The sequence below is a fragment of the Rana temporaria genome, chromosome 12 (genome assembly GCF_905171775.1).
Source record: "Rana temporaria chromosome 12, aRanTem1.1, whole genome shotgun sequence".
Lineage (NCBI taxonomy): Eukaryota > Metazoa > Chordata > Amphibia > Anura > Ranidae > Rana > Rana temporaria.
In genome coordinates, this window is record NC_053500.1 from 148,868,707 (window position 1) to 148,927,288 (window position 58,582).

A 58,582-nucleotide genomic window follows, 5' to 3' on the forward strand; every position below is an offset into this window, starting at 1 on the left:
TGTCTATGGGAAGGCCGTCCACAAGGTTTAGGGGTGTGTCTATGGGAAGGCCGCCCACAAGGTTTAGGGGTGTGTCTATGGGAAGGCCGTCCACAAGGTTTAGGGGTGTGTCTATGGGAAGGCCGCCCACAAGGTTTAGGGGTGTGTCTATGGGAAGGCCGTCCACAAGGTTTAGGGGTGTGTCTATGGGAATGTTTGACCGTTCTTCCAGAAGAGCATTTGTGAGGTCAGGCACTGATGTTGGATGAGAAGGCCTGACTCACAGTCTCCACTCTAATTCATCTCAAAGGTGTTCTGTCAGGTTGGGGTCAGGACTCTGTGCAGGCCAGTCAAGTACCTCCACCCCAAACTCGCTCCTCCATGTCTTTATGGACCTTGCTTTGTGCTCTGGTGGGCAGTCATGTTGGAACAGGGAGGGGCCGTCCCCAAACTCCTCCCACAAAGTTGGGCGCATGAAATTGTCCAAAATGTCTTGGTATGCCGACACCTTAAGAGTTCCCTTCACTGGAACTAAGGGGGCCAACCCAACCCCTGAAAAACAACCCCCACACCATAATCCCCCTCCACTAAATGATTTGGGCCAGGGCACAAAGCAAGGTCCATAAAGACATGGATGAGCGAGTTTGGGGTGGAAGAACATGACTGACCTGCACAGAGTCCTGACCTCAACCCCATAGAACACCTTTGGGATGAATTAGAGCAGAGACTGCGAGCCGGGCCTTCTCATCCAACATCAGCGCCTGACCTCACAAAAGCTCTTCTGGAAGAATGGTCAAACATTCCCATAGACACGCCCCTAAACCTTGTGGACGTCCTTCCCATAGACACGCCCCTAAACCTTGTGGGCGGCCTTCCCATAGACACGCCCCTAAACCTTGTGGACCGCCTTCCCATAGACACACCCCTAAACCTTGTGGACAGCCTTCCCATAGACACGCCCCTAAACCTTGTGGGCGGCATTCCCTAGACACACCCCTAAACCTTGTGGGCGGCCTTCCCATAGACACACCCCTAAACCTTGTGGACGGCCTTCCCATAGACACACCCCTAAACCTTGTGGGCGGCCTTCCCATAGACACGCCCCTAAACCTTGTGGGCGGCATTCCCTAGACACACCCCTAAACCTTGTGGGCGGCCTTCCCATAGACACACCCCTAAACCTTGTGGGCGGCCTTCCCTAGACACACCCCTAAACCTTGTGGGCGGCCTTCCCTAGACACACCCCTAAACCTTGTGGGCGGCCTTCCCTAGACACACCCCTAAACCTTGTGGGCGGCCTTCCCTAGACACACCCCTAAACCTTGTGGGCGGCCTTCCCATAGACACACCCCTAAACCTTGTGGGCGGCCTTCCCAGAAGAGGTGTGTAAAGACCGGCGTCCCAATACTTTTGACAATATATTGTGGATTTTCTCATGGGATGGTCGCCCTCTGGGCGTCTTCGGAATCATTTATTGCGTTTGTGTCATTTGTGGGTCGGTGTCCTGGTTCTTCCTGTAGATCAAAGTCCTGTGTGGGACGAGGCCCCGCCCCCGGAGCTCCATCCTGTCCTCGTAGATCTCCATGGTGGAGAAGGCCCGGCTGTCTGGTGGAGTCTCTATAATGCCGTGGAAGGTAATGTGGTGAATTCCATGCGGGTCTCGGCTGTAACCCCCGTCGTGGTCGTGTCCAGAAAAATAGGCCACCACGGAAGGATGGGCCTGTAACATGGACAGGACCTCCTTGTAGTTCCACGTGAGACATATGGGGTCTGTGGAGGGAGGGAAGATCGGGAGATGTCCTGCAAGAAAGATACAAGAGATTCACAAGGTGACCCTTCCCCCATCTTCTCTTACAATTCCCAACAGTTCCGGGACTCTCACCGGACACAACATGTGCCGGCAGGGTCTGGTCCCCCCAGCACTCTGCACTCACTAGATCCGCTCCCCCCAGGACTCTGCACTCACTATATCCGCTCCCCCAGGACTCTGCACTCACTACATCCGCTCTCTCCCCCCCAGGACTCTGCACTCACTATATCCGCTCCCCCCAGGACTCTGCACTCACTAGATCCGCTCCCCCCAGGACTCTGCACTCACTACATCCGCTCCCCCCAGGACTCTGCACTCACTAGATCCGCTCCCCCCAGGACTCTGCACTCACTATATCTGCTCCCCCCAGGACTCTGCACTCACTATATCCGCTCCCCCCAGCACTCTGCACTCACTATATCCGCTCCCCAGGACTCTGCACTCACTATATCCGCTCCCCAGGACTCTGCACTCACTATATCTGCTCCCCCCAGGACTCTGCACTCACTATATCTGGTCCCCCCAGGACTCTGCACTCACTATATCCGCTCCCCAGGACTCTGCACTCACTATATCTGCTCCCCCCAGGACTCTGCACTCACTAGATCCGCTCCCCCCAGCACTCTGCACTCACTAGATCCGCTCCCCCCAGCACTCTGCACTCACTAGATCCGCTCCCCCCAGGACTCTGCACTCACTATATCCGCTCCCCCCAGGACTCTGCACTCACTATATCTGCTCCCCCCAGGACTCTGCACTCACTATATCCGCTCCCCCCAGGACTCTGCACTCACTATATCCGCTCCCCAGGACTCTGCACTCACTATATCTACTCCCCCCAGGACTCTGCACTCACTATATCTACTCCCCCCAGGACTCTGCATTCACTATATCTGCTCCCCCCAGGACTCTGCACTCACTATATCCGCTCTCCCCAGGACTCTGCACTCACTATATCTGCTCCCCCCAGGACTCTGCACTCACTAGATCTTCTCACCCCCAGGACTCTGCACTCACTATATCCGCTCCCCCCAGGTCTCTGCACTCACTAGATCCGCTCTCCCCAGGACTCTGCACTCACTATATCTGCTCCCCAGGACTCTGCACTGACTATATCTGGTCTCCCCAGGACTCTGCACTCACTAGATCTTCTCACCCCCAGGACTCTGCACTCACTATATCCGCTCCCCCCAGGACTCTGCACTCACTATATCTACTCCCCCCAGGACTCTGCACTCACTATATCCGCTCCCCCCAGGACTCTGCACTCACTAGATCCGCTCCCCCCAGGACTCTGCACTCACTAGATCCGCTCCCCCCAGGACTCTGCACTCACTAGATCCGCTCCCCCCAGGACTCTGCACTCACTAGATCCGCTCCCCCCAGGACTCTGCACTCACTAGATCCGCTCCCCCCAGGACTCTGCACTCACTAGATCCGCTCCCCCCAGGACTCTGCACTCACTATATCTACTCCCCCCAGGACTCTGCACTCACTATATCTGGTCTCCCCAGGACTCTGCACTCACTATATCTACTCCCCCCAGGACTCTGCACTCACTATATCCGCTCCCCCCAGGACTCTGTACTCACTATATCTACTCCCCCCAGGACTCTGCACTCACTATATCTGCTGCCCCCCAGGACTCTGCACTCACTATATCTGCTCCCCCCAGGACTCTGCACTCACTATATCTACTCCCCCCAGGACTCTGCACTCACTATATCTACTCCCCCCAGGACTCTGCACTCACTATATCTGGTCTCTGGTCTCCCCAGGACTCTGCACTCACTATATCTGCTCCCCCCAGGACTCTGCACTCACTATATCTACTCCCCCCAGGACTCTGCACTCACTATATCTGGTCTCTGGTCTCCCCAGGACTCTGCACTCACTATATCTGGTCTCCCCAGGACTCTGCACTCACTATATCTGGTCTCCCCAGGACTCTGCACTCACTATATCTGGTCTCCCCAGGACTCTGCACTCACTATATCTGGTCTCCTCTCCCCTCATCATGGTCCAATAGGATCGCTTGTCGTCTTGGCCCTGCGCCCTTAATGGACGGGCACCACAAGTGACGTCGTTTCCCGGCCTCCGCGGGTCATAGAGATGGCCAGGGACCATCTGGACCATTAGCCAGCTCTATGGTAAACTGCCACCAGCGGCTCCCTGATCGCACCGGAAGGCGGCGGGACGCTAAACAGCGGCTTTTACGTTGCCGGGAATCAATTGGTGGCTAAAAATAATGATATCTGAATGAAGTCCCCGACGTCATGTGACACCAACCCGGGGGAGGGGTTCAAATACATATTTTCCCGCAACAAATGAGTAGGAAGAAAAGGTGATGAGGTTGGGAAAGGAGAAATCTTACCGGCCACCATGACTTTCTCTCCATTTATATCTGAAGACTGGAGAATGACATCAATCCAATCCAACTGATCGCCGCTGATCCCGCCATTAAACTGAACAAATTGGGGATCATCGAGATCTGCAAAGACACAAAGCAAGATGTGAAAATATACTGCGTGTGGGGGGCGGGTACTGACAGCGGCAGCCCGTCCATTAGGGGCAATGCCCACCTATCCATGCAGGGCGCCGGACTATGGATTCCAATGGTGGCAGGGTGTTTTTTTTTGAAGCACGTGATTAGAGCCAGAGGTTTTAATAGGCTTCAGAAAAAGAGTGGGCTCGGGGCGCAGAGCATTGCACAATGAGCCCACCCAGTTGTGTGACAATAGCGAATGAGAATTCCCCATCACCAAACTGATCCCCCTCTAGGCCAATCAGGAACCGAGTCTTTGGGACCGGTACCCAATTGGCTGAAAAGACAGGCGATCCTATTGGATGCCTAGGAGGAGGAGACGAAAACACAAGAGCCACTGCCCGCTCACCATAGGATCCCGCCGCCTGCCCACTACCCATAGGAGCCTGCCCGCTGCCCATAGGAGCCTGCCCACTCCCCATAGGAGCCTGCCACCTGCCCACTCCCCATAGGAGCCCGCCGCCTGCCCACTCCCCATAGGAGCCTGCCACCTGCCCGCTCACCATAGGATCCCGCCGCCTGCCCACTACCCATAGGAGCCTGCCCGCTGCCCATAGGAGCCTGCCCACTCCCCATAGGAGCCTGCCACCTGCCCACTCCCCATAGGAGCCCGCCGCCTGCCCACTCCCCATAGGAGCCTGCCCGCTGCCCATAGGAGCCCGCCACCTGCCCACTCCCCATAGGAGCCTGCCACCTACCCACTGCCATAGGAGCCTGCCCACTCCCCACTACCCATAGGAGCCTACCCGCTGCCCATAGGAGCCCGCCACCTGCCCACTCCCCATAGGAGCCTGCCCACTCCCCATAGGAGCCCGCCGCCTGCCCACTCCCCATAGGAGCCTGCCCACTGCCCATAGGAGCCTGCCACCTGCCCACTCCCCATAGGAGCCTGCCCGCTGCCCATAGGAGCCCGCCACCTGCCCACTGCCCATAGGAGCCTGCCACCTGCCCACTACCCATAGGAGCCTGCCCGCTGCCCATAGGAGCCCGCCACCTGCCCACTCCCCATAGGAGCCTGCCCACTGCCATAGGAGCCTGCCCACTCCCCATAGGAGCCCGCCCACTGCCATAGGAGCCTGCCCACTCCCCACTACCCATAGGAGCCTACCCGCTGCCCATAGGAGCCCGCCACCTGCCCACTCCCCATAGGAGCCTGCCCACTGCCATAGGAGCCTGCCCACTCCCCATAGGAGCCCGCCACCTGCCCACTCCCCATAGGAGCCTGCCCACTGCCCATAGGAGCCTGCCCGCTGCCCATAGGAGCCTGCCCACTCCCCATAGGAGCCTGCCACCTGCCCACTCCCCATAGGAGCCCGCCGCCTGCCCACTCCCCATAGGAGCCTGCCCGCTGCCCATAGGAGCCCGCCACCTGCCCACTCCCCATAGGAGCCCGCCACCTGCCCACTCCCCATAGGAGCCTGCCCACTCCCCATAGGAGCCTGCCACCTGCCCACTCCCCATAGGAGCCTGCCCACTCCCCATAGGAGCCTGCCACCTGCCCACTCCCCATAGGAGCCCGCCGCCTGCCCACTCCCCATAGGAGCCCGCCGCCTGCCCACTCCCCATAGGAGCCTGCCCGCTGCCCATAGGAGCCCGCCACCTGCCCACTCCCCATAGGAGCCTGCCCGCTGCCCATAGGAGCCCGCTACCTGCCCACTCCCCATAGGAGCCTGCCCACTGCCATAGGAGCCTGCCCACTCCCCATAGGAGCCTGCCACCTGCCCACTCCCCATAGGAGCCCGCCGCCTGCCCACTCCCCATAGGAGCCTGCCCACTGCCATAGGAGCCTGCCCGCTGCCCATAGGAGCCCGCCACCTGCCCACTCCCCGTAGGAGTCTGCCCGCTGCCCATAAGAGCCCGCCACCTGCCCACTCCCCATAGGAGCCTGCCCACTGCCATAGGAGCCTTCCCACTCCCCATAGGAGCCTGCCACCTGCCCACTACCCATAGGAGCCTGCCCGCTGCCCATAGGAGCCCGCCACCTGCCCACTCCCCATAGGAGCCTGCCCGCTGCCCATAGGAGCTCGCCACCTGCCCACTACCCATAGGAGCCCGCCTGCTGCCTGTAGAAGTCTGCCGGCTGCCCACTACCAATAGGAGCCCGCCTGCTGCCTATAGGAGCCCGCCGAGTGCCTGCTGCCTATAGGAGCCCGCCGCCTGCCTGCTGCCTATAGGAGCCCGCCGCCTGCCTGCTGCCCATAGGAGCCCGCCGAGTGCCTGCTGCCCATAGGAGCCCGCCGAGTGCCTGCTGCCCATAGGAGCCCAAGTGCCTGCTGCCCATAGGAGCCTGCCGGCTGCCCGCTACCCATAGGAGCCCGCCGAGTGCCTGCTGCCTATAGGAGCCCGCCGTCTGCCTGCTGCCCATAGGAGCCCGCCGAGTGCCTGCTGCCTATAGGAGCCCGCCAAGTGCCTGCTGCCTATAGGAGCCCGCTGAGTGCCTGCCGCCTATAGGAGCCCGCCAAGTGCCTGCTGCCCATAGGAGCCCGCCAAGTGCCTGCTGCCCATAGGAGCCCGCCAAGTGCCTGCTGCCAATAGGAGCCCGCCGCCTGCCTGCTGCCCATAGGAGCCCGCCGAGTGCCTGCTGCCCATAGGAGCCCGCCGAGTGCCTGCTGCCTATAGGAGCCCGCCGAGTGCCTGCTGCCCATAGGAGCCCGCCGCCTGCCCACTACCCATAGGAGCCTGCCGGCTGCCCGCTCCCTATAGGAGCCCGCCGCCTGCCTGCTGCCCATAGGAGCCCGCCGCCTGCCTTCTGGCCATAGGAGCCCGCAACCTAGACGGGGTAAGGGATCGCCCGCCACTCTATCACAGTCCAACTATAAGTCACTGATCACCATCATTACAGTAGAGCGCCTGTAGCTGCATAAATTCCAGTATATATTCCATGGGCTGGATTTACTAAAGACAAACAGACTGTGCACTCTGCAAGTTGCTCCAGTGCTTAGTAAATGAGGGGAAGCTCTGCTGACTTCCATCATCAAATCATGTGCAAGGAAAAATGCATTATATTTTTCATTTTCCTTGCATGTGATTGGGTATTCTTTGCAAAGCTCTGGAGCAACTGCAAAGTGCTCAGTCTATTTGCCTTTAGTAAATCGACCCCAAAAACGTTCACACAAACCAATTATTATACACTTTTGTATATATATATATATATAGCAGAATAGATTTTAGCCTTCATTTTTGAAGAAATTATTTATTTGTATTGGATGTTTTATCCCAGAAATATTCAGTCTCCTTTTCATTTATATAATAATAAAAAGAAAACAGCGGCGACCAAACCACCAAAATAAATCTCTATTTGTGTGAAAAAATGATATAAAATTTGGGGTACAATGTCGCCTGACCGCGCAATTGTGGTAAAGTAGCGCAGTGCTGAATAGCAAAAAATGCCTTGGTCATGAAGGGGGTAAAACCTTCCGGAGGTAAGTGAAATGGGCCCTTGGCACTGCAACCAGAACCAACATCATTAGAGACTCTAAGCATTAGCAAATCCTATAGACCAATCAGAGGAGAGCAGCCTCCAGATCCCGGCCAGGACACGCCTTTCTGTGATTACTGGACCGCCCCCTTTTATTCATCCGATTCCCTTCTTTCATTTTTCTCTTATAATAGAAATGTTTATTCCTTGTATTTGTTACGGCATTTCTATATTTATTTCTGTTATTTTTTTATTTTGGGGGAGGTGCAGGTGTGAGCAGAGATCCAGGATAACCAATCAATACAAAGGACCCGAGGATGAAGAAGATGCAGCGAGTGCGACAATCACAGATCCCAGAATGTAACCTGGAAATATATCTACAAATACCATTCCATCTTCCTAATCTTATGGGATCACCTTATACAGAGCTAGGATTATGGATTTCCATACACCTGATCCACCTGCACCAATGATGGGACACTATTCCTCCCACTGACACCAATGATGGGGCACTATTCTTCCCACTGACACCAATGATGGGACACTATTCCTCCCACTGACACCAATGATGGGACACTATTCCTCCCACTGACACCAATGATGGGACACTATTCCTCCCACTGACACCAATGATGGGACACTATTCCTCCCACTGACACCAATGATGGGACACTATTCCTCCCACTGACACCAATGATGGGATACTATTCCTCCCACTGACACCAATGATGGGACACTATTCCTCCCACTGATACCAATGATGGGACACTATTCCTCCCACTGACACCAATGATGGGACACTATTCCTCCCACTGACACCAATGATGGGACACTATTCCTCCCACTGACACCAATGATGGGACACTATTCCTCCCACTGACACCAATGATGGGATACTATTCCTCCCACTGACACCAATGATGGGACACTATTCCCCCCACTGATACCAATGATGGGACACTATTCCCCCCACTGATACCAATGATGGGACACTATTCCTCCCACTGACACCAAGCATTATATATTAAAAAGGCACTATGGGGGCTGGAGGTTCTGCAGCAGGCTAGGGGACCATTAAGGGAAACGGTTTCTGGACAGCACTGGGGGAAATGGTGGGGGCTTGGGGTCTCTCTGGCAGTGTTTTAAGTAAAAGTTTAAATAAACGCCGTTACGTAACGATTGGCCTCCAGAGGGTAATTAGTAATCTACCAGATTACTTTTACCCTATCGGCAACGCCGTTCCCATTACATTGGCAGCGTTACCGAGTTACATTGAGCGTGCGGGTAGGGGCAGGCGGGCAGACTCTGGGGTCGTCTTCATCACGTCTGTGACTGTCAGGGCCGGCGGGATGGAGCTGGAGTCGAATCAGACAAGAAGATGATGTGCATGACCCTCACCCAATCACAGTCTGATTCGATTTGTCGCCGGCGGGTCATGTGTCGGACTGAATAGTTAAGACTTGGATAGTGTTCTCCACCTGGCTGGGAAGGGTGCTGCCAGTCCGGACCGGGGGCGAGGGACCGAGCCTGTGGAGATTGTGCCCCTGGAGTGGCAGTCCAGGGGTGCCATACATTGCACGAGTGTTTGAGGGGCACTCATCGTGTGGCACCTTAGGTCACTGATCTCCACAACACACTTTTCACACCTGCCGCTTGGGCCGGGCCTTTTGGCTAGGACCAGTGGAATTTTTGTTTCCTGGCCGGAGGGCCGGCCAACGTATTGCACATTGGTCACTTTCCTCACTCTCCCATCTTCCTTCTCCCCACTTTCCTTTTTTATTTTACCCCCTGTTTGTCACATTTTGGTCTTTTTCTGTTTGGTGCTTGCACTTTATGTGTGGCGAGTAGGGTGCTGGTCCTCGGGCCGGTCTCTGAAAGTCTTGGGAGTTGGTGGACTCGGCCTTCTGGTTAGGTTCACCGGCTCTCATGGGGTCTCCCTTCGGGGGGAGAGCCTCACCGAGGAGGGTTCTGTTTCGGCAGTCCCTCCGAGGATGTTGGGTCCTTGTGGCTTCTGCTGATTGGACCAAGATGGGTCCATATGGCTTTGGCTGTATGGACCACAGTTACTCTAGTCCCTGTCAGGAGCCTAACGCCCCGGGGGATCAGAGACGGGTCCTTTTCGGAGGACCACGTGACGATGCACCCGTCGCAGTTTTTTGTGTTTCACTCTTTATGTGTTGCACATTTTCCTGCACCGGGTGGAGTTTTTGGGTTGTGTTTTGCACGCCACAGGCTTTTCAATTGAAAAAAAAAGTGTTCTCCACCTCTTAACTATTCAGTACAGTAACAAAACTTCTGTTTATTGTGCACTAGTAGGCTTAATATAGTTACAGAGATTTGCACTAATGGCCAGGTTTTCCTTTGTTTCTTTTTACCCACGTTTACATTTGTGTGTCTTAATTTTGCACTTGAATTTTAGTTTAAATATTACATTTTTATATGTTTCTGTGCATATCATTCATATGATCTATGGCAGGCTGCAATCTATTGAATTGGGTTCAAATAAATACGAAATGTTCTAAAATACTGTATATAGTGTTTTTATTCTTCAATCAGTTAATATAAACATCTCTGATATTAAAGATGTTATAGAACATAATTGCATTGTAGAATAAAAAATAAATCTCAGTTACTTTGCCTATGAAGTAACTGAGTCACTAACTCAATTACTTTTTCGGACAAGTAATTTGTAACGGTAACTAATTACTTTGTTAACCGCTTGGGACCCACTTTTTTTTTTCTGTTGAAAAGCCTGTGGCGTGCAAAACACAACCCAAAAACTCCACCCGGTGCAGGAAAAATGTGCACACACATAAAGAGTGACATCACAAAAAACTGCGACGGGTGCAAACGTCAGTGGTCCTCCGAAAAGGACCCGTCTCTGATCCCCCGGGGCGTTAGGCTCCTGACAGGGACTAGAGTAACTGTGGTCCATACAGCCGAAGCCATATGGACCCATCTTGGTCCAAGCAGCCGAAGCCACAAGGACCCAACATCCTCGGAGGGACTGCCGAAACAGAACCCTCCTCGGTGAGGCTCTCCCCCCGAAGGGAGACCCCATGAGAGCCGGTGAACCTAACCAGAAGGCCGAGTCCACCAACTCCCAAGACTTTCAGAGACCGGCCCGAGGACCGGCACCCTACTCGCCACACATAAAGTGCCAAGCACCAAACAAAAAAAGTGACAAAACAAACACGGGGTAAAATAAAAAAGGAAAGTGGGGAAAGGGAAGATGGGAAAGTGAGGAAAGTGACCAATGTGCAATACATTGGCCAGCCCTCCGGCCAGGAAACAAAAATTCCCCTGGTCCTAGCCAAAAGGCCCGGCCCTAGAGGCAGGTGTGAAAAGTGTGTTGTGGAGATCAGTGACCTGAAGGTGCCACACGATGAGTGCCCCTCAAACACTCGTGCAATGTATGGCACCCCTGGACTGCCACTCCAGGGGCACAATCTCCACGGGCTTTTCAACGGTCCCTAGCCCCCGGTCCGGACCGGCAGCACCCTTCCCAGCCAGGAAGGTGGGAGAAGAGGTCGGGGAGAACCCACCTAAGCAGGCTCTACCCACAACCCCTATCTCTCCCACCTAATCACATTCTGGAAGTACTACCCGCTCCTTCCCGAGAAGCAAGGGTTCCCTCCAGAACAACTGACTGGGGCAGATACCACCAAATCCAGGCCAACGGCCAGGGACCCGGCCTCTTGGCTTCGACCTCATGCCTCTCTGTCCCGATCAGAAGGATTCCACCTCCACACCAACAGGCTTAGCGTCCGCCGACTGCCATCCCTTTCCCCCTGCCACAGGGTACCGGGGACAGTCAGCTTAGCGCCACCTATTGGCAACTGATAAGAACAGATACTACACTTGATCTTAGCCAAAAGGCCGAGAAGCGATCTTTAACTGCTTGGGATCCGCGCTATAGTCAAATGACGGCTACAGCGCGGATCCCAAAATCCAAGTGGACGTCAATTGACGTCCGCCACTTTGCGCGTTCCCCGCGCGCACTCCAGACCGCGCAGCGGGGAAACTCTGTGTTGGCCGTGTCCCTTGGACACAGCCAATTACAGATCGCCGCGAACGGCCAATCAGAGTGGCCGTTTGCGATGCGATCTGTGCGGCCAATGAGAGATGATCTCATATGTAAACATATGAGATCATCTCTCATTGCCGTTTTACACAGAGACAGCGGTGCTGTCTCTGGAGAGGAGACCGATCTGTGTCCCTTGTACATAGGGACAAAGATCGGTCACCCCCCCCCCCCCCACCTACAGTTAGAACACAATGCAGGGAATACATTTAACCCCTTCCAGGCCAGTCACATTTATACTGTAATTAGTGCATATTTATAGCACTGATCGCTGTATAAATGTGAATGGCGCCAAAAATGTGTCAAAAGTGTCCGATGTGTCCGCCATAACGTTGCAGTCCCAATATAAATCGCAGATCGCCGCCATTTCTAGTAAAAAATAAAAATAAAATTTAAAATAATAATTCTGTCCCCTATTTTGTAGGTGCTATAACGTTTGCGCAAACCAGTCGCTTACTGCGATTTTTTTTTTTTTTACCAAAATATGTAGAAGAATACGTATCGCCCTAAACTGAGGGGAAAAAAAAATAAAAAACACACAGGCGATCAAATACCACCAAAAGAAAGCTCTATTTGTGGGGAAAAAAGGACGTCAATTTTGTTTGGGAGCTACGTCGCACGACCGCACAATTGTTAGTTAAAGCGACGCAGTGCCGGAAGCTGAAATTTCACCTGGGCAGGAGGGGGGTATATGTGCCCAGTAAGCAAGTGGTTAAAGGAAGATGAGCAACACTGCTCTCTGGGTGGCTAGGGGTTTTAAAGGGACATTGTGGGACACTGAGGCACTATGGGGGCTGGAGGTCCTGCGGAAATCAAGAGGGAACTGCAGGGGGCTGAAAGGGCATTGTGGGAGGTTGGTGGGCACCGTAGGGACTTAGGGTGCACTATGAGAGGTTGAGGGGCCCTGTAGGAGCTGCAAAGCATTGTGGGAAGTCGGGGAATCTGCGGCTAGCTGGTAGGCTAAGAGGACGGAGGCTGAGGCCCGGCAGGTGAGAGCCACTGTTCTAGATTGTTAAATGTAGCAATGAAAGCATTACAGATGAAAATGATCATTTCCTTCTCCTTTGTAGCGACTCATCATTGCATTTTTAGAATGATAGATTTCAGATAAATGATTTTATGTTCTTTTTTATACCTGTAGGGCTGTTCAAATCTGCATTTTTATTCTTCTGCTTCAGAACTTTTAAGGACTTGACATACTTGTGGCTTGACGAATCTCTTCCGATGACGCTGAAGTCATAAGAGTCAATCAGGAGGATCCGGAATTTGGGGAAAGGACTGAAATGATAAGCGTAGAATGACTCGGGGTCCCCCGGAGATGTGACCCAGGGGTCATGGCGGCCCCCTGGAGATGTGACCCGGGGGTCATGGCGGCCCCCTGGAGATGTGACCCGGGGGTCATGGCGGCCCCCCGGAGATGTGACCCGGGGGTCATGGCGGCCCCCCGGAGATGTGACCCGGGGGTCATGGCGGCCCCCCGGAGATGTGACCCGGGGGTCATGGCGGCCCCCCGGAGATGTGACCCGGGGGTCATGGCGGCCCCCCGGAGATGTGACCCGGGGGTCATGGCGGCCCCCCGGAGATGTGACCCGGGGGTCATGGCGGCCCCCCGGAGATGTGACCCGGGGGTCATGGCGGCCCCCCGGAGATGTGACCCGGGGGTCATGGCGGCCCCCCGGAGATGTGACCCAGGGGTCCCCCAGCTGCATGCTGTTCAGTTTTGATTCCATCAGCTGCTTCCTGCTGAAGTTGTAGAATTCGTGATTCCCCCAAATATGGTGGACGGGGATCTTCAGCTTTTCAAACTCTGCCAGAACTTTTGTCAGCGACGACTCCGAAGCCTCCAGAGGGACATTAAAGCCATCGATGATGTCACCAAGCTGGAGGATGAAGGCCGGGGGGGCGTTTTCCGAGGCCCATTCTCGTGTAGCGTCTTGTAGTAAAGACAAGCTGCTGCGGTAATACCGGACCCTCGTCTGCACATAATTATACCCGTCGTCCTTGTCTGCGTATTGGATGTCAGCGATGACCCCAAAGGTGAACAGCGGCCCCGGAGCTTCATCCATTCCGTCATTTAACCCTTTCTGCCCCTAAAGACAAAACATTCATTCAATTTCTGGCATTGAACAAGAACTTTGATAACCAATAATAAAGCCCAACTTCCGATAAACACAAAATATTTACATTGGGCCAGCTTGGGTTATGATTTACAAAGAGCAGTGCGATCTGCAAACCGATCTGCGGGGTCATTAACTTTGTATTGCCCCCGCAGCGGTTCACAAAGAGCAATGCGATCTGCGGGGTCATTAACTTTGTATTGCCCCCCGCAGCGGTTCACAGAGAGCAGTGTGATCTGCGGGGTCATTAACTTTGTATTGCCCCCCGCAGCGGTTCACAAAGAGCAGTGCGATCTGCGGGGTCATTAACTTTGTATTGCCCCCCGCAGCGGTTCACAAAGAGCAGTGCGATCTGCAAACCGATCTGCGGGGTCATTAACTTTGTATTGCCCCCCGCAGCGGTTCACAAAGAGCAGTGTGATCTGCGGGGTCATTAACTTTGTATTGCCCCCGCAGCAGTTCACAAAGAGCAGTGCGATCTGCGGGGTCATTAACTTTGTATTGCCCCCCCGCAGCGGTTCACAGAGAGCAGTGTGATCTGCGGGGTCATTAACTTTGTATTGCCCCCCGCAGCGGTTCACAAAGAGCAGTGCGATCTGCGGGGTCATTAACTTTGTATTGCCCCCGCAGCGGTTCACAAAGAGCAGTGCGATCTGCAAACCGATCTGCGGGGTCATTAACTTTGTATTGCCCCCCGCAGCGGTTCACAAAGAGCAGTGCGATCTGCGGGGTCATTAACTTTGTATTGCCCCCGCAGTGGTTCACAAAGAGAAGTGTGATCTGCAATCCGATCTGCGGGGTCATTAACTTTGTATTGCCCCCCGCAGCGGTTCACAAAGAGCAGTGCGATCTGCGGGGTCATTAACTTTGTATTGCCCCCGCAGTGGTTCACAAAGAGAAGTGTGATCTGCAATCCGATCTGCGGGGTCATTAACTTTGTATTGCCCCCCGCAGCGGTTCACAGAGAGCAGTGCGATCTGCGGGGTCATTAACTTTGTATTGCCCCCCGCAGCGGTTCACAAAGAGCAGTGTGATCTGCAATCCGATCTGCGGGGTCATTAACTTTGTATTGCCCCCCGCAGCGGTTCACAAAGAGCAGTGTGATCTGCAATCCGATCTGCGGGGTCATTAACTTTGTATTGCCCCCGCAGCGGTCCACAAAGAGCAGTGTGATCTGCGATCCGATCTGCGGGGTCATTAACTTTGTATTGCCCCCGCAGCTGGTTCACAAAGAGCAGTGCGATCTGCAGGGTCATTAACTTTGTATTGCCCCCCGCAGCGGTTCACAAAGAGCAGTGCGATCTGCGGGGTCATTAACTTTGTATTGCCCCCCGCAGCGGTCCACAAAGAGCAGTGTGATCTGCGATCCGATCTGCGGGGTCATTAACTTTGTATTGCCCCCCGCAGCGGTTCACAAAGAGCAGTGCGATCTGCAGGGTCATTAACTTTGTATTGCCCCCCGCAGCGGTTCACAAAGAGCAGTGCGATCTGCGGGGTCATTAACTTTGTATTGCCCCCCACAGCGGTTCACAAAGAGCAGTGCGATCTGCGGGGTCATTAACTTTGTATTGCCCCCCGCAGCGGTCCACAAAGAGCAGTGTGATCTGCGATCCGATCTGCGGGGTCATTAACTTTGTATTGCCCCCCGCAGCGGTTCACAAAGAGCAGTGCGATCTGCAGGGTCATTAACTTTGTATTGCCCCCCGCAGCGGTTCACAAAGAGCAGTGCGATCTGCGGGGTCATTAACTTTGTATTGCCCCCCGCAGCGGTTCACAAAGAGCAGTGCGATCTGCGGGGTCATTAACTTTGTATTGCCCCCCGCAGCGGTCCACAAAGAGCAGTGTGATCTGCGATCCGATCTGCGGGGTCATTAACTTTGTATTGCCCCCCGCAGCGGTTCACAGAGAGCAGTGCGATCTGCGGGGTCATTAAGTTTGTATTGCCCCCCGCAGCGGTTCACAAAGAGCAGTGCGAACGGTGAATTCGGACAAGAATCAGATCACATTGGGCTGAACACCCGTGCGACCCGATTCCAGTGCGGGGAAAAAAAGAAGGTTCCTGCACCTTTATGTGCGAATCCAATGCGAGTTGAGCCATGTAAACTGAATGGCTGAACTCGCGTTTTACAGACAACGCATGCGATGGGCACAGCAATGCGGGTGCGAATTACATGCGACATCTGAACCCAGGCTTGTGCTCCGTTTACATCTCGGCATTCCGAATCACGGCAAATCGCATGACGTCTCTGCGACAATGGCGGTAAAGTGATGTAGGAACCGGTACTGGATTTGTAGCTGCTAACTTTTAATCTTTTTCCTTCTCGGCTGAAACTCCACTTTAACCCTTTAACTCTTGTATTTCATGCGACCTGCGTTTCTGAATAAATAACAAAGTGCATGCACCTTTTCTAAAACGCAGCCGCGGGGAAATCTTTTGTGACCATGCGATTTCCCTGCGGTTCCCTCACCCGTTCAGAATGAATGCCATTTCTGCAGAGCGTGTTCACTGCGATTCCTGAACATGCAGAGATGTGAACGTAGGCTAATTGGAGAAGGCGATTGGCTACCATACACAGCTGCACCAGATTCTGAGTGCTTCAGTGTTGCCCCCACTCCGGCCCCTGTGGACAACCGATCTCACACTTAGGATTGCTGACAAGCAACAATGCAACACAACAAACACTTCCTGCGGAGACAAAGAGACGCACATTCTTACTGCATAAGGAGAGGGTTAAACGTGGCGGCACAATGTCTCACCCGCCATGCCAGCTGACGTCAGGTCACATTACAGCAGAAGACTCGGAGTCTGCAGAGTCACTTCCTGCATCTTCTTATAGGGAAGAGGAGTCACAGCACTCCCAGCAGCCACATGACGCTGAGCCCCTCCCCCGTCACTGACACTCAGCTCCTCCTCGGCACCTGTCAGTCCCATGAAAGTCAAAGGAGGGGCTGTACATGGGAGCCAATCAGATTCTAACTTCAGCTTGTTCAGTTAAGATTTGACAATAAAACCTGGAAGCTGATTGGTTACTTTGCACCACATTTTAGGTTGCATTCACAGCTCAGCGTTTCGAATCAGACGCAGATTTGCTGCGATTCTGCCCACGATTTCGAAGCGCAGAGGTGTGAGCCCACGTGCGTTTTGACATTCTGAGACGTGTTTTTTTCACTTGAGATGGTTTGCCACCACACCTGAAACGCACCATAAACGCCATGCGGTGCGATCTTGTGGTGCGTTACAATAGAAGTGAATGGAGGTGATTGCGAAGCATCAATGCTTGATGAAAAGTTGAGGCTTCATTTCCACTTTGTGATTTGGAATGGCGCGGCAATCACGCATGCACAAGGTACGACGCGCGTTTGGATGCCATTATCCCTTAATGGCACCTAAATGTGATGCGATTCGGTCACGAATCGTGGCAAACTGCACCTTTACAAATTGCGCGAAGCTTGTAACCTGAAAAGGAGTAGGAGCTTCTTTACATGCGACTATCGCACATAGGGCAGCTCATTCAAGAAAATGAGACGCAAAATCATGTGCAAATTGCCTTTTCAGTTGGAATTGTGGAACAGACGGAATCCCAAGCCATACACCTGACAAGTCGAATGCTCAGATATCTACATTGGTGGATGAAGAAATCGCATCCATTAGTTCATATCAACTGGATCACAATTACCAGAGACGCCAGTGCAGCAGGCTGGGGGGCGCACGGCAACCAGATTACAGGGCAGGGAAGATTCCGCAGGCCTGGTATCAAACATCCCGGAAATCCGGGCCGCCTACCTTGCGTTACCATCCCTAAAATTCGAGATTACGGGGAAGCCAGGACTGCTTGGAATAGACAGGCTGCGGTATCTTACATCCACTGACAAGGGGGGGCCACACAACTGAAGGACGTGGAACCCATTATTCTACAGGGACAGAAAGGATTCTAAGAGACCTCAGGGCGGTCTATCTTCCCGGTCGTCTAAACTCAAGAGCCGACCGTCTATCTCGCAGGTCTATGGAGGCCAACGAACAGTCTCTTTCAATTGGATTGTAGACCAGTGGGGTCTCCCCGAGCTGGACCTCCCAGCGATCAATACCGAGGCTCCCTCAGGCGGAGGTGATAGATCTTCTCTCAGCCCCCTGGGCACGCAGTCTTGGCCTTCCCTCTCTGGCCTTCCCCCCCAGCCTTCCCTCCCTGGCCTTCCCTCCCCGGCCTTATCCCTCCCAGCCCTTCCCTCTCTGGCCTTCCCTCCCGGCCTTATCCCTCCCGGCCTTCCCTCCCCGGCCTTATCCCTCCCGGCCTTCTCTCCCCGGCCTTCCCTCTCTGGCCTTCCCTCCCGGCCTTATCCCTCCCAGCCTTCCCTCTCTGGCCTTCCCTCCCGGCCTTATCCCTCCCGGCCTTATCCCTCCCGGCCTTATCCCTCCCCGGCCTTTCCTCCCCGGCCTTCCCCCTCCCAGCCCTTCCCTCTCTGGCCTTCCCTCCCGGCCTTCCCCCTCCCGGCCTTATCCCTCCCGGCCTTATCCCTCCCAGCCCATTCCTCTCTGGCCTTTCCTCCCCGGCCTTCCCTCCCGGCCTTATCCCTCCCAGCCTTCCCTCCCCGGCCTTATCCCTCCCGGCCTTCCCTCCCCGGCCTTATCCCTCCCAGCCCTTCCCTCTCTGGCCTTTCCTCCCCGGCCTTCCCTCTCTGGCCTTCCCTCCCGGCCTTATCCCTCCCAGCCTTCCCTCTCTGGCCTTCCCTCCCGGCCTTATCCCTCCCGGCCTTATCCCTCCCCGGCCTTTCCTCCCCGGCCTTCCCCCTCCCAGCCCTTCCCTCTCTGGCCTTCCCTCCCGGCCTTCCCCCTCCCAGCCCTTCCCTCACCGGCCTTCCCTCTCTGGCCTTCCCTCCCAGCCTTTCCTCCCCGGCCTTATCCCTCCCAGCCTTTCCTCCCCGGCCTTATCCCTCCCAGCCTTTCCTCCCCGGCCTTATCCCTCCCAGCCTTTCCTCCCCGGCCTTCCCTCCCCGGCCTTATCCCGAAATTTCTGGCGCGACTTATGATAGAAACTATGAAGGTAATAACAGTCCTACTACCGTACTGGCCGAGACACCCTTGGTTCCCCACGACAATGTACCTGAGTATCCGGCCTCTACACAAGATTCCAATAATACAAACATAATAATAAATCTGTACTGTGATGTCACACCCCCCGGATCTTCACATTTGGCCACTGAGAGGCTCCAATCCTTAGGAAGCTCCACCCTGCTCAGGGCAGGAAAGCCATTATATGAGGCAAGGTGTGGGATGAATTCAATCCGCATTTCCCATCATCCTCTCAACTTCTTGAATTTTTGCAGGCAGGCCTAGACTTATGCCGCGTACACACGGTCCTTTTTCTGCATTAAAAAAAAACAACATTTTTCAGCATGTCCAAAAAACAAAGTTTTTCCAACTTCATTATTAAAAACGACGTTGCCCACACACCATTGTTTTTGGAAAACGATGAACAAAGCGCGGTGACGTACAACACGTACGACGGCACTCTGAAGGGGAAGTTCTATTCGCCTTTGGGCTGCTTTAGCTGATTCCGTGTTAGTAAAAGACGATTTGCGCTTTTCTGTCTGTTACAGCGTGATGAATGTGCGATCTCCATTATGAACGCTAGTTTTACCGGAAGGAGCGCTCCCGTCTCATAACTTGCTTCTGAGCATGCGCGGGTTTAAAACGTCGTTTTTGCCCACACACGACCATTTTTTACAACCCAAACAATGACATTTTAAAAAACGACATTAAAAAATGCAGCATGTTCGAAAAAAAAATGTTGTCGTTTTTCAGAAGCCGAAAAAAACGATGTGAAGCCCACACACCATCATTTAAAAATGTCATTTTTTTTCATGCCGAAAAACGAGCGTGTGTACGCGGCATAAGGCGTAGGGCTCAGTACACTAGAGGCACAGGTAGCGGAAATTTCAGCAGCGACCAATGGCCGAGGATTCCTTAATAATCCAATTCTTCAAGCTCCGCCCACCAAATAAACAAGTTTTCTGAGACTTTTCTATCATCCATTTGCCCGCAGCGTCTCGGTGGATCGGACTTTTCCAATCGCTTCAGATCAAAATCATGTCATCTTCTATCCCGACACAAAAATATAAAAAAAGAAAGTTCTGGTATTTATCCTGCAGAAGTCATGAATGGGTTAAACTGCAGAGTAGTGGGAAGGGTTATGGGAGGGCTCATGAAACAGGGGGTGGGGCTTTGCAATAGGCAGGAAGTTTGTCAGCGAATGAGAAGCAGGAACTCAATCTGCATACAGGCTGCTGCTTCCCTCCTCCCCTGTGCATAGCCAGGACTGGGGACCATGGAGGGGACTGCAAAGGGGACCATGGAGGGGACTGCAAAGGGGACCATGGAGGGGACCGCAGGGGGGACCATGGAGGGGACCGCAAAGGAGACCATGGAGGGGACCGCAGGGGGGACCATGGAGGGGACTGCAAAGGGGACCATGGAGGGGACCGCAAAGGGGACTATGGAGGGGACCGCAGGGGGGACCATGGAGGGGACCGCAGGGGGGACCATGGAGGGGACCGCAAAGGGGACCGCAGGGGGGACCATGGAGGGGACCGCAGGGGGGACCATGGAGGGGACTGCAGGGGGGACTGCCGGGGGGACCATGGAGGGGACTGACGGGGGGACCGCAAAGGGGACCGCAGGTTGGACCATGGAGGGGACCGCAGGTTGGACCATGGAGGGGACCGCCGGGGGGACCATGGAGGGGACTGCCGGGGGGACCATGGAGGGGACTGCAGGGGGGACCATGGAGGGGACTGCAGGGGGGACCATGGAGGGGACCGCAAAGGGGACCATGGAGGGGACCGCAAAGGGGACTGCAGGGGGGACTGCAAAGGGGACCATGGAGGGGACTGCAAAGGGGACCATGGAGGGGACTGCAAAGGGGACCGCAGGGGCGACCATGGAGGGGACTGCCGGGGGGACCATGGAGGGGACTGCCGGGGGGACTGCAGAGGAGACCATGGAGAGGACTGCAAGGGGGACCGCAGGGGGGACCATGGAGGGGACTGCAAAGGGGACCATGGAGGGGACCGCAGGGGGGACCATGGAGGGGACTGCCGGGGGGACCATGGAGGGGACCGCAGGGGGGACCGCAGGGGGGACCATGGAGGGGACTGCAGGGGGGACTGCCGGGGGGACCATGGAGGGGACCGCAGGGGGGACCATGGAGGGGACTGCCGGGGGGACCATGGAGAGGACTGCAAGGGGGACCGCAGGGGGGACCATGGAGGGGACTGCAGGGGGGACCATGGAGGGGACCGCAGGGGGGACCATGGAGGGGACTGCAGGGGGGACTGCCGGGGGGACCATGGAGGGGACTGCTGGGGGGACCATGGAGGGGACTGCCGGGGGGACCATGGAGGGGACTGCAGGGGGGACCATGGAGGGGACTGCCGGGGGGACCATGGGGGGGACTGCCGGGGGGACCATGGAGGGGACTGCCGGGGGGACCATGGAGGGGACTGCCGGGGGGACCATGGAGGGGACTGCAGGGGGGACTATCCTGTGTGCGGAGAACCAGCTGAGACTCTGGAGGGTTTGCAATCTTCTGATCTCGCTGTTCTTTGCTTTGGCGGCTTATGTCCAGGTGAGTCCATTCTGCAACTTTGTATCCCAATGTAGCGCCTGGCTACTTTTATGGCCGCTGCTTGTAAATTGAGAAGGGGGGTCAGAGAGTTATGAGGAAAGAGGGACTGAATTTATTGTCTCCTGAGAAGAGAATAAGGGGGGATATGATCTCCATGTACAAATATATAAGGGGTCCATATAGTCAACTTGGTGTTAAGTTATTCATCACTGAGGACAAGGGGGCGCTCTTTACATCAAGAGGAAAAGAGATTTCACCTGTGCCCTGCTGAGCTGACCCCCCCCCGTACTGTGCCTTCCTGACCCCCCCCCCCGTACTGTGCCTTCCTGACCCCCCCGTATTGTGACCTCCCCCATACTGTGCCCTCCTGACCCCCCCCCCCCTGTGCCCTGCTGACCCCCCCCGTACTGTGCCTTCCTGACCCCCCCGTACTGTGCCTTCCTGACCCCCCCCCCCGTATTGTGACCTCCCCGTACTGTGCCTTCCTGACCCTCCCCCGTACTGTGCCTTCCTGACCTCCCCCTGTACTGTGCCTTCCTGACCCCCCCCCCCTGTACTGTGCCCTCCTGACCCCCCCCCCCTGTGATGTGCCCTCCTGACCCCCCCCCTGTTCTGTGCCCTCCTGACCCCCCCCTGTGATGTGCCCTCCTGACCCCCCCCTGTGATGTGCCCTCCTGACCCCCCCCCTGTGATGTGCCCTCCTGACCCCCCCCCCTGTGATGTGCCCTCCTGTACTGTGCCCTCCTGACCCCCCCCCCTGTGATGTGCCCTCCTGACCCCCCCTGTACTGTGCCCTGCAAGTCTGGGCTCTGGCTGGGCCCCTCAAGGACATTCAGAGTTGTCTCGTAGCCCCTCCTCTGTTATCTTGGCGGTGTGCTTCGGGTCGTTGTCCCGTTGGAAGATGAACCTTCCCCCAGTCTGAGCTCCGTAGCGCTCTGGAGAAGGTTTTCATCACGGATGTCTCTGTACATTGCTGCATTCATCATTCCCTCCACCCTGACTCGTCTCCCAGTTCCTGCCGCTGGAAAACATCCCCACAGCATGATGCTGCCACCATCATGCTTCACAGTAGGGATGGTATTGGTCAGGTGATGGGCGGAGCCTGGATTCCTCCAGACATGACACTTGCCATTCAGGCCAAGGAGTTCAATCTTTGTTTCCTCAGACCCGAGGATTTTGTTTCTCATGATCTGAGAGTCCTTCAGGTGCCTTTTACTGAGGAGGGGCTTCTGTCTGGCCACTCCCCCATACAGGTCTGATTGGTGGAGAGCTGCAGAGAAGGTTCTCCTCTCTCCACAGAGAAACACTGGAGCTCAGAGTGCCCATCGGGGTCTTGTCACCCCCCTCCCCCGAGCGCCCCGCTCTAGGAGGAGGCCTGGGGGCCCAGATGATGGAGGCCACTGTACCCTTCCCCCGATCTGTGCGATCTCCGAGGTCTTCATGGCTTGGTTTGTGCTCTGACATGCACTGTTACCTAGAGGGGGGTGTGTCCCTTCCCATTCATGTCCAATCACGTGAATTCCCCCAGGTGGGCTCCAATCACGTGAATTCCCCCAGGTGGGCTCCAATCACGTGAATTCCCCCAGGTGGGCTCCAATCACGTGAATTCCCCCAGGTGGGCTCCAATCACCTGAATTCCCCCAGGTGGGCTCCAATCACGTGAATTCCCCCAGGTGGGCTCCAATCACCTGAATTCCCCCAGGTGGGCTCCAATCACGTGAATTCCCCCAGGTGGGCTCCAATCACGTGAATTCCCCCAGGTGGGCTCCAATCATCTGAATTCCCCCAGGTGGGCTCCAATCACGTGAATTCCCCCAGGTGGGCTCCAATCACGTGAATTCCCCCAGGTGGGCTCCAATCACGTGAATTCCCCCAGGTGGGCTCCAATCACGTGAATTCCCCCAGGTGGGCTCCAATCGCGTGAATTCCCCCAGGTGGGCTCCAATCGCGTGAATTCCCCCAGGTGGGCTCCAATCACGTGAATTCCCCCAGGTGGGCTCCAATCACGTGAATTCCCCCAGGTGGGCTCCAATCACGTGAATTCCCCCAGGTGGGCTCCAATCACGTGAATTCCCCCAGGTGGGCTCCAATCACGTGAATTCCCCCAGGTGGGCTCCAATCAGGTGAATTCCCCCAGGTGGGCTCCAATCACGTGAATTCCCCCAGGTGGGCTCCAATCACGTGAATTCCCCCAGGTGGGCTCCAATCACGTGAATTCCCCCAGGTGGGCTCCAATCACGTGAATTCCCCCAGGTGGGCTCCAATCACGTGAATTCCCCCAGGTGGGCTCCAATCACCTGAATTCCCCCAGGTGGGCTCCAATCACGTGAATTCCCCCAGGTGGGCTCCAATCAGGTGAATTCCCCCAGGTGGGCTCCAATCACGTGAATTCCCCCAGGTGGGCTCCAATCAGCTGAATTCCCCCAGGTGGGCTCCAATCACGTGAATTCCCTCAGGTGGGCTCCAATCACGTGAATTCCCTCAGGTGGGCTCCAATCAGCTGAATTCCCCCAGGTGGGCTCCAATCACGTGAATTCCCCCAGGTGGGCTCCAATCAGCTGAATTCCCCCAGGTGGGCTCCAATCACGTGAATTCCCCCAGGTGGGCTCCAATCACGTGAATTCCCCCAGGTGGGCTCCAATCACGTGAATTCCCCCAGGTGGGCTCCAATCACGTGAATTCCCCCAGGTGGGCTCCAATCAGGTGAATTCCCCCAGGTGGGCTCCAATCACGTGAATTCCCCCAGGTGGGCTCCAATCAGGTGAATTCCCCCAGGTGGGCTCCAATCACGTGAATTCCCCCAGGTGGGCTCCAATCACGTGAATTCCCCCAGGTGGGCTCCAATCAGTTGAATTCCCCCAGGTGGGCTCCAATCACGTGAATTCCCCCAGGTGGGCTCCAATCACGTGAATTCCCCCAGGTGGGCTCCAATCACCTGAATTCCCCCAGGTGGGCTCCAATCACGTGAATTCCCCCAGGTGGGCTCCAATCACGTTGTAGAAACTGTGATGTGATTTCTCTCTGTATTGTTTATATAACAGCCAACGCCTTGTGTCTCCTCCTGCAGATCAACGACCCCGACGCCGGCCTATGGATTGTAAGTGTATAGCACAGTGTACACAGTCTGTGGAATGTAATGTATAGCACAGTGCAGCGGTCTGTGGGATGTAATGTATAGCACAGTGTACACAGTCTGGGGGATGTAATGTATAGCACAGTGTACACAGTCTGTGGAATGTAATGTATAGCACAGTGTACACAGTCTGTGGGGTGTAATGTATAGCACAGTGTACACAGTCTGTGGGATGTAATGTATAGCACAGTGTACACAGTCTGTGGGATGTAAGTGTATAGCACAGTGTACACAGTCTGTGGGATGTAATGTATAGCACAGTGTACACAGTCTGTGGGATGTAATGTATAGCACAGTGTACACAGTCTGTGGGATGTAAGTGTATAGCACAGTGTACACAGTCTGTGGGGTGTAATGTATAGCACAGTGTACACAGTCTGGGGGGTGTAATGTATAGCACAGTGTACACAGTCTGGGGGATGTAATGTATAGCACAGTGTACACAGTCTGTGGGGTGTAATGTATAGCACAGTGTACACAGTCTGTGGGATGTAAGTGTATAGCACAGTGTACACAGTCTGTGGGGTGTAATGTATAGCACAGTGTACACAGTCTGTGGGGTGTAATGTATAGCACAGTGTACACAGTCTGGGGGATGTAATGTATAGCACAGTGCAGCGGTCTGTGGAATGTAATGTATAGCACAGTGCAGCGGTCTGTGGGATGTAATGTATAGCACAGTGCAGCGGTCTGTGGAATGTAATGTATAGCACAGTGCAGCGGTCTGTGGAATGTAATGTATAGCACAGTGCAGCGGTCTGTGGGATGTAATGTATAGCACAGTGCAGCGGTCTGTGGGGTGTAATGTATAGCACAGTGTACACAGTCTGTGGGATGTAATGTATAGCACAGTGTACACAGTCTGTGGGGTGTAATGTATAGCACAGTGTACACAGCCTGGGGGATGTAATGTATAGCACAGTGTACACAGTCTGTGGGATGTAATGTATAGCACAGTGCAGCGGTCTGTGGAATGTAATGTATAGCACAGTGGTCTGTGGGATGTAATGTATATCACAGTGCAGCGGTCTGTGGAATGTAATGTATAGCACAGTGTACACAGTCTGTGGGATGTAATGTATAGCACAGTGTACACAGTCTGTGGGATGTAATGTATAGCACAGTGTACACAGTCTGTGGGGTGTAATGTATAGCACAGTGTACACAGTCTGTGGGATGTAATGTATAGCACAGTGCAGCGGTCTGTGGAATGTAATGTATAGCACAGTGCAGCGGTCTGTGGAATGTAATGTATAGCACAGTGCAGCGGTCTGTGGGATGTAATGTATAGCACAGTGCAGCGGTCTGTGGAATGTAATGTATAGCACAGTGCAGCGGTCTGTGGAATGTAATGTATAGCACAGTGCAGCGGTCTGTGGGATGTAATGTATAGCACAGTGCAGCGGTCTGTGGGATGTAATGTATAGCACAGTGCAGCGGTCTGTGGGGTGTAATGTATAGCACAGTGTACACAGTCTGTGGGATGTAATGTATAGCACAGTGTACACAGTCTGTGGGGTGTAATGTATAGCACAGTGCAGCGGTCTGTGGAATGTAATGTATAGCACAGTGTACACAGTCTGTGGGATGTAATGTATAGCACAGTGTACACAGTCTGTGGGGTGTAATGTATAGCACAGTGTACACAGTCTGTGGGATGTAATGTATAGCACAGTGCAGCGGTCTGTGGAATGTAATGTATAGCACAGTGCAGCGGTCTGTGGAATGTAATGTATAGCACAGTGCAGCGGTCTGTGGGATGTAATGTATAGCACAGTGCAGCGGTCTGTGGGGTGTAATGTATAGCACAGTGCAGCGGTCTGTGGAATGTAATGTATAGCACAGTGCAGCGGTCTGTGGGATGTAATGTATAGCACAGTGCAGCGGTCTGTGGGGTGTAATGTATATCACAGTGTACACAGTCTGTGGGATGTAATGTATAGCACAGTGTACACAGTCTGTGGGGTGTAATGTATAGCACAGTGCAGCGGTCTGTGGGGTGTAATGTATAGCACAGTGTACACAGTCTGTGGGGTGTAATGTATAGCACAGTGCAGCGGTCTGTGGAATGTAATGTATAGCACAGTGCAGCGGTCTGTGGGATGTAATGTATAGCACAGTGCAGCGGTCTGTGGGGTGTAATGTATATCACAGTGTACACAGTCTGTGGGATGTAATGTATAGCACAGTGTACACAGTCTGTGGGGTGTAATGTATAGCACAGTGCAGCGGTCTGTGGGGTGTAATGTATAGCACAGTGTACACAGTCTGTGGGGTGTAATGTATAGCACAGTGCAGCGGTCTGTGGGGTGTAATGTATAGCACAGTGTACACAGTCTGTGGGGTGTAATGTATAGCACAGTGCAGCGGTCTGTGGGATGTAATGTATAGCACAGTGTACACAGTCTGTGGGGTGTAATGTATAGCACAGTGCAGCGGTCTGTGGGGTGTAATGTATAGCACAGTGTACACAGTCTGTGGGGTGTAATGTATAGCACAGTGCAGCGGTCTGTGGAATGTAATGTATAGCACAGTGCAGCGGTCTGTGGGGTGTAATGTATAGCACAGTGCAGCGGTCTGTGGAATGTAATGTATAGCACAGTGCAGCTGTCTGTTGGACCCTCTCACACTGTGGCCGCGGCTGCATTAGCGGTAAAGTGCTGCTACTTTTCGGCTGACATCGGGACACTTTTAGACCCCGCTAGCGGCTGACAAAAGGGTTAAACGCGCCCATGTTGCGGCGCTTCAGCAGTGCTGCTCATTCATTTCAATGGGCGGGGCCTTCTGGGTGAGCTTTATAAACTCCTCCCAGACCGTCCCAAAGATGCTGCTTGTAGGACTTCCAACGTCTGGCAAACGCACCGCCCCGGTGTGAGAGCGTTCGAGATTTCACACTGGAAATGTCACTCTGGGGGTTGTCGCGCCCTCTGTGGGGGATGTCTTGCGCCCTCTGTGGGGGATGTCTTGCGCCCTCTGTGGGGGATGTCTTGCGCCCTCTGTGGGGGATGTCTTGCGCCCTCTGTGGGGGATGTCTTGCGCCCCCTGTGGGGGATGTCTTGCGCCCTCTGTGGGGGATGTCTTGCGCCCTCTGTGGGGGATGTCGCGCCCTCTGTGGGATGTCTTGCGCCCTCTGTGGGGGATGTCTTGCGCCCTCTGTGGGGGATGTCTTGCGCCCTCTGTGGGGGATGTCGCGCCCTCTGTGGGGGATGTCTTGCGCCCTCTGTGGGGGATGTCTTGCGCCCTCTGTGGGGGATGTCTTGCGCCCTCTGTGGGGGATGTCGCGCCCTCTGTGGGATGTCTTGCGCCCTCTGTGGGGGATGTCTTGCGCCCTCTGTGGGGGATGTCTTGCGCCCTCTGTGGGGGATGTCTTGCGCCCTCTGTGGGGGATGTCTTGCGCCCTCTGTGGGAGATGTCTTGCGCCCTCTGTGGGGGATGTCTTGCGCCCTCTGTGGGGGATGTCTTGCGCCCTCTGTGGGGGATGTCTTGCGCCCTCTGTGGGGGATGTCTTGCGCCCCCTGTGGGGGATGTCTTGCGCCCCCTGTGGGGGATGTCTTGCGCCCTCTGTGGGGGATGTCTTGCGCCCCCTGTGGGGGATGTCTTGCGCCCTCTGTGGGGGATGTCTTGCGCCCTCTGTGGGGGATGTCTTGCGCCCCCTGTGGGGGATGTCTTGCGCCCTCTGTGGGAGATGTCTTGCGCCCTCTGTGGGGGATGTCTTGCGCCCTCTGTGGGGGATGTCTTGCGCCCTCTGTGGGGGATGTCTTGCGCCCTCTGTGGGGGATGTCTTGCGCCCCCTGTGGGGGATGTCTTGCGCCCTCTGTGGGGGATGTCTTGCGCCCTCTGTGGGGGATGTCTTGCGCCCCCTGTGGGGGATGTCTTGCGCCCTCTGTGGGGGATGTCTTGCGCCCTCTGTGGGGGATGTCTTGCGCCCTCTGTGGGGGATGTCTTGCGCCCTCTGTGGGGGATGTCTTGTGCCCTCTGTGGGGGATGTCTTGCGCCCCCTGTGGGGGATGTCTTGCGCCCTCTGTGGGAGATGTCTTGCGCCCTCTGTGGGGGATGTCTTGCGCCCTCTGTGGGGGATGTCGCGCCCTCTGTGGGGGATGTCGCGCCCTCTGTGGGGGATGTCGCGCCCTCTGTGGGGGATGTCTTGCGCCCTCTGTGGGGGATGTCTTGCGCCCTCTGTGGGGGATGTCTTGCGCCCTCTGTGGGGGATGTCTTGCGCCCTCTGTGGGGGATGTCTTGCGCCCTCTGTGGGGGATGTCGCGCCCTCTGTGGGGGATGTCTTGCGCCCTCTGTGGGGGATGTCTTGCGCCCTCTGTGGGGGATGTCTTGCGCCCTCTGTGGGGGATGTCTTGCGCCCTCTGTGGGGGATGTCTTGCGCCCTCTGTGGGGGATGTCTTGCGCCCTCTGTGGGGGATGTCTTGCGCCCTCTGTGGGGGATGTCTTGCGCCCTCTGTGGGGGATGTCTTGCGCCCTCTGTGGGGGATGTCTTGCGCCCCCTGTGGGGGATGTCTTGCGCCCCCTGTGGGGGATGTCTTGCGCCCTCTGTGGGGGATGTCTTGCGCCCTCTGTGGGGGATGTCTTGCGCCCCCTGTGGGGGATGTCTTGCGCCCTCTGTGGGAGATGTCTTGCGCCCTCTGTGGGGGATGTCTTGCGCCCTCTGTGGGGGATGTCTTGCGCCCTCTGTGGGGGATGTCTTGCGCCCTCTGTGGGGGATGTCTTGCGCCCTCTGTGGGGGATGTCTTGCGCCCCCTGTGGGGGATGTCTTGCGCCCTCTGTGGGGGATGTCTTGCGCCCTCTGTGGGGGATGTCTTGCGCCCCCTGTGGGGGATGTCTTGCGCCCTCTGTGGGGGATGTCTTGCGCCCTCTGTGGGGGATGTCTTGCGCCCTCTGTGGGGGATGTCTTGCGCCCTCTGTGGGGGATGTCTTGCGCCCTCTGTGGGGGATGTCTTGCGCCCTCTGTGGGGGATGTCTTGCGCCCTCTGTGGGGGATGTCTTGCGCCCCCTGTGGGGGATGTCTTGCGCCCTCTGTGGGGGATGTCTTGCGCCCTCTGTGGGGGATGTCTTGCGCCCTCTGTGGGGGATGTCTTGCGCCCTCTGTGGGGGATGTCGCGCCCCCTGTGGGGGATGTCTTGCGCCCTCTGTGGGGGATGTCTTGCGCCCTCTGTGGGGGATGTCTTGCGCCCCCTGTGGGGGATGTCTTGCGCCCTCTGTGGGGGATGTCTTGCGCCCTCTGTGGGGGATGTCTTGCGCCCTCTGTGGGGGATGTCTTGCGCCCCCTGTGGGGGATGTCTTGCGCCCTCTGTGGGAGATGTCTTGCGCCCTCTGTGGGAGATGTCTTGCGCCCTCTGTGGGGGATGTCTTGCGCCCTCTGTGGGGGATGTCTTGCGCCCTCTGTGGGGGATGTCTTGCGCCCTCTGTGGGGGATGTCTTGCGCCCCCTGTGGGGGATGTCTTGCGCCCTCTGTGGGGGATGTCTTGCGCCCTCTGTGGGGGATGTCTTGCGCCCCCTGTGGGGGATGTCTTGCGCCCCCTGTGGGGGATGTCTTGCGCCCTCTGTGGGGGATGTCTTGCGCCCTCTGTGGGGGATGTCTTGCGCCCTCTGTGGGGGATGTCTTGCGCCCTCTGTGGGGGATGTCTTGCGCCCTCTGTGGGGGATGTCTTGCGCCCTCTGTGGGGGATGTCTTGCGCCCCCTGTGGGGGATGTCTTGCGCCCTCTGTGGGGGATGTCTTGCGCCCTCTGTGGGGGATGTCTTGCGCCCTCTGTGGGGGATGTCTTGCGCCCTCTGTGGGGGATGTCTTGCGCCCTCTGTGGGGGATGTCTTGCGCCCTCTGTGGGGGATGTCGCGCCCTCTGTGGGGGATGTCTTGTGCCCTCTGTGGGGGATGTCTTGCGCCCTCTGTGGGGGATGTCTTGCGCCCTCTGTGGGGGATGTCTTGCGCCCTCTGTGGGGGATGTCTTGTGCCCTCTGTGGGGGATGTCTTGTGCCCTCTGTGGGGGATGTCGCGCCCTCTGTGGGGGATGTCGCGCCCTCTGTGGGGGATGTCGCGCCCTCTGTGGGATGTCACATGCGGGTCGGTTATAAAGCGGCCCAGAAACCCTGCAGAACAGAGATTCCCAGATATGTGATTTTAGTAATAAACTGACCTTTAATAACGCTATTCTATTCCATCCCAGAGCAGGAGGTCGCGGGCCACATCAGAAGGCTCCACGTGCCACATGTGGCCCCCAGGCCACTGGTTGGGCACCCCTGGTCTAGAGGATAAGTCTGTGTGCAGGATTCAGCAGGGGGCGGGACGTATATTTGAACAGTCAAACGGTGAAATACTCGGATAGAATAGAGAGAAAGGAGATTCGCCGTTTTACTTGGCTCTGCAGATATATAGATATGCAAATGAGAAATCGCACTGAAGAGTAAAATGTAAAAACTGTATAGAAAAGCTCCGCCCTGAATGACGTCTTCTGCTTTCCTCAGGTGATCTATCTGATCCCGGCCAATCTCATTCTTCTGCTCAGCATCAATCCAGATGTAACCGGTAAGACACGCCCACATTAAAGACTGAACCCCACCCCCATACCATCCCATCATCTGATTCAGAAATCGTACAAGCAGACAACACCAGACAGGTTTGGCCGGGGTGGGGACGGTTTCGCTGGAGCGGTGGTGGAGCGGAGATGGGCTGTATAGGTTTCGAGGTTTTATAGGATGTTTTGGCTGGGGCGGGGCAGGTTTTGGCTGGGGCGGGGCAGGTTTTGGCTGGGGCGGGGCAGGTTTTGGCTGGGGCGGGGCAGGTGTTGGCTGGGGCGGGGCAGGTGTTGGCTGGGGCGGGGCATGTGTTGGCTGGGGCGGGGCATGTGTTGGCTGGGGCGGGGCATGTGTTGGCTGGGGCGGGGCATGTGTTGGCTGGGGCGGGGCAGGTTTTGGCTGGGGCGGGGCATGTTTTGGCTGGGGCTGGGCAGGTTTTTGCTGGGGCGGGGCATGTGTTGGCTGGGGCGGGGCATGTTTTGGCTGGGGCGGGGCATGTTTTGGCTGGGGCGGGGCATGTGTTGGCTGGGGCGGGGCATGTGTTGGCTGGGGCGGGGCATGTGTTGGCTGGGGCGGGGCAGGTTTTGGCTGGGGCGGGGCATGTTTTGGCTGGGGCGGGGCGGGTTTTGGCTGGGGCGGGGCATGTTTTGGCTGGGGCGGGGCATGTGTTGGTTGGGGCGGGGCATGTGTTGGTTGGGGCGGGGCATGTTTTTGCTGGGGCATGTTTTTGCTGGGGCGGGGCATGTGTTGGCTGGGGCGGGGCATGTGTTGGCTGGGGCGGGGCATGTGTTGGCTGGGGCGGGGCAGGTTTTGGCTGGGGCGGGGCAGGTTTTGGCTGGGGCGGGGCAGGTTTGGAACCTCTGTCCGCTTCTGTTAACATTTGTGTCTCCAATAAGTAAATTTCCCCTCACCCCTTGTCCCAGTAACACAGACAGGAGGATACATTTGTCACTTCCCCTCCCTATCCAAAGGCTGGGAGAACAACATATTTTTGCTCCCGGCTGCCTTAGCCAACCACGGGTGCTAAGGACATTAAAGGGGCCCAGCTCCTCCCCAAAGTCTTCTATTAATTCAAATATCAGGCCACACAACTGTCAATCTTAAAATTGAACAAAATGTATTTTTAGAAGTCTCTCACCTGTTCCTCCAGGATTTGCTCTTTACACAATGCATTTTACCCTCCCCCTGGGCTTTGGTGGAGTTGGAGCGGTGTTGGGGAGGAGCTGGAGCGGAGTCGGGGAGGAGCTGGAGCGGAGTCGGGGAGGAGCTGGAGCTGTATTGGGGAGGAGCTGGAGCTGTATTGGGGAGGAGCTGGAGCGGTGTCGGGGAGGAGCTGGAGCGTTGTCGGGGAGGAGCTGGAGCGTTGTCGGGGAGGAGTTGGAGCGGAGTTGGGGAGGAGTTGGAGCGCAGTTGGGGAGGAGCTGGAGCGCAGTTGGGGAGGAGCTGGAGCGGTGTTGGGGAGGAGCTGGAGCGGTGTTGGGGAGGAGCTGGAGCTGTATTGGGGAGGAGCTGGAGTGGAGTTGGGGAGGAGTTGGAGCGGTGTTGGGGAGGAGTTGGAGCGGTGTTGGGGAGGAGCTGGAGCTGTATTGGGGAGGAGCTGTATTGGGGAGGAGCTGGAGTGGAGTTGGGGAGGAGTTGGAGCGGTGTTGGGGAGGAGCTGGAGCTGTATTGGGGAGGAGCTGGAGCTGTATTGGGGAGGAGCTGGAGCGGAGTTGGGGAGGAGTTGGAGCGGAGTTGGGGAGGAGCTGGAGCGCAGTTGGGGAGGAGTTGGAGCGGTGTTGGGGAGGAGCTCGAGCGGTGTTGGTGAGGAGCTGGAGCTGTATTGGGGAGGAGCTGGAGCGGTGTTGGGGAGGAGCTGGAGCTGTATTGGGGAGGAGCTGGAGCGGTGTCGGGGAGGAGCTGGAGCGGTGTCGGGGAGGAGCTGGAGCGGTGTCGGGGAGGAGTTGGAGCGGTGTCGGGGAGGAGCTGGAGTGGAGTCGGGGAGGAGTTGGAGCGGAGTTGGGGAGGAGTTGGAGCGGAGTTGGGGAGGAGCTGGAGCGGTGTCGGGGAGGAGCTGGAGCGGTGTCGGGGAGGAGCTGGAGCGGTGTCGGGGAGGAGCTGGAGCTGTATTGGGGAGGAGCTGGAGCTGTATTGGGGAGGAGTTGGAGCGGTGTTGGGGAGGAGCTGGAGCTGTATTGGGGAGGAGCTGGAGCGGAGTTGGGGAGGAGTTGGAGCGGAGTTGGGGAGGAGCTGGAGCGCAGTTGGGGAGGAGTTGGAGCGGTGTTGGGGAGGAGTTGGAGTGGAGTTGGGGAGGAGCTGGAGCGGTGTCGGGGAGGAGCTGGAGCGGTGTCGGGGAGGAGCTGGAGCGTTGTCGGGGAGGAGCTGGAGCGTTGTCGGGGAGGAGTTGGAGCGTTGTCGGGGAGGAGCTGGAGCGGAGTCGGGGAGGAGCTGGAGCGGAGTCGGGGAGGAGCTGGAGCTGTATTGGGGAGGAGCTGGAGCTGTATTGGGGAGGAGCTGGAGCGGTGTCGGGGAGGAGCTGGAGCGTTGTCGGGGAGGAGTTGGAGCGGAGTTGGGGAGGAGTTGGAGCGGAGTTGGGGAGGAGTTGGAGCGGAGTTGGGGAGGAGCTGGAGCGCAGTTGGGGAGGAGCTGGAGCGGTGTTGGGGAGGAGCTGGAGCGGTGTTGGGGAGGAGCTGGAGCTGTATTGGGGAGGAGCTGGAGTGGAGTTGGGGAGGAGTTGGAGCGGTGTTGGGGAGGAGTTGGAGCGGTGTTGGGGAGGAGCTGGAGCTGTATTGGGGAGGAGCTGGAGTGGAGTTGGGGAGGAGCTGGAGTGGAGTTGGGGAGGAGTTGGAGCGGTGTTGGGGAGGAGCTGGAGCTGTATTGGGGAGGAGCTGGAGCTGTATTGGGGAGGAGCTGGAGCGGAGTTGGGGAGGAGTTGGAGCGCAGTTGGGGAGGAGTTGGAGCGGTGTTGGGGAGGAGCTCGAGCGGTGTTGGTGAGGAGCTGGAGCTGTATTGGGGAGGAGCTGGAGCGGTGTTGGGGAGGAGCTGGAGCTGTATTGGGGAGGAGCTGGAGCGGTGTCGGGGAGGAGCTGGAGCGGTGTCGGGGAGGAGCTGGAGCGGTGTCGGGGAGGAGTTGGAGCGGTGTCGGGGAGGAGCTGGAGTGGAGTTGGGGAGGAGTTGGAGCGGAGTTGGGGAGGAGTTGGAGCGGAGTTGGGGAGGAGCTGGAGCGGTGTCGGGGAGGAGCTGGAGCGGTGTCGGGGAGGAGCTGGAGCGGTGTCGGGGAGGAGCTGGAGCTGTATTGGGGAGGAGCTGGAGCTGTATTGGGGAGGAGTTGGAGCGGTGTTGGGGAGGAGCTGGAGCTGTATTGGGGAGGAGCTGGAGCGGAGTTGGGGAGGAGTTGGAGCGGAGTTGGGGAGGAGCTGGAGCGCAGTTGGGGAGGAGTTGGAGCGGTGTTGGGGAGGAGCTTGAGCGGTGTTGGTGTTGGGGAGGAGTTGGAGTGGAGTCGGGGAGGAGCTGGAGCGGTGTCGGGGAGGAGCTGGAGCGGTGTCGGGGAGGAGCTGGAGCGTTGTCGGGGAGGAGCTGGAGCGTTGTCGGGGAGGAGTTGGAGCGGTGTCGGGGAGGAGCTGGAGCGGAGTCGGGGAGGAGCTGGAGCGGAGTCGGGGAGGAGCTGGAGCGGAGTCGGGGAGGAGCTGGAGCGGAGTCGGGGAGGAGCTGGAGCGGAGTCGGGGAGGAGCTGGAGCGGAGTCGGGGAGGAGCTGGAGCGGAGTCGGGGAGGAGCTGGAGCGGAGTCGGGGAGGAGCTGGAGCGGAGTCGGGGAGGAGCTGGAGCGGAGTCGGGGAGGAGCTGGAGCGGAGTCGGGGAGGAGCTGGAGCGGGGAGGAGCTGGAGCTGTATTGGGGAGGAGCTGGAGCGGAGTTGGGGAGGAGCTGGAGCGGAGTTGGGGAGGAGTTGGGGAGGAGTTGGAGCGGAGTTGGGGAGGAGTTGGAGCGGAGTTGGGGAGGAGTTGGAGCGGAGTTGGGGAGGAGTTGGAGCGCAGTTGGGGAGGAGCTGGAGCGGTGTTGGGGAGGAGCTGGAGCGGTGTTGGGGAGGAGCTGGAGCTGTATTGGGGAGGAGCTGGAGTGGAGTTGGGGAGGAGTTGGAGCGGTGTTGGGGAGGAGCTGGAGCTGTATTGGGGAGGAGCTGGAGCTGTATTGGGGAGGAGCTGGAGCGGAGTTGGGGAGGAGTTGGAGCGGACTTGGGGAGGAGTTGGAGCGGAGTTGGGGAGGAGCTGGAGCGCAGTTGGGGAGGAGTTGGAGCGGTGTTGTGGAGGAGCTCGAGCGGTGTTGGTGAGGAGCTGGAGCTGTATTGGGGAGGAGCTGGAGCGGTGTTGGGGAGGAGCTGGAGCTGTATTGGGGAGGAGCTGGAGCGGAGTTGGGGAGGAGTTGGAGCGGAGTTGGGGAGGAGTTGGAGCGGAGTTGGGGAGGAGTTGGAGCGGAGTTGGGGAGGAGCTGGAGCGGTGTCGGGGAGGAGCTGGAGCGGTGTCGGGGAGGAGCTGGAGCGGTGTCGGGGAGGAGCTGGAGCGGTGTCGGGGAGGAGCTGGAGCTGTATTGGGGAGGAGCTGGAGCGGAGTTGGGGAGGAGTTGGAGCGGAGTTGGGGAGGAGCTGGAGCGCAGTTGGGGAGGAGTTGGAGCGGTGTTGGGGAGGAGCTTGAGCGGTGTTGGTGTTGGGGAGGAGTTGGAGTGGAGTTGGGGAGGAGCTGGAGCGGTGTCGGGGAGGAGTTGGAGCGGTGTTGGGGAGGAGCTGGAGCGGTGTTGGGGAGGAGCTGGAGTGGAGTTGGGGAGGAGTTGGAGTGGAGTTGGGGAGGAGTTGGAGTGGAGTTGGGGAGGAGCTGGAGCGGTGTCGGGGAGGAGCTGGAGCGGTGTCGGGGAGGAGCTGGAGCGGTGTTGGGGAGGAGCTGGAGCGGAGTTGGGGAGGAGCTGGAGCGGAGTTGGGGAGGAGCTGGAGCGGAGTTGGGGAGGAGCTGGAGCGGAGTTGGGGAGGAGCTGGAGCGGAGTTGGGGAGGAGCTGGAGCGGAGTTGGGGAGGAGCTGGAGCGGAGTTGGGGAGGAGCTGGAGCGGAGTTGGGGAGGAGCTGGAGCGGAGTTGGGGAGGAGCTGGAGCGGAGTTGGGGAGGAGCTGGAGCGGAGTTGGTGTTGGGGAGGAGCTGGAGCGGTGTTGGTGTTGGGGAGGAGCTGGAGCGGTGTTGGTGTTGGGGAGGAGCTGGAGCGGTGTTGGGGAGGAGCTGGAGCGGTGTTGGGGAGGAGCTGGAGCGCAGTTGGGGAGGAGCTGGAGCGGAGTTGGGGAGGAGCTGGAGCGGAGTTGGGGAGGAGCTGGAGCGGAGTTGGGGAGGAGCTGGAGCGGAGTTGGGGAGGAGCTGGAGCGGAGTTGGGGAGGAGCTGGAGCGCAGTTGGGGAGGAGCTGGAGCGGTGTTGGGGAGGAGCTGGAGCGGTGTTGGGGAGGAGCTGGAGCTGTATTGGGGAGGAGCTGGAGTGGAGTTGGGGAGGAGTTGGAGCGGTGTTGGGGAGGAGTTGGAGCGGTGTTGGGGAGGAGCTGGAGCTGTATTGGGGAGGAGCTGGAGTGGAGTTGGGGAGGAGTTGGAGCGGTGTTGGGGAGGAGCTGGAGCTGTATTGGGGAGGAGCTGGAGCTGTATTGGGGAGGAGCTGGAGCGGAGTTGGGGAGGAGTTGGAGCGGAGTTGGGGAGGAGTTGGAGCGGAGTTGGGGAGGAGCTGGAGCGCAGTTGGGGAGGAGTTGGAGCGGTGTTGGGGAGGAGCTCGAGCGGTGTTGGTGAGGAGCTGGAGCTGTATTGGGGAGGAGCTGGAGCGGTGTTGGGGAGGAGCTGGAGCTGTATTGGGGAGGAGCTGGAGCGGAGTTGGGGAGGAGTTGGAGCGGAGTTGGGGAGGAGCTGGAGCGGAGTTGGGGAGGAGCTGGAGCGGAGTTGGGGAGGAGCTGGAGCGGAGTTGGGGAGGAGCTGGAGCGGAGTTGGGGAGGAGCTGGAGCGGAGTTGGGGAGGAGCTGGAGCGGAGTTGGGGAGGAGCTGGAGCGGAGTTGGGGAGGAGCTGGAGCGGAGTTGGGGAGGAGCTGGAGCGGAGTTGGGGAGGAGCTGGAGCGGAGTTGGGGAGGAGCTGGAGCGGAGTTGGGGAGGAGCTGGAGCGGAGTTGGGGAGGAGCTGGAGCGGAGTTGGGGAGGAGCTGGAGCGGAGTTGGGGAGGAGCTGGAGCGGTGTTGGTGTTGGGGAGGAGCTGGAGCGGTGTTGGTGTTGGGGAGGAGCTGGAGCGGTGTTGGTGTTGGGGAGGAGCTGGAGCGGTGTTGGGGAGGAGCTGGAGCGGTGTTGGGGAGGAGCTGGAGCGGAGTTGGGGAGGAGCTGGAGCGGTGTTGGGGAGGAGCTGGAGCGGTGTTGGGGAGGAGCTGGAGCTGTATTGGGGAGGAGCTGGAGCGGTGTTGGGGAGGAGTTGGAGCGGTGTTGGGGAGGAGTTGGAGCGGTGTTGGGGAGGAGCTGGAGCTGTATTGGAGTTGGGGAGGAGTTGGAGCGGTGTTGGGGAGGAGCTGGAGCTGTATTGGGGAGGAGCTGGAGCTGTATTGGGGAGGAGCTGGAGTGGAGTTGGGGAGGAGCTGGAGTGGAGTTGGGGAGGAGTTGGAGCGGTGTTGGGGAGGAGCTGGAGCTGTATTGGGGAGGAGCTGGAGCTGTATTGGGGAGGAGCTGGAGCGGAGTTGGGGAGGAGTTGGAGCGGAGTTGGGGAGGAGTTGGAGCGGAGTTGGGGAGGAGCTGGAGCGCAGTTGGGGAGGAGTTGGAGCGGTGTTGGGGAGGAGCTCGAGCGGTGTTGGTGAGGAGCTGGAGCTGTATTGGGGAGGAGCTGGAGCGGTGTTGGGGAGGAGCTGGAGCTGTATTGGGGAGGAGCTGGAGCGGAGTTGGGGAGGAGCTGGAGCGGAGTTGGGGAGGAGCTGGAGCGGAGTTGGGGAGGAGCTGGAGCGGAGTTGGGGAGGAGCTGGAGCGGAGTTGGGGAGGAGCTGGAGCGGAGTTGGGGAGGAGCTGGAGCGGAGTTGGGGAGGAGCTGGAGCGGAGTTGGGGAGGAGCTGGAGCGGAGTTGGTGTTGGGGAGGAGCTGGAGCGGTGTTGGTGTTGGGGAGGAGCTGGAGCGGTGTTGGTGTTGGGGAGGAGCTGGAGCGGTGTTGGTGTTGGGGAGGAGCTGGAGCGGAGTTGGGGAGGAGTTGGAGCGGAGTTGGGGAGGAGCTGGAGCGCAGTTGGGGAGGAGCTGGAGCGGTGTTGGGGAGGAGCTGGAGCGGTGTTGGGGAGGAGCTGGAGCTGTATTGGGGAGGAGCTGGAGTGGAGTTGGGGAGGAGTTGGAGCGGTGTTGGGGAGGAGTTGGAGCGGTGTTGGGGAGGAGCTGGAGCTGTATTGGGGAGGAGCTGGAGTGGAGTTGGGGAGGAGTTGGAGCGGTGTTGGGGAGGAGCTGGAGCTGTATTGGGGAGGAGCTGGAGCTGTATTGGGGAGGAGCTGGAGCGGAGTTGGGGAGGAGTTGGAGCGGACTTGGGGAGGAGTTGGAGCGGAGTTGGGGAGGAGCTGGAGCGCAGTTGGGGAGGAGTTGGAGCGGTGTTGGGGAGGAGCTCGAGCGGTGTTGGTGAGGAGCTGGAGCTGTATTGGGGAGGAGCTGGAGCGGTGTTGGGGAGGAGCTGGAGCTGTATTGGGGAGGAGCTGGAGCGGAGTTGGGGAGGAGCTGGAGCGGAGTTGGGGAGGAGTTGGAGCGGAGTTGGGGAGGAGCTGGAGCGGTGTCGGGGAGGAGCTGGAGCGGTGTCGGGGAGGAGCTGGAGCGGTGTCGGGGAGGAGCTGGAGCGGTGTCGGGGAGGAGTTGGAGCGGTGTCGGGGAGGAGCTGGAGTGGAGTTGGGGAGGAGTTGGAGTGGAGTTGGGGAGGAGTTGGAGTGGAGTTGGGGAGGAGCTGGAGCGGTGTCGGGGAGGAGCTGGAGCGGTGTCGGGGAGGAGCTGGAGCGGTGTCGGGGAGGAGCTGGAGCGGTGTTGGGGAGGAGCTGGAGCTGTATTGGGGAGGAGCTGGAGCGGAGTTGGGGAGGAGTTGGAGCGGAGTTGGGGAGGAGCTGGAGCGGAGTTGGGGAGGAGTTGGAGCGGTGTTGGGGAGGAGCTTGAGCGGTGTTGGTGTTGGGGAGGAGTTGGAGTGGAGTTGGGGAGGAGCTGGAGCGGTGTCGGGGAGGAGTTGGAGCGGTGTTGGGGAGGAGCTGGAGCGGTGTTGGGGAGGAGCTGGAGTGGAGTTGGGGAGGAGTTGGAGTGGAGTTGGGGAGGAGTTGGAGTGGAGTTGGGGAGGAGCTGGAGCGGTGTCGGGGAGGAGCTGGAGCGGTGTCGGGGAGGAGCTGGAGCGGTGTCGGGGAGGAGCTGGAGCGGTGTCGGGGAGGAGCTGGAGTGGAGTTGGGGAGGAGTTGGAGCGGAGTTGGGGAGGAGCTGGAGCGCAGTTGGGGAGGAGTTGGAGCGGTGTTGGGGAGGAGCTTGAGCGGTGTTGGTGTTGGGGAGGAGTTGGAGCGGAGTTGGGGAGGAGCTGGAGCGGAGTTGGGGAGGAGCTGGAGCGGAGTTGGGGAGGAGAGTTGGAGCGGAGTTGGGGAGGAGCTGGAGCTGTATTGGGGAGGAGCTGGAGCTGTATTGGGGAGGAGCTGGAGCGGAGTTGGGGAGGAGCTGGAGCGGAGTTGGGGAGGAGCTGGAGCGGAGTTGGGGAGGAGCGGTGTTGGGGAGGAGCTGAAGCGGAGTTGGGGAGGAGCTGGAGCTGTATTGGGGAGGAGCTGAAGCGGTGTTGGGGAGGAGCTGGAGCGGAGTTGGGGAGGAGCTGGAGCGGAGTTGGGGAGGAGCTGAAGCGGTGTTGGGGAGGAGCTGGAGCGGAGTTGGGGAGGAGCTGGAGCGGAGTTGGGGAGGAGCTGGAGCGGAGTTGGGGAGGAGCTGGAGCGGAGTTGGGGAGGAGCTGGAGCTGTATTGGGGAGGAGCTGGAGCTGTATTGGGGAGGAGCTGGAGCTGTATTGGGGAGGAGCTGGAGCTGTATTGGGGAGGAGCTGGAGCGGAGTTGGGGAGGAGCTGGAGCGGAGTTGGGGAGGAGCTGAAGCGGAGTTGGGGAGGAGCTGGAGCGGTGTTGGGGAGGAGCTGGAGCGGTGTTGGGGAGGAGCTGGAGCGGTGTTGGGGAGGAGCTGGAGCGGAGTTGGGGAGGAGCTGGAGCGGAGTTGGGGAGGAGCTGGAGCGGAGTTGGGGAGGAGCTGGAGCGGAGTTGGGGAGGAGCTGGAGCGGAGTTGGGGAGGAGCTGGAGCGGAGTTGGGGAGGAGCTGGAGCGGAGTTGGGGAGGAGCTGGAGCGGAGTTGGGGAGGAGCTGGAGCGGAGTTGGGGAGGAGCTGGAGCGGAGTTGGGGAGGAGCTGGAGCGGTGTTGGTGTTGGGGAGGAGCTGGAGCGGTGTTGGTGTTGGGGAGGAGCTGGAGCGGTGTTGGTGTTGGGGAGGAGCTGGAGCGGTGTTGGGGAGGAGCTGGAGCGGTGTTGGGGAGGAGCTGGAGCGGAGTTGGGGAGGAGCTGGAGCGGTGTTGGGGAGGAGCTGGAGCGGTGTTGGGGAGGAGCTGGAGCTGTATTGGGGAGGAGCTGGAGCGGTGTTGGGGAGGAGTTGGAGCGGTGTTGGGGAGGAGTTGGAGCGGTGTTGGGGAGGAGCTGGAGCTGTATTGGAGTTGGGGAGGAGTTGGAGCGGTGTTGGGGAGGAGCTGGAGCTGTATTGGGGAGGAGCTGGAGCTGTATTGGGGAGGAGCTGGAGTGGAGTTGGGGAGGAGCTGGAGTGGAGTTGGGGAGGAGTTGGAGCGGTGTTGGGGAGGAGCTGGAGCTGTATTGGGGAGGAGCTGGAGCTGTATTGGGGAGGAGCTGGAGCGGAGTTGGGGAGGAGTTGGAGCGGAGTTGGGGAGGAGTTGGAGCGGAGTTGGGGAGGAGCTGGAGCGCAGTTGGGGAGGAGTTGGAGCGGTGTTGGGGAGGAGCTCGAGCGGTGTTGGTGAGGAGCTGGAGCTGTATTGGGGAGGAGCTGGAGCGGAGTTGGGGAGGAGCTGGAGCTGTATTGGGGAGGAGCTGGAGCGGAGTTGGGGAGGAGCTGGAGCGGAGTTGGGGAGGAGCTGGAGCGGAGTTGGGGAGGAGCTGGAGCGGAGTTGGGGAGGAGCTGGAGCGGAGTTGGGGAGGAGCTGGAGCGGAGTTGGGGAGGAGCTGGAGCGGAGTTGGGGAGGAGCTGGAGCGGAGTTGGGGAGGAGCTGGAGCGGAGTTGGTGTTGGGGAGGAGCTGGAGCGGTGTTGGTGTTGGGGAGGAGCTGGAGCGGTGTTGGTGTTGGGGAGGAGCTGGAGCGGTGTTGGTGTTGGGGAGGAGCTGGAGCGGAGTTGGGGAGGAGTTGGAGCGGAGTTGGGGAGGAGCTGGAGCGGAGTTGGGGAGGAGCTGGAGCGGTGTTGGGGAGGAGCTGGAGCGGTGTTGGGGAGGAGCTGGAGCTGTATTGGGGAGGAGCTGGAGTGGAGTTGGGGAGGAGTTGGAGCGGTGTTGGGGAGGAGTTGGAGCGGTGTTGGGGAGGAGCTGGAGCTGTATTGGGGAGGAGCTGGAGTGGAGTTGGGGAGGAGTTGGAGCGGTGTTGGGGAGGAGCTGGAGCTGTATTGGGGAGGAGCTGGAGCTGTATTGGGGAGGAGCTGGAGCGGAGTTGGGGAGGAGTTGGAGCGGACTTGGGGAGGAGTTGGAGCGGAGTTGGGGAGGAGCTGGAGCGCAGTTGGGGAGGAGTTGGAGCGGTGTTGGGGAGGAGCTCGAGCGGTGTTGGTGAGGAGCTGGAGCTGTATTGGGGAGGAGCTGGAGCGGTGTTGGGGAGGAGCTGGAGCTGTATTGGGGAGGAGCTGGAGCGGAGTTGGGGAGGAGTTGGAGCGGAGTTGGGGAGGAGTTGGAGCGGAGTTGGGGAGGAGCTGGAGCGGTGTCGGGGAGGAGCTGGAGCGGTGTCGGGGAGGAGCTGGAGCGGTGTCGGGGAGGAGCTGGAGCGGTGTCGGGGAGGAGTTGGAGCGGTGTCGGGGAGGAGCTGGAGTGGAGTTGGGGAGGAGTTGGAGTGGAGTTGGGGAGGAGTTGGAGTGGAGTTGGGGAGGAGCTGGAGCGGTGTCGGGGAGGAGCTGGAGCGGTGTCGGGGAGGAGCTGGAGCGGTGTCGGGGAGGAGCTGGAGCGGTGTTGGGGAGGAGCTGGAGCTGTATTGGGGAGGAGCTGGAGCGGAGTTGGGGAGGAGTTGGAGCGGAGTTGGGGAGGAGCTGGAGCGCAGTTGGGGAGGAGTTGGAGCGGTGTTGGGGAGGAGCTTGAGCGGTGTTGGTGTTGGGGAGGAGTTGGAGTGGAGTTGGGGAGGAGCTGGAGCGGTGTCGGGGAGGAGTTGGAGCGGTGTTGGGGAGGAGCTGGAGCGGTGTTGGGGAGGAGCTGGAGTGGAGTTGGGGAGGAGTTGGAGTGGAGTTGGGGAGGAGTTGGAGTGGAGTTGGGGAGGAGCTGGAGCGGTGTCGGGGAGGAGCTGGAGCGGTGTCGGGGAGGAGCTGGAGCGGTGTCGGGGAGGAGCTGGAGCGGTGTCGGGGAGGAGCTGGAGTGGAGTTGGGGAGGAGTTGGAGCGGAGTTGGGGAGGAGCTGGAGCGCAGTTGGGGAGGAGTTGGAGCGGTGTTGGGGAGGAGCTTGAGCGGTGTTGGTGTTGGGGAGGAGTTGGAGCGGAGTTGGGGAGGAGCTGGAGCGGAGTTGGGGAGGAGCTGGAGCGGAGTTGGGGAGGAGAGTTGGAGCGGAGTTGGGGAGGAGCTGGAGCTGTATTGGGGAGGAGCTGGAGCTGTATTGGGGAGGAGCTGGAGCGGAGTTGGGGAGGAGCTGGAGCGGAGTTGGGGAGGAGCTGGAGCGGAGTTGGGGAGGAGCGGTGTTGGGGAGGAGCTGAAGCGGAGTTGGGGAGGAGCTGGAGCTGTATTGGGGAGGAGCTGAAGCGGTGTTGGGGAGGAGCTGGAGCGGAGTTGGGGAGGAGCTGGAGCGGAGTTGGGGAGGAGCTGAAGCGGTGTTGGGGAGGAGCTGGAGCGGAGTTGGGGAGGAGCTGGAGCGGAGTTGGGGAGGAGCTGGAGCGGAGTTGGGGAGGAGCTGGAGCGGAGTTGGGGAGGAGCTGGAGCTGTATTGGGGAGGAGCTGGAGCTGTATTGGGGAGGAGCTGGAGCTGTATTGGGGAGGAGCTGGAGCTGTATTGGGGAGGAGCTGGAGCGGAGTTGGGGAGGAGCTGGAGCGGTGTTGGGGAGGAGCTGAAGCGGAGTTGGGGAGGAGCTGGAGCGGTGTTGGGGAGGAGCTGGAGCGGTGTTGGGGAGGAGCTGGAGCGGTGTTGGGGAGGAGCTGGAGCGGTGTTGGGGAGGAGCTGGAGCGGTGTTGGGGAGGAGCTGGAGCGGAGTTGGGGAGGAGTTGGAGCGGAGTTGGGGAGGAGCTGGAGCGCAGTTGGGCTGTATATACGTATTCTGGGAATGCATGACCAGCATTAATATAAAGGCTTCCATGCATGCTGGCCTTTGTGTCTTGTCATGCTTCTACTAGAGGTTACAATGGCCGTACATAGGGAGGGTGAACCGCATCAGAAGAGGAGAGTCTGGTGGGAAACATGAGTGACTTGAAGCAATATTTTCGTTTTGCGATCAGCGATTCTTTAGCTGGGGTTAGGCGCAGTGTTCTGGAGATGTCTTTCTATGATGGTTCACTTGGACAACATTGGAAATAAAATCTTGTGAACAGCAGAAGACAAAACTTGCTTTTCTTAATGGAATGTGGAAGAATTATGCCGCGTACACGCCATTTTTCGGCATGAAGTTTTTCCAACTTCATTATTAAAACGACGTTGCCCACACACCATCGTTGTTAAAAAATGCTCTAGCTAAGCGCGGTGACGTACAACACGTACGCCGGCACTATAAAGGGGAGGTTCCATGCGGATGGCGCCACCCTTGGGGCTGCTTTAGCTGATTCCGTGTTAGTAAAAGACGATTCGCGCTTTTCTGTCTGTTACAGCGTGATGAATGTGCGATCTCCATTATGAACGCTAGTTTTACCAGAACGAACGCTCCCGTCTCATAACTTGCTTCTGAGCATGCGCAGGTTTTTAACGTCATTTTAGCCCACACACGATCATTTTTTACAACCCAAAAAACGGCATAATTTAAAACGTCGTTAAAAAATGCAGCATGTTTTCGGGAAACAAAATTTGTCGTTTTTCAGAAGCCGAAAAATGATGTGAAGCCCACACACCATCGTTTTAAATAAAAAATTTTTTTTTTAAAACAACGTCTTTTTCATAGCGAAAAATGATGGTGTGTACGCGGCATTAGACCCCCTTCCAGGTTCCTATTGCTGTCTTGTGTCCCCACTGGGGAAATGTATGCACTCTGTGACACCGAGACAGAAATCCACCAATGGGGACACCTGATCTAAGTCGGGATTTCCCTCACTGTGCGGAGATTTCCTCTTATTTCCTGTAGTAGTGTCTCCGGACAGAACCTCCCCCCCCCCCCCCCCCCCCCGGTGTCACACAGACAGGGAAATAATAAAGTTTGACCAAAACGTAATGTTAGAAAGTTTTGGCTCTCGGTACGATGCTTTTAGATCTCCATACAGCAAATTCCCGAGAGATGCGTTTCAGTCGTGTGAATGTGGCGAAGGATAAAGTCCACATTGGAACGCGATATTATTCTGATTTGTTGTGCAGGTCATGTGATGTGGAAGACGCTATCGGATCTCCATTCCTTGCTGTGTCTGGTTGGAACTTTCTGTCTCTTTGCTTCTTGGCTTCTACATGGCAAGAAAAACCTTCTTCACGAGGAGGAGGGCAGGTAAGTCCTCACAGAAGGAGGGCAGGTAGGTCATCTTCCATCGCTCGGCCTCCTCCGGGGTTGTGATTTCTGATTTTGTCTCGCCAGGGAGCTCTCTGGATTGGCCATTATTGTATTGTGGCTTCTTCTCTGCCGGAATTCTGGGAGGTGAGTGTCTGTTTTCTGATTGTCCTCCCTTCTATATAACACTTTATATTTCTATATCACACCAAATGTCTTCCAGGCAGTCTGTGGGTGGCCTGAGGCTCCTAATCGCCGTCTCCATTTCAATCTTCCCCTTCATTACCTGGCTTTATATTTACTTCAACAAGGAGATGAGAACATTGTGGCCCCAACACTGCAAAACCGTCATCTGAGGTACAAGAACTCGCCGTGCGCGTTATCTATAGAATCTCCTCAAAGGGCTTGTAAAGGTACAACTTTTTTCCTAAATATCTTCCTTTTAACATAGTGCCGTCCTCCTTCACTTACCTCATCCTTCCATTCTGCTTTTAAATGTCCTTATTTCTTCTGAGAAATCCTCACTTCCTGTTCTTCTGTCTGTAACTCCACGCAGTAATGCAAGGCTTTCTTCCTGGTGTGGAGTGTCGTGCTCGCCCCCTCCCTTGGACTACAGGAGAGTCAGGACGCCCACTAAGACACAGCTCCTTTCTCTATCTGCAACATAGAGAGCGTCCTGACTCTCCTGTAGTCCAAGGGAGGGGTCAAGCAGACACTCCACACCAGGGAGAAAGCCTCACATTACTGTGTGGAGTTACAGACAGAAGAACAGGAAGTGAGGATTTCTCAGAAGAAATAAGGACATTGGAAGGATGAGGTAAGTGAAGGAGGACGGCACTGAGGTAAGTGAAGGAGGACGGCACTGAGGTAAGTGAAGGAGGACTACACTGAGGTAAGTGAAGGAGGACGGCACTGAGGTAAGTGAAGGAGGACGGCACTGAGGTAAGTGAAGGAGGACTGCACTGAGGTAAGTGAAGGAGGACGGCACTGAGGTAAGTGAAGGAGGACAGCACTGAGGTAAAGGAAGAGATTTAGGGGAAAACATTTTTTACCTTTACAACCCCTTTAAAGGACTTTGTGTAAAGTGTGACAATTTCATTTTGGAATGGACCGTAAAAAAAGTTTGTGCAGGAGCTTTGTCATGGTGGAAAATTCACTGAGTTCTGCTCCTTTTTTTCCGAACAGATTCCCATAAAAAAAATCGGAATTTCCAAGTAGGAATGTTGCGTGTTCTGTCAATTCCTAGCGAACGCACCAGCCTGGTATACGAGGGTTCGCACATCCTCCCGCCCCTCCTTACTGTCCATGTCCTTCTAAAATACTTCTTCATGGAATGGTCGCCCAAGCCTTTTGTAACAGATAAAATTTCATCCGCTGCTCCAGATTTCCATCACTCACATTTCTTCTACAACTCCGTAAAGTCTGCGACCCATGAGAGGGCAATTTATAACATATCAGAACAAGATTGAGTGCGAGCGCCTGTGTGACACACCACCATAGTGCTAGGGCGCGGGCATTCCAGGAATTAAATTGTCACACAATGTACCGTGTAACCAGGATACAAACAAAGCTACAGCCTCTGTCAGCTATTATCTTTTATGATAGTATATGGGATATTTCCCCTCCCGTCCTAGGAAGTAATGTGGAAACTCTCCAATAAAAAAATAATAATTTTTTAATAAAATTAACTAAACATTACCTCGGGGTTGGGGGTCAATAGGAGGAGTAGTAGTGCCCCATCATTGGTGTCAGTGGGAGGAATAGTGTCCCATCATTGGTGTCAGTGGGAGGAATAGTGTCCCATCATTGGTGTCAGTGGGGGGAATAGTGCCCCATCATTGGTGTCAGTGGGAGGAATAGTGTCCCATCAGTGGTGTCAGTGGGAGGAATAGTGTCCCATCATTGGTGTCAGTGGGGGGAGTAGTGTCCCATCATTGGTGTCAGTGGGGGGAGTAGTGTCCCATCATTGGTGTCAGTGGGAGGAATAGTGTCCCATCATTGGTGTCAGTGGGGGGGGAATAGTGTCCGATCATTGGTGTCAGTGGGGGGGGGGGAATAGTGTCCCATCATTGGTGTCAGTGGGGGGAATAGTGTCCCATCATTGGTGTCAGTGGGGGGAATAGTGTCCCATCATTGGTGTCAGTGGGGGGAGTAGTGTCCCATCATTGGTGTCAGTGGGGGGAGTAGTGTCCCATCATTGGTGTCAGTGGGGGGGGGAATAGTGTCCGATCATTGGTGTCAGTGGGGGGGGAATAGTGTCCCATCATTGGTGTCAGTGGGGGGAATAGTGTCCCATCATTGGTGTCAGTAGGAGGAATAGTGCCCCATCATTGGTGTCAGTGGGAGGAATAGTGTCCCATCATTGGTGTCAGTGGGGGGGGGAATAGTGTCCGATCATTGGTGTCAGTGGGGGGGGGAATAGTGTCCCATCATTGGTGTCAGTGGGGGGAGTAGTGTCCCATCATTGGTGTCAGTGGGGGGAGTAGTGTCCCATCATTGGTGTCAGTGGGAGGAATAGTGTCCCATCATTGGTGTCAGTGGGAGGAATAGTGTCCCATCATTGGTGTCAGTGGGGGGGGGAATAGTGTCCGATCATTGGTGTCAGTGGGGGGGGGAATAGTGTCCCATCATTGGTGTCAGTGGGGGGAGTAGTGTCCCATCATTGGTGTCAGTGGGGGGAGTAGTGTCTGATCATTGGTGTCAGTGGGGGGAGTAGTGTCTGATCATTGGTGTCAGTGGGGGGAATAGTGTCCCATCATTGGTGTCAGTGGGGGGAGTAGTGTCCCATCATTGGTGTCAGTGGGGGGAGTAGTGTCCCATCATTGGTGTCAGTGGGGGGAGTAGTGTCCCATCATTGGTGTCAGTGGGGGGAGTAGTGTCCGATCATTGGTGTCAGTGGGGGGAGTAGTGTCCCATCATTGGTGTCAGTGGGAGGAATAGTGTCCCATCATTGGTGTCAGTGGGGGGAGTAGTGTCCCATCATTGGTGTCAGTGGGGGGAGTAGTGTCCCATCATTGGTGTCAGTGGGGGGAGTAGTGTCCCATCATTGGTGTCAGTGGGGGGAGTAGTGTCCCATCATTGGTGTCAGTGGGGGGAGTAGTGTCCCATCATTGGTGTCAGTGGGGGGAGTAGTGTCCCATCATTGGTGTCAGTGGGGGGAATAGTGTCCCATCATTGGTGTCAGTGGGGGGAATGGTGTCCCATCAGTGGGAGGAATAGTGTCCCATCATTGGTGTCAGTGGGGGGAATAGTGTCCCATCATTGGTGTCAGTGGGGGGAGTAGTGTCCCATCATTGGTGTCAGTGGGGGGAGTAGTGTCCCATCATTGGTGTCAGTGGGGGGAATAGTGTCCCATCATTGGTGTCAGTGGGGGGAATGGTGTCCCATCAGTGGGAGGAATAGTGTCCCATCATTGGTGTCAGTGGGGGGAATAGTGTCCCATCATTGGTGTCAGTGGGAGGAATAGTGTCCTATCATTGGTATCAGTGGGGGGAATAGTGCCCCATTATTGGTGTCATTGGGAGAAATAGTGCCCCAAGGGCCAGAAAAAGTCTACCAATGAGGCGCATCCAGCCCTCCGTATGGAGACCACTTATCTAGTTCTATGAGAATTCCACTGTCACGTCTGTTCCTCTTACATCTATCTAGTCAGACTGATGCCGTCTGTCTGATGTTTGAGTAATTTGGAAAAGTTGTGAGCGACGTTTTGGTGGATAATTATTTTTACTTTTTGGGTTTTAATATTCGATAGACTTGTCTGCCTATTCAGGACAGATTTTGATAATTTGGTCTTTTTATTTGAATAGGAACAAAGAACCTCAAAGAATAAATGAAGTCCCCCGAAGTCCTTCCAATCCTTCTCGGGAATCGGACGTTCCTAAATACATAAAGACTTATTTTCTATTCAATATCTGGAAAGAGACACGTCATGGCTGGTCTATAGGCACAATGATAATCCCGAGGTCTACTGGACTGAGCCGTGTTGGGGACAATTTATGGAATGAGATGTCACTTTGTATTTATTTTATAGGACAAAAAAGTATTGAAAACAAGTGCAGATGACACGTGCGTGATTTGTGTCGGTGAAGGTGACACGTGCGTGATTTGTGGCGGTGAAGGTGACACGTGCGTGATTTGTGGCGGTGAAGGTGACACGTGCGTGATTTGTGGCGGTGAAGGTGACACGTGCGTGATTTGTGAAGGTGACACGTGCGTGATTTGTGGCGGTGAAGGTGACACGTGCGTGATTTGTGGCGGTGAAGGTGACACGTGCGTGATTTGTGGCGGTGAAGGTGACACGTGCGTGATTTGTGGCGGTGAAGGTGACACGTGCGTGATTTGTGGCGGTGAAGGTGACACGTGTGTGATTTGTGGCAGTGGCACGTGTGTGATTTGTGAAGGTGACACGTGCGTGATTTGTGAAGGTGACACGTGCGTGATTTGTGAAGGTGACACGTGCGTGATTTGTGAAGGTGACACGTGTGTGATTTGTGGCGGTGAAGGTGGCACGTGTGTGATTTGTGGCGGTGGCACGTGTGTGATTTGTGGCAGTGGCACGTGTGTGATTTGTGGCAGTGGCACGTGCGTGATTTGTGAAGGTGACACGTGCGTGATTTGTGGCGGTGAAGGTGACACGTGCGTGATTTGTGAAGGTGACACGTGTGTGATTTGTGGCGGTGAAGGTGACACGTGTGTGATTTGTGAAGGTGACACGTGTGTGATTTGTGAAGGTGACACGTGTGTGATTTGTGAAGGTGACACGTGTGTGATTTGTGAAGGTGACACGTGTGTGATTTGTGAAGGTGACACGTGTGTGATTTGTGAAGGTGACACGTGTGTGATTTGTGAAGGTGACACGTGCGTGATTTGTGAAGGTGACACGTGCGTGATTTGTGAAGGTGACACGCGTGTGATTTGTGGCGGTGAAGGTGACACGTGTGTGATTTGTAGCGGTGAAGGTGACACGTGCGTGATTTGTGGCGGTGAAGGTGACACGTGTGTGATTTGTGAAGGTGACACGCGTGTGATTTGTGGCGGTGAAGGTGACACGTGCGTGATTTGTGGCAGTGGCACGTGTGTGATTTGTGGCAGTGGCACGTGTGTGATTTGTGGCAGTGGCACGTGTGTGATTTGTGAAGGTGACACGTGCGTGATTTGTGAAGGTGACACGTGTGTGATTTGTGGCGGTGAAGGTGGCACGTGTGTGATTTGTGGCGGTGAAGGTGGCACGTGTGTGATTTGTGGCAGTGGCACGTGTGTGATTTGTGGCAGTGGCATGTGCGTGATTTGTGAAGGTGACACGTGCGTGATTTGTGAAGGTGACACGTGCGTGATTTGTGGCGGTGAAGGTGGCACGTGTGTGATTTGTGGCAGTGGCACGTGTGTGATTTGTGGCAGTGGCACGTGTGTGATTTGTGGCAGTGGCACGTGTGTGATTTGTGGCAGTGGCACGTGCGTGATTTGTGAAGGTGACACGTGCGTGATTTGTGAAGGTGACACGTGCGTGATTTGTGGCGGTGAAGGTGACACGTGCGTGATTTGTGAAGGTGACACGTGTGTGATTTGTGGCGGTGAAGGTGACACGTGTGTGATTTGTGAAGGTGACACGTGTGTGATTTGTGAAGGTGACACGTGCGTGATTTGTGAAGGTGACACGTGCGTGATTTGTGAAGGTGACACGTGCGTGATTTGTGAAGGTGACACGTGCGTGATTTGTGAAGGTGACACGTGCGTGATTTGTGGCGGTGAAGGTGACACGTGTGTGATTTGTGAAGGTGACACGTGTGTGATTTGTGAAGGTGACACGTGTGTGATTTGTGAAGGTGACACGTGTGTGATTTGTGAAGGTGACACGTGTGTGATTTGTGAAGGTGACACGTGCGTGATTTGTGAAGGTGACACGTGTGTGATTTGTGAAGGTGACACGTGTGTGATTTGTGAAGGTGACACGTGTGTGATTTGTGAAGGTGACACGTGCGTGATTTGTGAAGGTGACACGCGTGTGATTTGTGGCGGTGAAGGTGACACGTGCGTGATTTGTGAAGGTGACACGCGTGTGATTTGTGGCGGTGAAGGTGACACGTGTGTGATTTGTGAAGGTGACACGTGCGTGATTTGTGAAGGTGACACGCGTGTGATTTGTGGCGGTGAAGGTGACACATGTGTGATTTGTGGCAGTGACACGTGCGTGATTTGTGGCAGTGACACGTGCGTGATTTGTGAAGGTGACACGTGCGTGATTTGTGAAGGTGACACGCGTGTGATTTGTGGCGGTGAAGGTGGCACGTGTGTGATTTGTGGCAGTGGCACGTGCGTGATTTGTGAAGGTGACACGTGCGTGATTTGTGAAGGTGACACGTGCGTGATTTGTGAAGGTGACACGCGTGTGATTTGTGGCGGTGAAGGTGACACGTGTGTGAAACCTACATTTTTAATGTGCCATGTCATTTTGCTTCGGCCCCCAGGGAGGTCAGGATCGGCACTGAGTGTTGGTCACAAGAACAACCTAGTTAGGGTGTCACACAGAGGTGATCCAGTGTATACTTGTTGTTTTTCCATGTAGGAAACTTGGCCAAAGATAGAGAAATGCTGCAGCTTTGGTAATGGATAAAATCCTGTGTTAAGCTTAGAAGGCTTGCATAGTGAGGATCGGCCCTGACAAGACCCTTTGGCCCTATATACTTTGAAGAGCAGTATACAGGCGGTGCAAACAAGACAAGGACTGTAGGTTTGTTAAGTAGAATCAGAACCATGTCATACTTTGCTGCTGCATATTGCACAATTTCCTAAAGAGACCCTCCACAAACTCCATGACACTTGTGCCAGATGAGGCCACTGATGTGCCAGTGGTGGTGGCCCGTGACACTGTCCATACAGGCTTGGCCCCCCCAAAGTGCACGTGCTGTGTGGCAACAATATTTAGATTATTTTAGGGGGGGGGGGCATTACAATGCCAGATCTTGGCTCAAATTATTTTTTTGGCAAAGAAAAATTCTAGGAAAAAGGGGGGGTTGCCATCCGGGGCCCCCTTTGAACAAATTCTGTGAAGAACTCCTGTTCTCTGAAGGCCTCCATTATTTCTGCAAGTCAAAATTTAGCCAAAAAAACTGTCAGTCAAGCCTTAGCTTCCTCCCCGTATCTAACCCACAAACTCATCCACTGATCATAAAGTCCAAAAATCAAGTTTCGCATTGCACGATCGTTTTTCCAACGGTTTCTACCGACTGCGAACGACGTTCTCATTCACGCAATATCCCTTTATACACTGCGCATGTGAGAAGCGCCGCACGTTTCCCCGCCCATGACGATCGTGCTAGTAATTGCCACGCCCCTTTTCAGTCGGTCAATGCAAGAGTCTGAAGAAATGATGGAGGAGAGACAGCAAGCTGCAACCAGGCAGGAGAGAGGCCGGGCACACACCAGGAGGAGCAGGAGGTACAAAGCCACCAACATGAGCTTCGAAGAGATGGTGGCTGTTCTTAAAAAGGAGGACTACGACGGCAAAAAAGGGCCTTACAAGAACCCCAATAAACTCAAGGCCCAGATCATGGAGAAGGTACGGTGGACTCTCCGTGCAAAATTCGGGGTGCAGAGGTCCAGGGAGCAGTTGCGCAAGAGATGGTCTGATTTGAAAATCCGAGAGCCGGAGCAGCTGGAGAGAATTCAAAGAGTCCTCAGAAGACATAAGCAATTTTCATGTGTACTCTGAATATTTGTTTTTATTATTTTGCGGCATTTGTGCTTTTTATTGCAGGTTGTGTATATATACACTTCAAGAATAGATGTCTCAAGGTTCATGTTTGTGGGCATAATAATCGGTTGGTCATTCTATTTAAGTTCTTTTTATGTGAGACCAATGTTTTATTTAATGTAGATGTGTTATTAACTAGATTTAAATAATCCAACTTAAGTCAATCTACAGTAAAAGGAGAGTATGCTCAGCACAGCAGTTGATTACACATATGGACTCAGTAGCACAATGGTTGGCATGGCCGATCCGCCCTATAGGCTCGCTATGCAAGCCGCTTAGGGCCCCGCAAAGCTGCGAAGGGCCCCCCAAATAACTAGAGGCCCCGCCTGGTAAGAAGTCATTTTCGCCCCCTCACCCCGCTTCTCAACTCGCTGACTGCATGGGAGAAGAGGCAAGAAGTCAGCACCCCTTGCTTCTCAATTTAATGTGAGATGTCATTTCCGACAGCAGAACACCCCCTCCCCCAACTTTTCAACTTTCTTTAATGTGACATGTCACTGTCGTCAGTGCCCCCCGCTTCTCATTTTTAATGTGCCATGTCATTTTGCTTCGGGCCCCAGGGAGATCAGGATCGGCACTGAGTGTTGGTCACAAGAACAACCTAGTTAGGGTGTCACACAGAGGTGATCCAGTGTATACTTGTAGTTTTTCCATGTAGGAAACTTGGCCAAAGATAGAGAAATGCTGCAGCTTTGGTAATGGATAAAATCCTGTGTTAAGCTTAGAAGGATTGTAAAAGCAGACTTTATAAAAAGAATCATTGATATTCCTCTTTTTGATTCATGTATCCCTTTTTTTACAATCTCATAGGGCGCAATGAAGCTGCAGCAATGGAGCCGACGAACCCCACACAGTGCCAAGCCCCACCCTCGCCGGATGTACAGGAAGTGCAAAATGCCACCACATCAGTGTCATACAGCACAGCTTCAGGTAATATATGTAGGCCTGCATAATTGTAATACATGTTTTTTTCCACATTTCAGGAGGTGTTCGAGCTGTTGGGGGCGGATTAGACACTTACAGTGCCCAGGTGCTAATTGGGGAGATCATGTCCTGCAGGGCACAAATAGAGGACACAAACATCACCCTCGAGAAGATCATAATGAACAACCGAAAGGTGGACCAAAACCTGAAGAATCTGATCGATGTGCTGGGGAGGGTTTAAAAAAATAAAAATAAAAATTAAAAAAAAGATGCATTTAAAAGCAAAAATATATTTCTTGACAACATTTTTTTTTTTTTTTTAACAAATTCTATTAAGATATTTTTTGAAAAAATGAAAATGACACATTTTAAGTGTGATACAATAAATATTTTTAGATACTCAACAATGTATGGCTTATTATATCAATGCTGCCTAAAAGAACAAATCTAGATTTGTGGTGTTTACATTGACAATGATGAGTATTTAGTACAGGAAAATAGACATGACACTATGATAACGTAGGAGAAAGCTAGAATGAACTCAAATTAGAAAAGAATCTAACAAAGAAAAGTACTAGAACAGGGGCAGAAAAATTGGGCCTTAGGCACTGGTGGAGGAGCCCAGAAACAAACATTTTCTTATTAGCTATCAGCAAGATCAGTCAGGAGGAAAAGGATATTCAGTCAGCAGCATAACAGAAGCCTCAGCAACATGTTGTCCAGGAAAAGGATTTGGTAATCCCCCAGGTTCTGGGAACGCGTTGCTCAGACCCTTCTGCAAAGCCTCCCGAAGAGGTTTCATCTTCTGCTCCCTCTGCGACGGCAAGATAAGCTCCGCAACCTTACTCTTGTAACGTGGATCAAGGAGAGTTGCCAGCCAGTAATGATCCCTCTCCTTGATACCACAAACACGAGGATCCTTACGCAGGCTTTGCAGGATCAGGAAGGCCATGCAGCGTAGGTTTGTAGAGGCATTCGGGGCACAGTCCTCTGGGTCAATGAGGACGACAGGATCCGCAGCCACCTCATCCCAGCCACGTAAAAGTCCACGGGTTCCTTGGGACTGTAAGTGATCCCTTGAAGACTGCTGCTGCTGAGTGCTAGGCTCCACCTCCATGCTGATGATACAATCCACCTCCTGTGTGCTAGGCGGGCAAGCAGGACCACTGTCTGGATAAAGGGGGCCTTGAGAGGCAAGGAAGTCCTCCTCTTCCTCCCTCTAGGGCCCTGTCCATTATTCCACGTAGCGTGTGCTCCAACATGTGAATAAGAGGGACAGTCTCACTGATGCATGCACTGTCACCATCCTTGTGGCCTCCTCAAATGGTGACAGGACAGTGCATGCATCCCTGATCAAGGCCCACTGACGTGGGGAAAAAAACCCAAGTTTCCCTGACCCAGTTCTGCTGCCATATTGGCACAGGTACTCATTGATGGCCCTCTGCTGCGTGTGCAGCCGATGCAGCATGGCCAATGTAGAGTTCCATCTGGTGGGCATGTCACAGATTAGGCAGTTCTTGGGCAGGTTGTATTCCCTCTGGAGGTCTGTCAGCCGAGCAGTGGCATTATATGACCTTCGGAAATGCACACAGACTTTCCTGTCCTGCTTAAGGACATCCTATAAGCCTGGGTACCTGCTTAAGAACCGCTGCACCACCAAATTCAGAACATGAGCAAAACAGGGCACATGGGTCAGTTGTCCCTGTCGCAGGGCAGAGAGGAGGTTGGTGCCATGGTCGCTAACCACCATTCCTGGCTTAAGCTGGTGTGGCGTCAACCACCTCTGAGCCTGCAGAGCTGACAGAACCTCTGCCCCAGTATGGCTCCTGTCTCCCAAGCACACCAGTTCTAGCACCGCATGGCATCTCTTTGCCTGCATTCCTGCGTAGCCCCTCGTATGCCAACGGAGCACGGCTGGTTCCGAGGACACATCAGCACAGGAAGAGGCCACAGAGGAAGAATAAGAGGAGGGGGTGGAGGAGAAAGGTGTGTCACAACCAGTAGTAGTGTTTTGGAGGCGTGGTGGCGGAACAACCTCCAACACTACTGTACCTTCCCAGCTGCCAGCAGTCACCCAATGCGCAGTGAAAGAGAGGCAACGTCCCTGTCCATGCCTGCTGGACCATGAGTCAGCGGTGATATGCACCTTACCACTGACCGCCCTGTCCAGCAAGGCATGGACATTGCCTTCCACATGGAGGTAAAGAGCTGGAATCGCCTTCCGTGAGAAAAAGTGGCGTTGGGGTACTTGCCACTGAGGTACCGCACATTCCACAAACTCACGGAAGGGGGCATAATCTACCAACTGAAAAGGCAGCAGTTGAAGTGCTAGCAATTTCTCTAAGCTAGCATTCAACCGCTGGGCATGTGGATGGCTAGGAGAGTACTTCTTTCGGCACTGCAGCAGCTGGGGCAGGGAAATTTGTCTGGTACCATCAGTAGATTGCCCGCATGTACTACCACTACTACGTTGTGACACACCTATTTCTACACCTTCAGTCCCATCAGTGCAGGCTTCAGAGAGGACTGAGGGTATAGTGGGGTTGGAGATCCCAGCTGATGAGGGGCAAGGGGAGGTCCGCTTTGTTCTTTGGTGTGGGTCTTTCAGGTATGCTTGCCAACGAACTGCATGGCAGGTCGACATATGTCTGGTCAAGCATGTGGTGCCCAAGCGGGTGATGTTTTGGCCACGTGAGATACGCTTGAGACATATGTTGCAAATAGCAACGGTGCGATCTGATGCACGTCTCAAAAAAGGTCCACACCAAAGAACTTTTGCAGGAACACTGAGACACGGCAGCGCCCTGCGATGTAATGCACTTGGTGTGCTACCCTTAAGCTGTCCCCAGAAGGGCATCCTGCCTCTTTGGAGATGTGCCTCCTCCTCTGAGGAACCCACGTACTTCATCATCCCCGTCGAAAACCTGGCAGTATGCTCCAGCTGGGGGAACATGACTGCCAGATTGCTGTCCCTCTCGGGCACCCCCTCGCTCTGGGCTCACATTACTGCCTTCCTCTATCTGTGTTCCATCATCAGAGCCTTCAAAACGCTGCGCATCTTCATGCAGCATGTACCCAACACTGTGTTGAAACAGTTCGGGGGACTCCTCAGGAGGACACGGTGGGACTAGGGAAGGATTGTGTGATGCCATTGTGCAGAGGGAAGAGGACGCCTTGGCAGCTGCTTTGCCAGACAAAGTAAGCTAAGCCTGGGTGAGAGAGGATGAGGACGGCTTGGTCACCCACTCTACTAATTTGTCTGCATGTTGAGGCTCAACGCGGCCAGCTCCCGAAAAGAAGGACGAGCATGTCCAATGGCCACGTGCTGAAGAGGATGCACCGTGTCCACCACCAGCACTGTTACCTCTAGATGCAGAGCCTGCTTGCCCTTGTGACACTCTGCCTCTCTTTGTTGTCCTTCCAGACATTATAATGGCCTGAAGAGGACAAAATCAGTACACACACCTCGTAGCTTTAGGTGCAAACTGCAGAGGACACGTGTTTGAGTCGAACATACATTTGACTCGAACAAGAAGCTCATCCCTAGTCTTGACCACGGGTCTGTTGGCCATGGCCAAGGTTGCAGGGTTCCTCTCTTTTGGGGTCGCTAGGCATGACAGCACCCAGGACATTGAGCAACATAATCTTCAATTGCCGTATCCATTTGTGGCCACCAAACATAGCTCCGGGCTCGCTGCTTCATGCGCACCACACCAGGATGGACTTCATGCAGTATCCATAGCATGGTTGATTGCAAGTACTGGGGTACAAGCACTCTATTGCCCCATTGTATGCAACCAGCATTAGTCACAAGCTCACATTTTCTGGCAAAGTACGGACAAAATTCACCTGAAACTCTCTCTGGCCATCCAGTCTGAACATAAGAGAATATCTGAGACAGGAAAGGATCTGTGGCTGTATGTCTGGCAATCAGGGAGGTGGACATGCAAGATTGTGGCCTGTGTACTTCTACTATAAGTATATATCTCTTGGTGGGTGGCCTCCAAGTGGCAATCTGGAAAATGCATCTGCATTGCCATGGGTATTATGGGAGTGGTATCTGATAGAATAAGTATAAGCTCCTAAAAATAAAGCGTACCTTTGTAAGCGAGATGCGGTTGTTGTAGAAATTCCTTTCTGAGGGTTCAGTATTGACAACAGAGGTTTGTGGTCAGTGATAAGTGTGAACTCCCGACCATAGATGTACGCGTGAAATTTTTTTGTGGCCCATACAATGGCCAAAGCTTCCTTGTCAATCTGGGAGTAGTTTTGTTCTGCTGAGGTTAAAGACCTGGAGGCAAAAGAAATGGGGCACTCCGTGCCATCCGGCATGACATGGGAAAGCACGGCACCCAGTCCGTAAGGCGAGGCGTCACAAGCCAGGATGACGGGTTTCTTTAAATCATAGTGGACCAGAACTCGAGAAGACAGAATGAGTTCTTTAGAAAGCCGAAAAGCTTCTTCACATTTGTCTGTCCATATCCATTTAGCTCTTGCATCCAGTAAGTGATGCAATTGGTAGAGCTGGTGTGCTAGGTTCGGCAAGAAACGGTGGTAGTAATTTAGGAGGCCAAGGTAGGACCTGAGCTGGGTGACATTTTGGGGAGTAGGGGCATGGGTAAGGGTTTAACATTTTACTCAGTAGTGTGTTACCCATGTCGGTCCACCGTGTGGGCACAAAATTCCAGTTGAGAAATTCGCATTTTGAAAGATTGAAACGTAAACCATACTTTTGGAGTCTCTCTAGCACAGCTTCAGCATTCTTTGTGTTCTTCATCAGTGGGACCAGTGATGAGCATGTCATCCAGTAGACATTGGGTGAAAGGTATTCCTGCCAGGACCTCATCCATGATCG

The 58,582-nt window shown here is 55.8% G+C and overlaps 2 protein-coding genes and 1 pseudogene across 5 annotated transcripts; 1 reads left to right on the forward strand and 2 right to left on the reverse strand.

Moving 5' to 3' along the window:
- Positions 1 to 1,418: 1,418 nt before the first annotated feature.
- Positions 1,419 to 16,813, reverse strand: ADPRM (ADP-ribose/CDP-alcohol diphosphatase, manganese dependent). Of its 4 annotated transcripts, XM_040331178.1 has the most exons (5): positions 16,662 to 16,810; positions 13,520 to 13,926; positions 12,972 to 13,486; positions 4,164 to 4,280; positions 1,419 to 1,779 (listed from the first exon to the last, which is right to left on the reverse strand). In XM_040331178.1, the coding sequence occupies exons 2-5, from the start codon at positions 13,900 to 13,902 to the stop codon at positions 1,451 to 1,453; spliced, it is 1,344 nt and encodes a 447-aa protein (XP_040187112.1). In that variant the 5' UTR covers positions 13,903 to 13,926; positions 16,662 to 16,810; the 3' UTR covers positions 1,419 to 1,450. The 4 variants fall into 4 exon arrangements, with proteins under 4 accessions (XP_040187112.1, XP_040187111.1, XP_040187110.1 ...); XM_040331177.1 differs by having other exon boundaries at positions 12,972 to 13,926; positions 16,711 to 16,813; XM_040331176.1 differs by having other exon boundaries at positions 12,972 to 13,926; positions 16,670 to 16,811.
- Positions 11,513 to 11,643, reverse strand: LOC120919653 (annotated as a pseudogene).
- Positions 16,814 to 21,511: 4,698 nt separating the features above from the next.
- Positions 21,512 to 51,551, forward strand: LOC120919146. The gene is made up of 10 exons (XM_040331179.1): positions 21,512 to 21,575; positions 24,643 to 24,672; positions 31,180 to 31,240; positions 44,930 to 45,053; positions 45,141 to 45,200; positions 45,277 to 45,410; positions 48,860 to 49,171; positions 49,256 to 49,705; positions 49,904 to 50,629; positions 51,020 to 51,551. The coding sequence occupies exons 2-7, from the start codon at positions 24,666 to 24,668 to the stop codon at positions 49,113 to 49,115; spliced, it is 642 nt and encodes a 213-aa protein (XP_040187113.1). The 5' UTR covers positions 21,512 to 21,575; positions 24,643 to 24,665; the 3' UTR covers positions 49,116 to 49,171; positions 49,256 to 49,705; positions 49,904 to 50,629; positions 51,020 to 51,551.
- Positions 51,552 to 58,582: the final 7,031 nt, after the last annotated feature.

What these genes read in the sequence shown, in the direction of transcription:
- ADPRM (XM_040331177.1), bottom strand. Translation starts at nt 13,902, where the DNA reads ATGGATGAAGCTCCGGGGCCGCTGTTCACCTTTGGGGTCATCGCTGAC. An exon ending in AGATTTGAACAGCCCTACAG is followed by an intron (nt 4,281 to 12,971) that starts GTATAAAAAAGA and finishes GTGTCTTTGCAG; the next exon opens with ATCTCGATGATCCCCAATTT. An exon ending in AGAGAAAGTCATGGTGGCCG is followed by an intron (nt 1,780 to 4,163) that starts GTAAGATTTCTC and finishes TCTTTCTTGCAG; the next exon opens with GACATCTCCCGATCTTCCCT.
- LOC120919146 (XM_040331179.1), top strand. An exon ending in CATCAATCCAGATGTAACCG is followed by an intron (nt 31,241 to 44,929) that starts GTAAGACACGCC and finishes TTTGTTGTGCAG; the next exon opens with GTCATGTGATGTGGAAGACG. An exon ending in CTGCAAAACCGTCATCTGAG is followed by an intron (nt 45,411 to 48,859) that starts GTACAAGAACTC and finishes TTATTTGAATAG; the next exon opens with GAACAAAGAACCTCAAAGAA.